Genomic DNA, 72,089 nt, shown 5'->3' with positions numbered 1-72,089 from the left:
CTAAGATAAGTACAATCCCATAATAAGCTCTTCCTAATACTCACTTACTGAGATACCACATTTCCCCTTAGTGTGTAATTTTCCCTGCAGCAAAAAGCATCAGTGAATCCATCTTTGACTCACCAGGGTGCTCCTTGTGGTTTGACTAAAAGACATCAAGAGGCCTGTGCTGACACTCCAAGACAGGAAGAATACCTTCTCAACACCCCGTTATATACAGAGCACTGCCTGTCACAATAACAGTTAATGAATTTTCCAAGAATATCTGGAACATTCATAAAAATTATACCTAGGTAAAGCCATCTTAAAATCTTAGTGTAGTTTCAAAGAATCAGTATCATATAGACAGTAATCTCTGAACATGGCACTATCAAATTAGAAACAAAAAATCTAACCAACACCCCTATATCTATGAAAAAAATTTAATGTATAAATGTCAGTTATTAATAAAATATGTTAGAAGGTATTTAGTAACTATACAAAAATTCTTATCAAATACTACCACTATTTTTGAAATAGTAATTATTAGAACTATGGAAATCAACCAAAGTTTTTAAGTAGAAAAATTCTCATCTAAATATTTATGCCACAGCAGACTGAAACAATAACATAAGGATTTAAAATTTTTTAATTGAAATGTAGTTAATTTACAATGTGTTAGTTTTGGGTATACAACAAAGTGATTCAGTTATATATATATATTCTTTTTCAGATTCTTTTCAATTATAGGTTATTACAAGGTATTGAATATAGTTCCCTGTGCTATACAGTAGGTCCATGTTGTTCATCTATTTTATATTTAGTAATGTGTATATGTTAACCCCACACTCCTAATTTATCCTCCCCCACCCCTCTATCCTCCTTGGTAACCTTAAGTTTGTTTTCTATGTCTGTGAGTCTATTTCTATTTTGTAAATAAGTTCATCTGTATCATTTTGTTAGATTCCACATATAAGCCATATCATATGATATTTGTCTTTCTCTGGGCTACTTCACTTAGTATGATAATCTAGGTCCATCCATGATGCTGCAAATGGCATTATTTCATTCTTTTTTATGGCTGAGTAAAATTCCACTGTATATATATACCACATCTTCTGTATCCATTCAACAGTCAATGGACATTTAGGTTGCTTCCATGTCTTGGGTATTATAAATAATGCTGCTATGAACATTGCAGTGCCTTATCTTTTAGAGTTTTCTCTAGATATATGCCCAGGAGTGGGATTGCAGGATCATATGGTAACCATTTTTTAGTTTTTTAAGGAACCTCCATACTGTTCTCAATAGTGGTTGTACCAATTTACATTCCCACCATAAGTGTAGGAGGGTTCCTATTTCTCGACACCCTATCCAGCATTTATTATTATTTTTTTAACATCTTTATTGGAGTATAATTGCTTTACAATAGTGTGTTAATTTCTGCTTTATAACAAAGTGAATCAGTTATATGTACACATATGTCCCCATATCTCTTCCTTCTTGCATCTCCCTCCTTCCCACCCTCCCTATCCCACCCTTCTAGGTGGCCACAAAGCACCGAGCTAATCTCCCTGTGCTATGCGGCTGCTTCCCACTAGCTAGCTATTTTACGTTTGGTAGTGTATATATGTCCATGCCACTCTCTCACTTTGTCCCAGCTTACCCTTCCCCCTCCCCATATCCTGAAGTCCATTCCGTAGTAGGTCTGCATCTTTATTCCCATCTTGCCCCTAGGTTCTTCATGACCATTTTTTTCCTTTTTATTTCAGATTCCATATATATGTGTTAGCATACAGTATTTCTTTTTCTCTTTCTGACTTACTTCACTCTGTATGACAGTCTCTAGGTCCATGCACCTCACTACAAATAACTCAGCTTTGTTCCTTTTTATGGCTGAGTAATATTCCATTGTATATATATACCACCTCTTCTTTATCCATTCACCTGCTGATGGACACTTAGGTTGCTTCCATTTCCTGGCTATTGTAAATTGAGCTGCAATGAACATTTTGGTACATTACTCTTTTTGAATTATGTTTTTCTCAGGGTATATGCCCAGTAGTGGGATTGGTGGGTCGTATGGTAGTTCTATTTTTAGTTTTTTAAGTAACCTCCATACTGTTCTCCATAGTGGCTGTATCAATTTACATTCCCACCAGCAGTGCAAGAGGGTTCCCTTTTCTCTACACCCTCTCCAGCATTTATTGTTTGTAGATTTTTTTTTATTAGTTTCTGCTTTATAACAAAGTGAATCAGTCATACATATATATCTGTTCCCACATCCCTTCCCTCATGCATCTCCCTCCCTCCCACCCTCCCCATCCCACCCCTCCAGGCGGTCACAAAGCACCGAGCTGATCTCCCTGTGTTCTGCAGCTGCTTCCCACTATCTATCTACCTTACGTTTGGTAGTGTATATATGTCCATGCCTCTCTTTCGCTTTGTCACAGCTTACCCTTCCCCCTCCCCATATCCTCAAGTCCATTCTCAAGTAGGTCTGTGTCTTTATTCCCGTTTTACCCCTAGGTTCTTCATGACATTTTTTTTTTAAATTCCATATATATGTGTTAGCATACGGTATTTGTCTTTCTCTTTCTGACTTACTTCACTCTGTATGACGGACTCTAGGTCTATCCACCTCATTACAAATAGCTCAGTTTCGTTTCTTTTTATGGCTGAGTAATATTCCATTGTATATATGTGCCACATCTTCTTTATCCATTCATCTGTTGATGGACACTTAGGTTGCTTCCAGCTCCGGGCTATTGTGAATAGAGCTGCAATGAACATTTTGGTACATGTCTCTTTTTGAATTATGGTTTTCTCAGGGTATATGCCTAGTAGTGGGATTGCTGGGTCATATGGTAGTTCTATTTGTAGTTTTTTAAGGAACCTCCATACTGTTCTCCATAGTGGCTGTACCAATTCACATTCCCACCAGCAGTGCAAGAGTGTTCCCTTTTCTCCACACCCTCTCCGGCATTTATTGTTTCTAGATTTCTTGATGATGGCCATTCTGACTGGTGTGAGATGATATCTCATTGTAGTTTTGATTTGCATTTCTCTAATGATTAATGATGTTGAGCATTCTTTCATGTGTTTGTTGGCAGTCTGTATATCTTCTTTGGAGAAATGCCTATTTAAGTCTTCTGCCCATTTTTGGATTGGGTTGTTTGTTTTTTTGCTATTGAGCTGCATGAGCTGTTTATAAATTTTGGAGATTAATCCTTTGTCAGTTGCTTCATTTGCAAATATTTTCTCCCATTCTGAGGGTTGTCTTTTGGTCTTGTTTATGGTTTCCTTTGCTGTGCAAAAGCTTTTAAGTTTCATTAGGTCCCATTTGTTTATTTTTGTTTTTCTTTCTATTCCTCTAGGAGGTGGGTCAAAAAGGATCTTGCTGTGATTTATGTCATAGAGTTTTCTGCCTATGTTTTCCTCTAAGAGTTTGATGGTGTCTGGCCTTACATTTAGGTCTTTAATCCATTTTGAGTTTATTTTTGTGTATGGTGTTAGGGAGTGTTATAATTTCAGCCTTTTACATGTAGCTGTCCAGTTTCCCCAGCACCACTTATTGAAGAGGCTGTCTTTTTCTCCACTGTATATTCTTGCCTCCTTCATCAAAGATAAGGTGACCATATGTGTGTGGGTTTATCTCTGGGTTTTTTATCCTGTTCCATTGATCTATCTTTCAGTTTTTGTGCCAGTACCATACTGTCTTGATTACTGTAGCTTTGTAGTATAGTCTGAAGTCAGGGAGCCTGATTCCTCCAGCTCCGTTTTTCTTCTCAAGATTGCTTTGGCTATTTGGGGTCTTTTGTGTTTCCACACAAATTGTGCAATTTTTTGTTCTAGTTCTGGGGAAAATGCCAGTGGTAGTTTGACAGGGATTGCATTCAATCTGTAGATTGCTTTGGGTAATAGAGTCATTTTCACAATGTTGATTCTTCCAATCCAAGAACATGGTATATTTCTCCATCTATTTGTATCATCTTTAATTTCTTTCATCAGTGTCTCATAATTTTCTGCATACAGATTTTTTGTCTCCTTAGGTAGGTTTATTCCTAGGTATTTTATTCTTTTTGTTGCAGTGGTAAATGAGAGTGTTTTCTTCATTTCACTTTCAGATTTTTCATCATTAGTGTGTAGGAATGCCAGAGATTTCTGTGCATTAATTTTGCATCCTGCTACTTTACCAAATTCATTGATTAGCTCTAGGAGTTTTCTGGTAGCATCTTTAGGATTCTCTATGTATAGTATCATGTCATCTGCAAACAGTGACAGCTTTACTTCTTCTTTTCCAATTTGGATTCCTTTTGTTTCTTTTTCTTCTCTGATTGCTGTGGCTAAAACTTCCACAACTATGTTGAATAATAGTGGTGAGAGTGGGCAACCTTGTCTTGTTCCTGATCTTAGTGGAAATGGTTTCAGCTTTTCACAATTGAGGATGATGTTGGCTGTGGGTTTGTCAAATATGGCCTTTATTATGTTGAGGAAAGTTCCCTCTATGCCTACTTTCTGCAGGGTTTTTATCATAAATGGGTGTTGAATTTTGTCAAAAACTTTCTCTGCATCTATTTAGATGATCATATGGTTTTTCTCCTTCAGTTTGTTAATATGGTGTATCACATTGATTGATTTGCATATATTGAGGAATCCTTGCATTCCTGGAATAAACCACACTTGATCATAGTGTATGATCCTTTTAATGTGCTGTTGGATTCTGTTTGCTAGTATTTTGTTGAGGATTTTTGCATCTATGTTCATCAGTGATATTGATCTGTAGTTTTCTTTCTTTGTGACATCTTTGTCTGGTTTTGGTATCAGAGTGATGGTGGCCTCGTAGAATGAGTTTGGGAGTATTCCTCCCTCTGCTATATTTTGGAAGAGTTTGAGAAGGGTAGGTGTTAGCCCTTCTCTAAATGTTGGATAGAATTCACCTGTGAAGCCTTCTGGTCCTGGGTTTTGTTTGTTGGAAGATTTTTGATCACAGTTTCAATTTCAGTGCTTGTAATTGGTCTGTTCATATTTTCTATTTCTTCCTGGTTCAGTCTCAGAAAGTTTTGCATTTCTAAGTATTTGTCCATTTCTTCCAGGTTGTCCATTTCATTGGCATATATTTGCCTGTAGTAATCTCTCATGATCCTTTGTATTTCTTCAGTGTCGGTTGTTACTTCTCCTGTTTCATTTCTAATTCTATTGATTTGAGTCTTCTCCTTTTTTCCTTGATGATTCTGGCTAATGGTTTATCAATTTTGTTTATCTTCTCAAAGAACCAGCTTTCAGTTTTATTGATCTTTGCTATCGTTTCCTTCATTTCTTTTTCATTTATTCTGATCTGATCTTTATGATTTCTTTCCTTCTGCTAACTTTGGGGTTTCTTTGTTCTTCTTTCTCTAATTGCTTTAAGTGTAAGGTTAGATTTTTTTATTTGAGATGTTTCTTGTTTCTTCAGGTAGGATTGTATTGCTATAAACTTCCCTCTTAAAACTGCTTCTGCTGCATCCCATAGGTTTTGGGTTGTTGTGTTCTCATTGTCATTTGTTTCTAGGTATTTTTTAATTTCCTCTTTCATTTCTTCAGTGATCTCTTGGTTATTAAGTAGTGTGTTGTTTAGCCTCCATGTGTTCCTTACAGATTTTTTCCTGTAATTGATATCTAGTCTCACAGCACTGTGGTCGGAAAAGATACTTGATATGATTTCGATTTTCTTACATTTACCGAGGCTTGATTTGTGACCCAAGATATGATCTGTCCTGGAGAATGTTCCATGAGCACTTGAGGAAAATGTGTATTCTGTTGTTTTTGGATGGAATGTCCTATAAATATCAGTTAAGTCCATCTTGTTTAATGTATCATTTAAAGCTTGTGTTTCCTTATTTATTTTTGTTTTGGATGATCTGTCCATTGGTGAAAGTGGGGTGTTAAAGTCCCCTACTATGATTGTGTTACTGTCAATTTCCCCTTTCATGGCTGTTAGTATTTGCCTTATGTATTGAAGTGCTCCTATGTTGGGTGCATAAATATTTACAGTTGTTACATCTTCTTCTTGGATCGATCTCTTGATCATTATGTAGTGTCCTTCTTTGTCTCTTGTAATAGTCTTTGTTTTAAAGTCTATTTTGTCTGATATGAGAATTGCTACTCCAGCTTTCTTTTGATTTCCATTTGCATGGAATATCCATCCCCTCACTTTCAGTCTGTATGTGTCCCTAGGTCTGAGTAGGTCTCTTGTAGACAGCATACATATGGGTCTTGTTTTTGTATCCATTCAGCCAGTCTATGTCTTTTGGTTGGAGCATATAATCCATTTCCATTTAGGGTAATTATCAATATGTATGTTCCTATTACCATTTTCTTAATTGTTTTGGGTTTATTATAGTAGGTCTTTTCCTTCTCTTGTGTTTCCTGCCTAGAGAAGTTCCTGTAGCATTTGTTGTAAAGCTGGTTTTGTGGTGCTGAATTCTCTTTGTTTTTGCTTGTCGGTAGAGCTTTTAATTTCTCCGTCAAATCTGAATGAGATCCTTGCTGAGTAGAGTAATCTTGGTTGTAGTTTTTTCTCCTTCATCACTTTAAATATGTCCTGCCACTCCCTTCTGGCTTGCAGAGTTTCTGCTGAAAGATCAGCTGTTAACCTTATGGGGATCCCTTATGTGTTATTTGTTGTTTTTCCCTTGCTGCTTTTAACATTTGTTCTTTGTATTTAATTTTTGATAGTTTGATTAATATGTGTCTTGGCATGTTTCTCATTGGATTTATCCTGTATGGGACTCTCTGTGCTTCCTGGACTTGATTAACTATTTCCTTTCCCATATTAGGGAAGTTTTCAACTATAATCTCTTCGAATATTTTCTCAATCCCTTTCTTTTTCTCTTCTTCCTCTGGGACCCCTATAATTTGAATGTTGGTGCATTTAATATTGTCCCAGAGGTCTCTGAGATTGTCCTCAATTCTTTTTTCTTTATTCTGCTCTGCAGTAGTTATTTCCACTATTTTGTCTTCCAGATCACTTATCCGTTCTTCTGCCTCAGTTATTCTGCTATTGGTCCCTTCTAGAGAATTTTTTATTTCATTTATTGTGTTGTTCATCACTGGTTGTTTGCTGTTTAGTTCTTCTAGGTCCTTGTTAAACGTTTCTTGTATTTTGTCCATTCTATTTCCAAGATTTTGGATCATCTTTACTATCAATATTCTGAATTCTTTTTCAGGTAGACTGCCTATTTCCTCTTCATTTGTTAGGTCTGGTGGGTTTTTGCCTTGCTCCTTCATCTGCTGTGTGTTTCTCTGTCTTCTCATTTTGCTTAAGTTACTGTGTTTGGGGTCTCCTTTTCACGGGCTACTGGTTCGTAGTTTCCGTTGTTTTGGGTGTCTGTCCCCAGTGGCTAAGGTTGGTTCAGTGGGTTGTGTAGGCTTCCTGGTGGAGGGGACTAGTGCCTGTGTTCTGGGGGATGAGGCTGCATCTTGTCTTTCTGTTAGTAGGTCCACGTCTGGTGGTGTGTTTTGTGGTGTCTGTGGCCTTATTATGATTTTAAGCAGCCTGTGTGCTAATGGATGGGGTTGTGTTCCTGTCTTGCTAGTTGTTTGGCATGGGTGTCCTGCACTGTAGCTTGCTGGTCGTTGAGTGGCGCTGGGTCTTGGCATTGAGATGGAGATCTCTGGGAGATTTTCGCTGTTTGATATTATGTGGAGCTGGGAGGTCTCTTGTGGACCAGTGTTCTGAACTTGGCTCTCCCACCTCAGTGGCACAGCCCTGATGCCTGGCTGGAGCACAAAGAGCCTGTCCTCCCCATGGCTCAAAATAAAAGGGAGAAAAAAAAGAAAGAAGATAAAATTAAATAAAATAAAGTAAAATAAAATAAAATATTTAAAATAAAAAATAATTATTAAGGAAAAATTTTTTTTTAAGTAATGAAAAAAAAAGGACAGACAGAACCCTAGGACAAATGGTAAAAGCAAAGCTATACAGACAAAATCACACACAGAATCATACACATACAGACTCACAAAAAGAGAGAAATATATATATATATATTGTTGCTCCCAAAGTCCACCTCCTCAATCTGGGATGATTCGTTTTCTATTCAGGTATTCCACAGATGCAGGGTACATCACGTTGATTGTGGAGATTTAATCCGCTGGTCCTGAGGCCGCTGGGAGAGATTTCCCTTTCTCTTCTTTGTTTGCACAACTCCCGGGGTTCAGCTTTGGATTTGGCCCCGCCTCTGCGTGTAGGTCGCTGGAGGGCGTCCGTTCTTCGCTCAGACAAGACGGGGTAAAGGAGCAGCTGACTCGGGGGCTCTGGCTCACTCAGGCCTGGGGGAGGGAGGGGTATGGATGTGGTGTGAGCCTGAGGCGGCAGAGGCCGGCATGGCATAGCACCAGCCTGAGGTGCGCTGTGCGTTCTCCCAGGGAAGTTGTCCCTGGATCATGGGACCCTGGCAGTGGCGGGCTGCACAAGCTCCTGGGAGGGGAGGTGTGGATAGTGACCTGTGCTTGCGCACAGGCTTCTTAGTGGCTGCAGCAGCAGCCTTAGCATCTCATGCCCGTCTCTGGGGTCTGCGCTGATAGCCGCAGCTCGCGCCTGTCTCTGGAGCTCCTTTAAGTGGCGCTCTTAATCCCCTCTCCTCGTGCACCAGGAAACAAAGAGGCAAGAAAAAGTCTTTTGTCTCTTTGGCAGCTCCAGACTTTTTCCCCGGCCTCCCTCTCGGCTAGCCGTGGCGCACTAGCCCCCTTCAGGCTGTGTTCATGCAGCCAGCCCCAGTCCTCTCCTTGGGGTCTGACCTCCGAAGCCCAAGCCTCAGCTCCCAGCCCCGCCCGTCCCGGCAGGTGAGCAGACAAGCCTCTCGGGCTGGTGTGAGCTGGTCAGCACCAATCCTCTGTGCGTTAATCTCTCTGCTTTGCCCTCCGCACCCCTGTGGCTGTGCTCTCCTCCTCGTCTCCAAAGCTCCCCCCTCTGCCCCCCATAGTCTCCGCCTGCGAAGGGGCTTCCTAGTGTGTGGAAACCTTTCCTCCTTCACAGCTGCCTCCCACTGGTGCAGGTCCTGTCCCTATTCTTTTGTCTCTGGTTTTTCTTTTTTCTTTTGCCCTACCCAGGTACGTGGGGAGTTTCTTGCCTTTTGGGAGGTCTGAGGTCTTCTGCCAGCGTCCAATAGGTGTTCTGTGGGAGTTGTTCCACATGTAGATGTATTTCTGATGTATTTGTGGGGAGGAAGGTGATCTCCGTGTCTTACACTTCCCCCATCTTGAGCTCCTCCCAGCATTTATTATTTGTAGACTTTTTAATGATGGCCATTCTGACTGGTGTGAAGTGATACCTCATTGCAATTTTGATTTTCATTTCTCTAATAATTAACGATATTGAGCATCTTTTCATGTGCCTGTTGGCCATCTGAATGCCTTCTTTGGAGAAATGTCTATTTAGGTCTTCTGCCCATTTTTTGATTGGATTGCTTGTTTTTTTATATATATATTAAGCTGTATGAGCTGTCTGTATATATTTGAAGTTTAATCCCTTGTCCATAGCATCATTTGTAAATATTTTCTCCCATCCCATAGGTTTTCTTTTTGTTCTGGTTTGTTTATGTTTTTCTTTGCTGTGCAAGAGCTTTTAAGTTTAATCAGGTCCCATTTGTGTATTTTTGTTTTTATTTCCATTACTCTAGGAGATGGATCCAAAAACATACTGCTGTGATTTATGTCACAGTGTTCTGCCTATGTTTTCCTCTAGGAGTTTTACAGTATCTGGTCTTACATTTAGGTCTTTAATCCATTTTGAGTTTATTTTTGTATATGGTGTTAGGGAATGTTTTAATTTCATTCTTTCACATGTAGCTGTCCAGCTTTCCCAGGACCACTTATTGAAGAGACTGTCTTTTCTGCATTGAACTTTCTTGCAAATTTCTTGAACTTTCTTGAACTTCCTTTGTCATAGATTAATTGACCATAAATGCATGGGTATACTCCTGGGTTTTCTATCCTGTTCCATTGGTCTATATGTCTGTTTTTGTGCCAATACCATACTGTTTTGATTACTGTAGCTTTGCAGTATAGTCTAAAGTCAGGGAGCATGATTCTTCCAGCTCTGTTCTTCTTTCTCAAGACTGTTTTGGCATAGCATTTTGTTTAAGAAATTAGACAAAGAACCCCAGAATAAATCCAAAGAAATAGAAAGTAGGAAATAACCAAGACAAGCAGAAATTATGAAATAACTAAAAGAATGTAATAAAGATAGTTAAATTAAATAAAAATATAAAGAAGGCGCAACTAACAGGTATTAGGGAAATAAAAGTAGGATGTTTTGGCAGATACAGTAGATAAAAAATTATGAATGTAAACGAATTTATTCTAATATGTTTGGGAAAATTCAGGCCTAGCTGCTATAATAATACACTGAAATTTAAAAGAGCAGCCTATCATAAACCTTCCAGAGAATGAAAAATAAAACACTCCTCAAGTCAGTATATGCATCTAATTTAACTCTGATAGAAAAACCCTCCAAGGATAATACAAGTAAGGAAAATTATAGACCTAACTTACCTAGAAACATAGAGGCAAAAATTGTAAATCAATTATTACCAAACTGAAACTAGAAGCAAGTTCATAATGATGAATACAAATACACTATGACTAATAATTTTTTCCTCAGAAAAGAAAAGATGGTTAACACCTAGTAAATCAATTACTAGATATCACACCTTAAGAAGACTCATACAATCATTTCAGTAGAATCAACAAGGTATTTGGGGAAATTACATCTTCATGATAAAAATTATGAAATATAACAGCAGTTAGAAATATAAAATTCCTAAAACTAATAAAGGTTATCTAATCTATAGAAAACATTATACTTAATAATAAATGTATAAGTTAGTTTCCTTTAAAGTTAGGAATAATGCAGATGCCAGCTTTCATATATTCTCAATCTGAAGTTGATCTGGAAGTCCTAGTTCTAGCAAGGAAAGAAAAAAAAAAAAAAAAGAAACACACAGTCATTGCTTGTAGACCAACGAATTATATGCATAAAATGTCCACAGGCTAATATAAACTTTTAGAGCTTGTTGCAATTAAAGAGGACAAGAGAACATTTTAAAGAAATTGGAACCTTTTCTATTAGTGATGAGTTGAATTCAACCAAACTGTGAAGGAAATTACATGTATTCTGGTCATAGGGTTCAGAAGTGTATCTACCTAAATCAAGTGAGAAAAACTGTATAATTGAGGGGTATGGGTTGGAAGACCTCTGTTGACCAAATGGAGAACATTGGTGGGGGAAATAAAACGGGTTTGCCTATTCCATCTGTGCCTCAGGAAGAATCATCCTTTAAGGGTGCCATCCTCACACCTTGTTCCAGCCTCAAACATCTGGGTGAGAGAAAATAGAGCTCTAACTAGAATTCTTTGATCTTGCCTGTCCTGACTGGCAAATCTAGGCCCTCACAGCAGACTTACTAGATTATCAATTTATGATCAGTTAGCTCTAAAATCACCCTTTCTGCCTGTACAAATGGATCTGGGCCCTTAAGTATCTTAGATTTGTTAGCTGGCACTAAGTTAAGCTTTATCAGCAGAGGGTGCTGGAGAGAAATTTTAAGAGTAAGAGTTTTGCTTTTCTTGTTCCAGTGACTCCCTAGACAGGCTTCTCCTGCAGTTGAAGTAGCTTCCCCACACCAAACTTCTGAAGTGCAGGCAGCCTCTCTAGGGCCCCACATCTGCAGTGTAGGCAGCCAGAGGCACCCAGCAACCAGGCACCCACTTTTCCCCAGGTGGTTCTGTAGTAGAGTGTATTAGAGTGCCCCAGTGACAGACCTCACCATGAACAACTTTCTCCAGTGCCCTGCAGTGCCTCAGTGAGACACATTCCTGTGAAGAACAGTTTTCCCCAGGACATGAGAGGTTGGATTTCTGGCAAGGCCTACCAGAGTATACCTCAGTGATTTCTCTGCTATTCAGTGATCTAAGACTGTGCCCTCCAACGAGATCTGGATCTCAACCCTAGGAGGAGGTTAACTCTTCTTGCCACATATGCTCTAATTCATCCCTGGGATTGGTGGCTATATCACATATCATATCATATTTTATCATATATATCATGTCATGTATCATATCATATCTGCTTTATTATATATCCACTGTTTCAATATTCTTTAGAGTTCTCTTTATACATGTTAATAGCCAATCTCTAGTTATTCCATTCTCTTGTTACAGTTAATATTTTTTTTATATTACATTTTCCTGTTTCAATTACTATAGAGTTTCTTTCTACTGACTGAACCCAAACGGATAGATTCAGAAGGTAACTTTAAAGAGAAATAAATGCTGTTCTTTGTTGTGCTTAACTTTATCTTAATATGAATAATGCAGAGACATTTTAGAGTCCATATAATAACCATTTCATTAATTCACTAGCAAAAGGGATGTAATGAATCATAATGGTCATCTCAAAAAATTGAAACTATTTTTTTATCTTTTAGGAGAAAAAGGGAGGGACACAATGCACCCGTGATAGTTTTTTCAATGTAAGTAAAAATACCAGCCATATTTAATCTACCAGCACTATCCCTTCAACGATATCTTTATGAGTCTATGCTAATCTGTCAACCTAAAGATTAATGATAACAAAGCATATGTAATTGTCACATCTCAGAAAGAGACAAAAAAGTTACATTACAAAAACTTTTTTTTCACCATGAAATATAATATATATACAAAAGAGCTTGAAATCTTAGGAAAGTTTTAACAAATATGTACAGCAAACAGTAGTGCTGAAGAAATGTGTTACCAACACCAGAGCTCCCTGGAAGCTACATGAACCATACCCTGCCCCTATTCCATTATTTCCTGATTAGAGCCCTTTCCCTTCACCCCAGAAGTAACAACTTCCCTGACAGTTCTGCTCATAATGTCCTTGATTTATTTTTATCAGCTATGCACGTACACCTAAAAATAAAGTTCAGTTTTGCCTGATTTTGGCTTATATGTTCATTTGTGTTTTGTTTGTAATATCCATGTTGTTGCATATAACTCAGATTCGTTAGCTCCATTGCTGCAGTCACCACTGATGGAAATTAGGCTTCTTTCCCGTTTTGGGGAGTACTGTTACATCCATGTATCCTAGTGTACATATGTACACATTTCTGTAGGGTAGAGATGGAATTTCTGGATCATAGAGCCTATTTTCAACTATATGAGATAATGTCAAACAGGTATCTATAGTCATTTTATTGATTTATTGCCACTGAAGTGTAAGAGAGGTCTTGTCATTCTATATCCTCACCAAAGCTTCATATTATTAGTTTCTTGAATCATTGCTAAACCTGATGGGTGTAGCATCAGATAGTAGCTTTAATTTGCAGTATTCTGTTTAATAATCTGATTGAAACCTTTCCATCTGTTTATTGGCTACCTGAATTTTCTCTTATGTGATGTGTCTGCAGAAACTTTTTGCTCATTTTTCTATTAGATTATCTGTCTTTTTCTAATTGATTTGTTAAAAACATTTAGAGTGCCCTTTGTCAGTTATAGGATTATTCACTACTTGATCCAATAATAAGAAAGAACAGAATCATACCACACCTGGAAGACAGTATTGGGTTCCATAACAAAAACAAAACTCAGAGATGTACTAAGAGAAATTTGTTAAAGCACATATTAGACAGACATTTTTACAATCATAAGATGAGGAAGGACAAAAGAATGGCATGAAACCCAGAAGGTAGAAGACCTTTAAATATTCTGTATGGTGAAAGACACTGTATAGGTTAACGACAAATAACAGATTGGCCAAATTAATTTGCAATATATTAGTAGCGCCCACAAATCAAAAAGCAGAGCAAAGCATGTAAGAGGAGAATGGGCAAAGGATACAAAGTGGCAAATGTAAGAATAATTTAATCGTGTATTGTACATTTGAAAGTGGTTAAGACAGTAAATCTTGTAAGTTTTCATCATAGGAAAAAAGTATAACTGTGTGTAGTCATGAATGTTAGTTTGACTTATTGTGGTGATCATTTAGCGATACATAAGTACAGTAGTCTTCCATTATTCACAGTTTCACTTTCCATATTATTAGTTGCCTGCAGCCAACTGCAGTCCAAAAATATTATAGTTGTCCCTTGGTATCCACGGGGGGTTGTTTCCAAGATCCACCAGAGACACCCAAAGCCTTGGATGCTCAAGTCCGTTAGTCTGCTCTCTGGATCCTCGGTTCTGCACCTGTGGATTCAACCAACCACAGATCATGTAGTACTGTATTTATTTTGCAGAAATCTTGTATTAGCCAATAGTTTAAACATGTGCTGTTCAACGGTCAACTGTAAAGGAGAATTCCCTTCAGAGTACGTACATCATTCACCTCACTTCATCTCATTGCATTGGTATTGCATCATCTCAGAGGTTCACGAGATGAAGTAGGGTGAGAACAGGACAGTAAGATTTTTTTTTTTTTTTTTTTTTTTTGCGGTACGCGGGCCTCTCACTGTTGTGGCCTCTCCCGTTGTGGAGCACAGGCTCCGGACATGCAGGCTCAGCGGCCATGGCTCACAGGCCCAGCCGCTCCGCGGCATGTGGGATCTTCCCGGACTGGGGCACGAACCCGTGTCTCCTGCATCGGCAGGCGGACTCTCAACCACTACGCCACCAGGGAAGCCTGACAGTAAGATATTTTGAAAGAGAGAGAGGGCCACATTCACATAACTTTCATAACAGTATATTGTTGTAATTATTGTATTTTAATATTAGTTGTTTTGGTTAATCTTTTATTGTGCCTAGTTCATGACTTAAAATTTATCATAGGTATGTATGTATAGGGAAAAGCATAGTATATATAGGACTTGTTACTATCTCTGGTTTCAGGCATCCACTGCTGGTCTTGGAATCTATCCCCCACAGGTAAGGGGAGACTACTGCATAGAGAATCATTAGGTGGTGCACCAACAACTTATATAAAGTTATATGTAAATTTATCTCAGTTTAGAAATAATTTAAAGAGTAGATTGGCATTAAGCTGCTATAAAGTTCAGTCTCACTAATAATCAGAGAAGGTCGTTTTAAATAATGTGCTATGTCTTATTTTTCTAATAAGCCTATATTAGAGAGTTGGATATTAAATACTTCTAGAAACATAGGAAATTGGGCCATCTATAGCTGTGCTGGTTAATATGGCAGCTAGTAGCAACACGTGGCTACTTAAATTTAAATTAACTGTAATTAAAATAAGTTTGAGAATCAGTTGCCTTGTCACAATAGCCACATTTAATAGGTCAATAACTGCAGAAGGTTAGTGGCTATAGTATTGGGCTGTATTAACATCTCTACCATTGCAAAACGTTCCACTGAACAGACTAAAGACATCAGCGAAATGGTGGAGTAGGAAGCCCTGACATTCCTCTACTACTACAAACCAACAAAATACCTCTGTGAGAAATCCGGAAACCAGTAAAAAGACGACCACACCCCATAGGAGCGTGAAGCCATCTTCATGAAAGTTGGCTACAGAATTTGCAGCTCTATCCACTTTTTCTTACCAGAGAGCCTCTCCATCATCCCCTGATCCACAAACACACTTATGCAGCACATTTGGGAGGAAACACTCAACTCCCATCTTCTCCTTGGGAAGGGAAAGGAGTAGAATGTAAGTACAAATGACCTTCAGGGGACAGTCCAAGGGACAAGTGTGTCTTGCCTGTACTCCAGTACTGACAGGAACAAATGTGCCATGTTGAGGCATTTCAGAACAAAGATATAAACCATGTACCAGGGTGTGCAGCACTACAGACAGAAACTAGGTGGAGCCCCAGGATGGTGATTTACTACAACACCAGATAAGCTTCAACGTTGCAGTGGGAGCTCCTGAATAGAAACTGGCAAATCACTTCAAAAAAATTGCATAAACAAGCCCAGAAAGGACACATAGACATTATACATTAAACACACACACACACACACACACACACACACACACACACAGAGGGAGAAAAGACTTGAGAGGTCCCCGGACTGTCTTGCCTGGCTGTGTGAAGAAAAACCGCCCTGTATGACGCCAGCCTGGGAGAGTTGACTGATGCTTTAGACGCCAAAATCCTAAATAGAACAACAACAACAGCAACAAAGCAAGACATAAAAAGAGACAGGCAACCATGACATGTTTAAGGAAACAATTTCATCTCTAGATAATAAACCTAAAGAAAGGGAGATACATGAATTGCCAGACAAAAATTCAAACTTACAGATCAACGAATTAACTGAGAGCACAGATAGGCAACTATACAAAATCAGGGAAATGATGCATGAACAAATGAGAATATCAACAAAGAGATAGATAGAAACCATGAGGAAGAACCAAACGGAAATTCTGGACATGAGGAATACAATACTTTATTTGAGAAGTTCACTCAGGCAGAAGAAAAAATCAGCAAATTAAAAGATAGGGCTTTCATCATTAGTGAAACAGAGGAAGAAAAAGTCAAAAGAATGAAGAAAAATGAAGAGAGTCTAAGGGACTTAGGGGATACGGTCCACTGAAACAACATATACAAATGGGAATCCCAGAAAGTGAGGAACAGAGGAAGGAGCAGAGAAACTGTTTGAAGAAAAAATGGCCAAAGGTGTCCTAAATCTGAGGAGAGAAATAGACATACAAATTTAAGAAGCTCAATAAACTCTAATGTGGATATATCTAAAGAGACCTACATTAAGTTATATGATCATCAAACTGTCAAAAGTCACGAATCAAGAGGGACTCTTGAAAGCAGAGGGAGAAAAGTGAGTGTTACATACAAGGGAGCTCCCACTAGATTGGTCAGCAGATCTCTCAGCAGAAATCTCTCAGATATAGAGAGTGGGATGATATATTAAAGTTATTGAAAGAAAAAAGGGTCACCATGAATATTACACCTGCCCAACTATCCTTAAAAACAGAGGAGAAGTTAAGACTTTCCCAGATAAGCAAAAACTGAGGGAGTTCATCACCACTAGGTATATCTTAAAAAAATTCTGAAAGGCGTTCCACAAGTTGAAGTGAAAGGATGATAAATAGCAATACAAAAACATACAACAATATATAATTCCCTGACAAAGGTAAATATTTAGACAAAGAGTGCCATAGTATTGTGATATAGGTGAGTTAACAACTTGTAAGTCTGGGACAGAATTTTCTTAAAAGCAATTATAAATTTTTGTTAAGGATAAGCAATATAAAAAGAGGTAATTTGTGTCATAAATAAGATAAAGTGAGAGGGGGTAGGGATGTAAAAGAGTAGAGTGCTTACATATGATTTTTTTCTTCCATTTATATTTAGTAACATGGGGGCAGGAGAAGTGGCTTAGCTGCTCACACCAAGATTCCTTTTACAGAGACAGACTTTATCTGAGCAGAGCTCTGAGATGAAAGGGAACCTGAGCTGGGAAAGGCACCACTTCATCTACTCCATACAGCAAAGGAGAGAGAGAGAACACCTGAATTACATTTAAGCCTGTCAAACTTACCTCCTTAATTAATTTACAAAGTATTTTTCCTTTAAGATTGTATATAATTTTATTACATATGATTGAATTTAAGTTGTTATCGGTTTAAAATAGGTTGTTACAGAGTGGGGGAATGAAGATGGCAGAGTAAGAGGACATGGAGCTCGCCTTCCCCAACCAACACACCAAAAATATATATACATGTGGAACAATTCTAATGGAAACCTAACTGGAAACTGGCAGAAGACCTCCTATATGACCAAGGCTGCAAGAAAAATTCCCATGTAATCAGGTGGAAGAAAAGCATCACATTGGGTTGAGACCTGTGCCCTTGGGAGGGGACTAAGAGGAAAAGGGAGATCACAGGGGCAGGCATTTGCCCTGGGGTGTGAGTGGGTTTTGCCATAGACTGGGCATCTCAGTCCTGGGGTACTCCAGGGAGGAGAAAAGCCCCCTTGGCTACTTGGAGAACTGCTGGGACAGGTAGAAAGGCTGGAGGAGCCTAGACTCCACTCGGGAGGAGTGTACAGGTGCTGGCTTGCCACCAGACTGGGTGGAGAGACGTCTGCCCTAGGGACTGCCCCATCTCTGGGCCCCCCAGTCTGAGCTGAGGGAACACGCAGGGCCCACTCACTCCAAGCCATGGCGTGGCATTGGATCTGGGACAACAAGGTCCTGGGAAAAGACTACATCTAAAAGACACAGAGGAGACCCACAGGCCCAGGGAGTGGTCCAGTTGTGATGGCAGCAACCGTTGTTGGTGCTTTCTCAAACAGTGCCATAGAAGCAGCACCGACTTCTGACAACAATCCAGCTGCTTCCATTCCCACAGCTGCAACACTGGGATCCCAGGCCCAGGTGAAGAAATGCTCCAACCCTGCCCACTTCATGCCACAACGTTGCACTAAATCTGGGAAGACCACAAAGGGGAAAAGACTCGATCTTGGGTTTTGTCTGAACAGAGCTGTAGAAACCTGCACAGACAGTACATCAGACCTTGGTAAGTGCACAGGCACATGAAAAGAGACTCAATGTTACTAATTATTATAGAAATGCAATTCAAAACAATGAGATATCACCTCACACTTATCAGAATGGCTATTATCAAAATGTCTACAAATAAGCGTTGCTGAAGATGTGAAGAAAAGGGAAATTTTATACACTGTTGGTGGGAACGCAAGTTAGTGCAGCCACTATGGAAAGCAGTATGGAGCTTCCTCGATAAACTAAAAATAGAACTACTATATGATCCAGCAATTCCACTCCTGGGTGTATACCTGGAATAAATGAAAATACTAATTCAAAAAGATACATGCACGTCAATGTTCATAGCTTCACTATGTACAATAGCCAAGGCATGGAAGCAACCCAAGTGCCCATAAACGGATGGTTGGCTTAAGAAGATGTGGGATATGTATATGCAATGGAATATTACTCGGCTGTTAAAAGGAATGACATCCTGCCATTTACAACAATGTGGATGGACATAGAAAATATTATTCTTTGTGAAATAAGTTAAACAGAGAAAGACAAATACTGTATTCTATCACTTATATGTGGAATCTAAAATATAATACAAATGAATGTATGCTTAAAACAGAAACAGATGCATAGATATAGAAAACAAACTAGTGCTTACTGAAGAGGAGAGGGAAGGGAGACGGGGTAAATTAGGGGTAGAGGGTTAAGAGATACAAACTACTATGTATAAAAGAGATAAGCAACAAAGATACAGCACATGGAATTATAGCTCTTATCTTGTAACAAATTTCAATGGAATACATTGTGTAAAAACACTGAATCACCCACCATGCTGTACACCTGGAAATAATATAATATTGTAAATCAACTATACTTTTCAATTTAAAAATTTTTTTAAACTAGCTGAAGGAAAACAGAAAAATCCACAAAAATGTGGAATGAAACCATGCACTTTTTAAAAGCCAGTGGGTTAAAGAAAAAATTATAAGAGAATTTGGAAAATATCTGGAGATAAATGAAAATGAAGCCACAACATCCCATCTCATGGGATGTAGCAAAAGGAGCACAAAGAGAGAAATTTATAGAAGTGAACACTTACATTAAAAAGGAAGCAAAATCTCAAATAAATAACTTTACCTTACATTTCAAGGAATTACAATAAGAAGAAAAAAACTAAACCCAAATTCAGCAGACAGAAGGGAAAAATAAAGATTAGAACAGAAATAAATGAAATAGAGAATCGAAAAATAGTAAAAAAAAATCAATGAAACTGAGTTGGTTTTTTAAAAATATCAACAAAATTGACAAACCTTTAATGAGACATAGTAAGAAAAAAGAGACGACTCAAATATCTAAAATAGAAATGAATGAGGAAACATTACAACTAATGTCATATAAATAAAAAGAATTACAAGAGACTACTATGAATAATTATATGCTAGCAAGTTGGATGACCTAAGAAATGGATACATTTCTAGAAACAAACAACCTACCAAGGATGAATCACAATGAAATAAAAGATATAAATGGGCCTATAACTAGTGGGGAGATTGAAAATTAATCAAAAACCTGTCAACAAAGGAAAGTTCAGGATTAGATGGTTTCACAGGAGAATCTGCCAAATATTTAAAGAATAATTAACATCAGTACTTCTTAGACTCTTTCAAAGAATTAAAGAGGCAGGGACACTCTCAAGCTCATTCTATGAGGCCAGCATTACCATAATACCAAAACCAGATAAAAGATAACAAGGAAAGAAGACCACAGAGCAATATCTCTCATGAATATTGATACAAAAATCCTAAAGAAAATACTAGCAAACTGAATTCAACAGCACATGAAAGGGATCATATTCCATGACCAAATGGGATTTATACTGAATGTAAGGATGGTCCAAAAAGTGAAAAATCAATCCATGTACTAAAACTCATTAAGAGAACAAAGGACAAAAACCATATGAGTATCTCAATTGATGCAAACAAAGCATTTGAAAAAATTCAACACACTTTCATGACAAAAATGCCCCACAGGCGAGGGAGGGAAGAAAACTTCAACATAATAAAAGCCATGAATAAAAAGCTAACAGTTAACATCATACTCAGTGGGAAAGCTTTCCCTTTAAGATCAAGAACAAGTGGGCAAAGATGTTCACTCTTGTCATTACTATTCAACATAGTACAGAAGCTCTAGCCAGAGCAATCAGACATGAAAAATAAATAAAACACATATAAAATGGAAAAGAAGAATGAAAATAATCTCTGTTTGCAGAAGATATGGTCTTATATACAGAAAACCCTAAGAATTCCACACACAAAAAAAAACCCCAAACCCTGTTAGAACTAATAATGAATTCATCAAAGTTACAGGATACAAGATCAACACTCAAAAATCAGGGGCATTCCTATATGTTAACAATGAGCAAACTGAGATGGAAATTTGGGAATATTCCCACTATACTACAATACTGTAGCCTTAAAAATTATAAAATTCTTAGGAATATACTTAACAAAAGAGGTGAAAGACTTAGACGTGGAAAACTGCAAAACATTGCTTAAACATTTCAAAAGATGTTTCAAATTAATGGAATGACCTCCCAGGGTCATGGAATGGAAGACTTAATATTGGTAAAATATAATAATTGATAGTCATTATGATGGTTTAGTACTGGCATAAAGATAGACATATAGACCAATGGTATAGAATTGAGAACCCAGAGATAAACCCTTCTATATATGGCCAAATGATATTCAAAAAGAATGTCAAGACTACACAATAAGAAGAATACAGTCTCTTCAACAAATGTTATATGTTAACAAATATGTTAACATATGATATGTTAACAAATGTTATGATATCCATATGCAAAAGAATAAAGCTGGACACTTACCTTACACATGTACAAAAATTAACTCAAAATGGATTAAACAGCTAATTGTAAGAACAAAAATTATTAAATTCCTAGGGGTAAAGCTTCAGGACACTGGATTTGGGAATGATTTCTTGGATATGACACTAAAACCACAGGTAACAAAATAAAAAATTGATTAAAAAGATGACAACAACAGGGCTTCCATGGTGGTGCAGTGGTTAAGAATCCGCCTGCCAATTCAGGGAACATGGGTTCGAGCCCTGGTCTGGGAAGATCCCACATGCCGTGGAGCAACTAAGCCCGTGCGCCACAACTACTGGGCCTGTGCTCTAGAGCCCACGAGCCACAACTGCTGAAGCCCGCATGCCTAGAGTCTGTGCTCCTCAACAAGAGAAGCCACCGCAATGAGAAACCCGCGCACCGCAACGAAGAGAAGCCCCCGCTCGCTGCAACTAGAGGAAGCCTGCGTGCAGCAACGAAGACCCAACGCAGCCAAAAATAAATAAATGCATAAATTAAAAAAATAAAAATAAACCCAAAAGGAGGAAAAAGTACTACATATTACGTGATGCATTTAAAAAAAATAAAAGATGACAACAACAAATTTTAAATCTGCACACCAAAAGATACATTCAAGAGAGTGAAAAGGCAATCTGCAGAATGGGAGAAAAATAATTGCAAACATATATCTGAGACAGGGTAATATTCAGAATATCTAAGAAACTTCTTCAACTCAGCAATAAAAGTTAAATAATCTGATTAAAAATGGGCCAAGAGGCTGAATAGATATTTCTCCAAAGAAGATATACAAATGGCAAATAAGCATATAAAAGAGTCTCAGTATAATCAGCAAGGAAATGCAGATCAAGCCACAGTGATATACCACCTCACACCCATCAGGATGGCCACTATTAAAAGTTCAGAAAATAAGTGTTGGTAAGGATGCAGAGAAGTTGGAACCCTGTGAACAGTTAGTGGGAATGTAAAATCGTGCAGCTATTAAGGAAAGGAATATGGAGTTCCTCAGAAAGTTAAAAATAGAATTACCATATATCTAGCAATTGAGTTTCTGGATGTATGTCCTAAAGAACTCAAAGCAGGATCTTCAGGAGATATTTGCACACCCATTTTCACTGCAGGATTATTCACAATAGTCAAGAGGTTGAAGCAACCCAAATGTCCACCAACAGATGAATGACTAAGGAAGTGTGGTATATACATATATGGAAGAGTATGCATGCTTGAAAAAGGAAAATTCTGTCACAGGCTACAACATGAAGAAACTTTAAGGATATTATGCTAAGTGAAATAAGCCAGTCACACAAAGACAAACACTGTATGATTCTACTCATACTCAATATTGTAAGTAATCAAAATCATAGAAATAGAAAGTAGAAAGATAGTTTCTATGCGTAGGGGACAGGGGGTAGAATTAGCGATTTTTAGGTATAGTTTTAGTGTTGCAAGATGGAAAATTTCTAGATATCTGTTGCACAAAAATGTGAATATACTTAACACTATGGAAATGTACATTTTAATTTATTTATTTTTTTTTTATTTTTGGCTGTGTTGGGTCTTTGTTTCTGTGCAAGGCTTTCTCTAGTTGTGGCAAGCGGGGACCACTCTTCATCACGGTGCGCGGGCCTCTCACTGTCGTGGCCTCTCTTATTGCAGAGCACAAGCTCCAGATGCGCAGGCTCAGTAGCTGTGGCTCACGGGCCTAGTTGCTCCGCGGCATGTGGGATCTTCCCAGACCAGGGCTCGAACCCGTGTCCCCTGCATTAGCAGGCAGATTCTCAACCACTGCGCCACCAGGGAAGCCCAAAATGCACATTTTAAAATGGTAAAGTTAATGCTATGTTTTTTTAACCACAGTGTTTAAAACGTGTTATTGAACAAACTGCTTTACAAGATAATTTGTAAACCAATACAGGATTTTTAGAGTTATGTCTGATTTTTAAAGGGCTCAATCAATTTGAGCACTTGCATTGTCTTTGATCTAACACAATTCTAAGAATCCACCAGAAGTGGCAAAAAGGTGTGTGTGCGCATGTATATACTTACTTATAAATAAATAATACTTAATGCATACATATATTTATCTTAATCACCATAATAGAACATATTTATCAACAAGAAAAATGTAAAAATTTGAAACAATGGTTATACCATGAATACATAAAGGAAATGGTTAAATAAAGAATTATGTGAATACTATAGAATATTATGTATCTGTTAGTAGGCAATGATCTACATCTGTTATTATCAATGGCCTAGAAAATTATTTACAATATATTGTGTACTGAAAAATGGCAGTGTCAAAAATATGTGAATAGTATGTACTATTTTTAAATATGACATACTTTCTATATTTTAATGGCATGTCCTAAGATGGAAAAAGCATCATACCTAAGAATTCTGTCTAAGTGTTGGGAAGAGTTTATTGGAGACATGTGCAGATTGAGGATAAAGGAAAGGCTTGCATTTTCTACTCTATGTAATTCAGGGTTATTCCCACGTTTTACAATATATGTGCATAATTTTTCTAAATAAGGAGAAATAGGTCAAAGCAGGCTATTTCCACAAAGCTTTGTGTTAACAAACAGATGCTGCAGAGTTTAGCCCAAAGACAATTTTGTTGCAACAGGAGTTGCAAAATTAGTGTTTTAATCAAGAAATACCCAGGAGCCTAAAGGAAAATGGTATTGATGTGAAAATGATGATAAAATAGAAAGAATACAGGAGATAGATCCCAACTGCCCTCCCCAATTTAGGCTGCTGGGGGTTTGAGAAAATCACAGACTGAGGAAACTGTAATTTCTGATTTCCAATCTGAACTAGGAGCTCAGCACATTGGGTGATACCTTCATTTGTCCCTAGTCAGCTCTCTGCTGAGTTCTCTTCTTCATCTCCTTTACCTCCACTGTCCCTCACCTCAGCAGCTGACTTTACTGGGACCCTGAACCCTCAGACTGGCCCTGCCTTACTGGCTACTAACTACACTCACTGCTTCTCCTGCCTGCCAACCAGGTCATCTCCACTGTATACAGGCTCCTCCTTTGCTCCCCCCTGAGTGGGCCCCCTTTGAAGGGACCCCCCATCCTCTCCTGGAGGCTGAGACAGGCTGTATATGGGGGTTTTCCTAACAGTGCTTGAGAATGGCCAGGACGCTTCCATCTAACAGTCCTTCTTTTAAATATTTATTTATTCATTTATTTATTTTTAACTTTTTATTTTATATTGGAGTATAGTTGATTAACAATGTTGTGTTAGTTTCAAGTGTACAGGAAAGTGATTCAGTTATACCTATTCATGTATCTATTATTTTTCAAATTCTTTTCCCATTTAGATTGTTACATAATATTGAGCAGAGTTTCTGGTGCTACACAGCAGGTTATCTATTTTATACATAGCAGTGTGTACATGACAATCTGAAACTCCCTAGAACCCTCCAGCCACTGTTGTGTTTCTTCCCTCTCTTTCACATCCAACTTCTTGAACGTGTGGTCTGGATTTGTGATCTCCCTTCTGAATCCCCTTTCACATCACAACCTTCTGGCATGTGGCTCCTCAGCAGTTGCCCTAACCGTTCACACTAAAGTGACCAAGACCTCCTTTTGTTAAATTCAGCATTTATTGAACTCTGCTCTGTATTTCACCTGTTGACCAAAGGTGCTGCCCGGGGTGGGGGTGGGGAGGTGGAGTCTCCTCCGATTTTCTCAGGCTCTGGTGATACTCTTGCTGGCTCCGGTGATCTTTCCGTTTGCCTCAAGTGAGCCCAGCAGAAAAGTGGAAATGATGTAACTGGGAAGTGGACACAGCGGGCTTTAAAATATCCCACTCAACCCATGGAAAAATCAGGTGTGTCCTAAGGCCTATAGAAACAGAAGAAATGGCCCAAGATGCAGTGAGCCTTTAACAAGTTCTCTGTAGTTCCTCTTATTCTTTATTCCTTCTACTTTTCCCAACCGGTTCTCTGCCCTTCTCCACCCCTCGTGCAAATAGCCTCCCTTTTCATTTTATTCTCGCGCACCTTCCCTGGATTCTTGCACGTGCCCCCAACGGCACCGCCCAGAAAACGAACTAGATGCGTTGGACAGGGCGTGCACCTGCTGTGGAAATCCGCTGGACTGAGCCTGACCCAGCTTGGACCGAGGCTGCGCTCCCACACAGGGGCTCAGGGAGCTCCGCACTCGCTGGTCCCGCGCCTCTAGCGGCGGTCCCTGGAAGTCTGAGTTGCAAGGCCCCAGTGGCAGGGACTGGCTCACTTGGGAACAGGCTCTGCCATGAGGTCAGTGAGGACCTTCCTCTCCCCAGGCCGTTCGCTCCCCTTGCTAGTCCTGCCGGTGCTCCTGGTTGACTCTCTTGGCAAGGATTTAATTTTTCACACCAAGTGGGGCTTTGACTCCTATGAAATCACCATCCCCAGGAAGCTGAGCTTCCGTGGAGGGGAGCAGGGTGTGGCCAAGCACGTGTCCTACCTCCTGCAGGTAAAAGTCAAGAGCCATGTCCTCCACCTGTGGCCCAAGAGGCTTCTATTGCCCCGGAATCTGCAGGTTTTCTCCTTCACAGAACAGGGGAGGCTCTTGGAGGATCACCCTTATATACCCAGCGACTGCAACTATATGGGCTTGGTTGAAGGAAATCAGGATTCTAAAGCTACTTTAAGTACATGCATGGGGGGGTCTCTGAGGCATCCTGAAAGTGGATGCCAACCATTACCAAATCGAGCCCCTCAGAGCCTCTTCCAGTTTTGAGCATGTCATGTATCTCCTAAAGAAAGAGGAGGAATTTCCCAATCAGGTCTGTGGCTTAACTGATGATGAAACAGTAAAGCAGTTAGCCGAGCATGAGAACAGGGCTAGGATACATGACTTTAGTGAGGCATATATGCAGCAAAAGTACTTGGAATTAGCCCTGGTCTTTGATAACAGTAGGTATTTATATTTGAACTCCAATCTTACTCAAGTCATAAATGATGCCATTCTTCTGACTGCAATTGCAGACTCTTACTTTCAAGATGTCCGTACGAGAATACAACTATTAGCTATGGAAGTATGGACAGACAGAGACAAAATAGCACTTAATGCCCCAGTGATATCACAAGTTTTAGGCCAGTTTGTGCAATACAGATCACGTGACCGAAGTCGTCAGATTCCAGCAGATTGGGCACACCTATACCTTAAAAAACAGTTTAGTGATGCACTTTCACAGCACTGGGGAAGTGTATGTAGTACATTGCCTTCTGGATCTACAAGTTCTATTCTAGATAAAAATATCCTTGGACCTGCCACTTGGACTGCTCATGCTCTGGGCCATAGTGTGGGAATGATCCATGATTACAAATACTGCCAATGTAAGGGTAGGCATAGTTGCATCATGGGCACTGAACAAACTGGGTTTAGTAATTGTAGTTATGCCGAATTTTATTTGCATGTAAGTTCAGGATTAAACTGTCTAACGGATATCCCAGGATTAGGTTATGTGGTAAAGAGATGTGGAAACAAAACTGTGGAAGAGAATGAGGCATGTGATTGTGATTCAAGAGAGGACTGTAAAGAAGACCAGTGTTGTCAGCCAGATTGTAAATTCAAAGAAGGAGCCAACTGTAGCACTGGACTTTGCTGTCATAACTGTCAATTTCGTCCATCTGGATATATGTGTCGGGGGGAAGAAAATGAATGTGACCTTGCAGAGTACTGCAGTGGGACCTCAGCATTCTGCCCAAGTGACGCATATAAGCAGGATGGAACCCCTTGCAAGTATAGAGCCCGTTGTGTCAGAAAGGGCTGCCAATCCAGAACTATGCAGTGCCAAAATATTTTTGGAGCTGATGCCATGGGGGCTCCTCTTCAATGCTACGATGCAGTTAATGTAATAGGTGACCAATATAGGAACTGTGGTATTTTAGGAGTTCGTCAGTATGAGAAGTGTCCCAGAGAAAAGGCATTATGTAGCAGGCTACAGTGTATAAATGTCGAAACCATCCCTCATATGCCAGATCATACCATTCTAATTTCCACTCACCTGCATGAAGAAAATCTCATGTGCTGGGGCATTGGCTATCATCTAGCCATGGTACCTATGGGGTTACCTGACCTGGGTGTGATAAGTGATGGCACCTCCTGTGGTAAGGAGCGGATATGTTTTAATAGAAATTGTGTGAATAGCTCAGTCCTGAATTTTGACTGTTTCCCTGAGAAGTGCAACTGCCGAGGCATTTGCAACAGTAACAAAAACTGCCACTGCATGTATGGCTGGGCCCCTCCATTCTGTGAGGAGGTGGGGTATGGAGGGAGCATTGACAGTGGGCCTCCAGGACCCCTAAAGAGGGAGGTGCCCGCCTCACTTCAGGTTGTGTCGATTATGTTAATGCGCCTGATTTTCTTAATTATCTCAGTGATTGTTGTGCTTTTCAGGAAAATCATAGGAAGCTTATAAATCCAAAGAGAAAGAAACACCACCAATTAACACTGGAGCAGAACAATTCAAGGCCAAAATGATCAAGAAACCAAAAAGCAATCAGGCAATCCACAGTCACTCTATTACACAGGGTCATAAATTGAACAAGCTTCTCATTTATCCAAACACTTCTCCTTCCTTCTTCCTTCAATTTATTTTACCTAATGTTCTTTGAGGTTTTGATCAGTAAATAAAAGGTATTCTTGGTTTGGAAACAAATCAGTGCATTTTGCTTTCCTACTTCACTTTCCTCTTAGTTTGTGATCAAGTTTTGGATATCCTTAAAAGAATGCCCTAGCAGCTTTCCAAACACAGAATGCTGTGCGTTTCATAGAATTGCAGTGGATTTCAGGGTAGAGTCCTGTCTCTCAGTTCCCAGCAAACAAAACCATTGTCTGCCTTTCCCTCTGCCTCCCTCATGAAATCCTCTGTGTCTCTGCCCCCTGCTGAACCATAAATGGTAAATACCACATTTTATATATAGAATGCAATAGTTTGCAAAGAGTGTGTGTCCCTCAGTTAAGTATCTTCTGCTGTTATAGTCACTGTATGGTTCACTGTAGCTCCGTAGAAGTGTGGCCTCTGACTCAGTGTTTGGGTTGACCTCAGCTGGGTCGAGGACTCTAATCTACCATAACTCCTGCATTGCACCACAGCCTACAAATGATGACAAGGTCTGGCAGTGTCCTGAGGACAAGGCTCTTAACAGAATTCTGTGCTTTGGGTTTCTGCTTGCAGGGGCAAGTCTTTTGTGAATGTGTGCTGGGGGACATCTGGCCCCAGATTTGCCACACCCCTAAGGAGAGCAGAGGGGAGTGAGGAATACCTTCCATCTCAAGTACACCCAGGTCTGCCTCCAAGTGTTCTCCCCCACCCTTTTGCCTGGGAGGAGAGGAGGACTGAGTGGCCCCTTCAGAAGAGTCAGTGGCCACTTCTTGTTCAGCGAGGGTCTCATCACCCCAGACCTGTGTGAGCCCAAGTGTTTTGGTCTTGTTCTGGGCTGAGTCCTCCTGCTGTTCCCTCACCTTCCCCAGGTAGCACTGCAGGTCCACTGTACCCCAACCCAATCTCCTCTTTTCTTAGCCACATAGTTCTTCTAACTAAAGAAGGTGTGGGAGGCTCATGATAAAGAGTGGTCCCCTTGGACTGTCTGGGGACTCTTCTTACTCAGAGGAGAAACACCGAAATAACCCCATCTTTGTGGTGATCATAATTTTAACATTTTTCAAGCTTGGCCATCATCAGAAAATGTCCTAAAAAAAAGGACATGTGCTTATAGCCTCAATACTGATAATGGTGGCTACCATATATTGTGAGTTCACTGTGTGTCAGGCAATGTTCTAAGCACTTCACCAGTGTTAATGTACAGAGTCCTGAAAATAACTCTGTGAGGTAGGTGTTATTATTTTACGGTTTTCCAAAAAAGAAATTGAGAAAAATGGGGTTAAATAACTTCCTCAAGATTACATAACAGATATGTAATGACATTATTCAAGGAAGCAGTATATGAATATTAGGAAATATTAGGAAATTGAATTTAGGGAGAAGGATTTATTTAAAAACTGTAAGAATATTTACACACTAGTAAATTTTTAAATAAATTTAATTGTGATTATGTGCACATAATATATATCATTTAACCATTTTTTTGAGGAACAATTGACAAATGTAATTGTCAATTGACAAATGTAATAACATATTTATATTGTACAATGTGATGATTTTATATATATAAACATTTTAGAATGTCTACCAAGATCAAATAATTAACACATTCATTGTCTCACATAGTTAAATTGTTTAAAGGGAGTCTGAATGCTTACAAGCAACTCTCAGCAAATTTCAGGTATAAAATATTGTATTATGAAGTATATTTACCATGCTGTACATTAGATCTTCAGGACATATTTTACTAATAATTATAACTGAAAGTTTGTACCCTTTCACTTACATCTACCCATTTTCCCCTCTGCCCAGCCCCTGGCAACCACCATTCTATTCTATTTCTATGAATACAGTGGGTTTTTTTTTTAATGCTTCACAAAGTAGTAATACCATATAGTATTTGTATCTCTGTGTTGCTTTTCACTTAGCATAATGCCCTCTAGATTCATTCCAGTTTTTCCAAATGGATGATTTCATTTTTCATGGCTGAATAATATTCCATTTTATATATGTGCCACATTTTCCTTATTCATTCATTTGTTGAGGGACATTTAGTTTGTTTCCAAGTGTTGATTATTGTGAATAATGCTGCAATGAACATGGCAGGAAAGATGTCTCTTCAAGATACTGACTTCATTTCCTTTGGATATATTATAATCCCAGGAGTGGGATTGCTGGATCATATGGTAGTTCTATTTTCATGCCTCATATTTTCAAGTCAATACTTTAGCAGTGTTAGATACATTCACATATACATGTTTGCCATTTGTATATCTTCTTTGGAAAACTGTCTATTCATGTCCTTGCCCATTTTTAAATAGAGATATTTGTGGGAGATGGGGTTTGCTTCTGAGTTGTGTGAGTTCCTTATATATTTGGGGTATTAACCCCTTATCAGATATATGGTTGGCAAATATTTTCTTCCAAATTGGAAGTTACCTTTTCATTTTATTCATTGTTTCCTTTTTTGCAGAAACTTTTTAGTTTGATGTAGTCCCATGTGTTTATTTTTGCTTTTGTTGCTTTTTGTGTTATATCCAAAAATATCATTGCCAAAACCAATGTCAAGTGTCTTTTCCCCTATACTTTCTCCTGGGAGTGTTAGGGTTTTAGGTCTTATGTTTAAGTCTTTAATCCTTTTGAGTTATTTAGTGTATGTTGTAAGATGAGGGTCCAAATTCATCCTATGCATGTAGATATCCAGCTTTCCCAACACCATTTATTGAAGAGACTATTCTTTCCCAATTGTGTTATTTTGGCACACTTCTCAAAAATTAGTTGACTTATATTCTTAGGTTTATTTCTGGGCTCTCTAATATGTTTCATTGGTCTATGTGTATGTTTTTATGCCAGTACCATACTGTTTTGGTTACTATAGCTTTGTATATAATTTGAAACCAGGAAATATGATTCCTTCAACTCTGTTCTTTCTCAAGATTCTTTTGGCTATTCGGGGTCTTTTGTGGTTCCCTACTTATTTTAGGATTTATTTTTCCTATTTCTGTGAAAAATGCCATTGGAATTTGATAGCAATTGTATTAAACATATAGATATCTTAAGATAGTATGTACACTTTAATAATATTAATTCTTTCAGTCTATGAACACATGATATCTTTTCATTTATTTGTGTTCTTCAATTTATTTCATCAATGGCTTATGATTTTGTGTACAACTCTATCACCTCCTTGGTTAAATTTATTCTTAAGTGTTTTATTCTTTTTGATGCTATTGTAAATGGGATTTTTTTAAAATTTCTTTTTTTGATAGTTTGTTGTTAGTGTATAGATACACAACTTATTTTTAAAAGTATAAAATTTCCAAATAAATACAAAGGAGAAAAACTTTGTGATTCGGGGTTAAGCAAAGAGTTATAAGACACTACACCAAAAGCACAAGCCATAATAGAAAAAAACCAATAATTTGGGCTTCATTAAATGAAAAACTTTCATGTTTCAAAAAACCATTACGAAAAGGAAAATACAAACCACAGACTGGGAGGAAATGTTTGCAAATCATATATCTGATAAAGGGCTTGTATTTACAAAATAAAGAATTATCTTAACTTAATGATAAGAAGCAACCCAATACCTGGAAGTAACCCTGCTGCAGGAGTGAGCAGGACCCATCCTCTATACCTCCCGAGAACCAGGCACATGAGGGGGCGTGCCTCACCCACCTTGTCTGGCTGTGCCTCCATGTCCTCTCTCTCAGGGCTCTCATCCCAGCGACTTAACACACACTGGTACTGGTGTCAGGGCCAGATCTGCAAGTCAGAGCCAGGCAGACATCCAGCTGGGGAACAACTCATCACTCTATGGCAGATGCCCCAGAATGACAAGTGATTCTGTGGAGCTTGGTTTCTGGAAGGGAAATAATTGGACCTCTCTTCAAAAATACTTCAGTCCTTCAAAAGTCCTTCCTCTCAGTCCTTCTTTATAAATGAGTGGCCAGATGGGACACGGCTGGCTTCAGCAGCTTCCAATTCTTTGAACTTCAGATGGGATCTTTGTAGCTCCTCAGCTGTGGACGTCAGGAAAGATCACTGTCTGTTCCTTACAGCATCCTGTTTCAAACATGAAAGAGCCTCTCGTTTTCAGTTGGTTTATGTCAAGCCCTGCCTTCCCTCAAAAGCAGTGCTGGTGTGGAGTGTCTGCAATTGTGTGTGACATTTACATTATTTTTCTTTCCATTAGCAAAGTTAGTACCTCTTTTAGTCAGGATTCTCTGGAGAAATGGAAGAAATAGAAGGGAGAGAGAGAGAGAGATTGATTTATCTTAAGGAATTGGTTCATGCGATTGTGGGGCTGGCAAATCTGAGGTGCACAGAGCAGGTCAGCAGGCTGGACGTTCCTGTGAGTTGGTGCTGCAGTCTTGAGGCTGAGGGTAGCCTGAAGGCAGAATTCCTCCCTCTTCCGTGGACCTCAGTCTTTTCTCTTAAGGCCTTCACTGATTGGATGGTTACTACATTATGGAGGGTAATCCGCTTTACACAAAGTCTGCGGATTTAAATGCTCATCACATCTAAAAAGAAAAATACCTTCACAGCAAAACGTAGACTGGTGTTTGACCAAACAACTGGGCACCACATCCTAGCCAAGCTGACCAGTAAAATTATGTACCTTATCCATGGGTCCAAGCAAAACACCCCAAGGACACTGATAAGCTCAATACACAGACAGATTTAAAGGTCTGTTTATTTTCTTATAGATTTTTTGACTTGGAACAGCAAAGAATGCAGCAAGCTCCAACACTTCTTATGCAAGTACCGACCATAGAGCAAGAATCAAGATCCTGCCAACCCTTGCTCAAGCCCCTTTCCTCTTCCTTCTCTGCCATGCTGGCGATCTGATCATTGTCTCGGAGAGTATACATAGCAGCTAAGGCTGATGAGGCCCTTACTGCACTGGCATTTTTAAGCTCAGGGACAGGGACGTCAACGTTGGTATGACAGTGTCTTCTAGCTCTAAATGTTCACCCCATAACCCCTTTCCATGGTACTCTCCTCTTCCCCACCTCTAGCTGCCCTCAGCAGACGAGTGGTACGCATCTCCCACGGATGAAAGAGCCAGGTGTTTGGCCATCGGGGATAAAGGTTTGATGACAGGAGAAAGAAACTCAGGAAGGAGCCTCTAGCCCTCTTCTGCTTCTGCATCCCTCTGCCCTCTCTCTATTGCCCTCATCCTCCTCAGCCACCTGCTTATTGTCCCATTTGCCATGGGGAACATTTACCAGCAGAGTCTCTACTAGGGTGATGTGGACCATAAATTCCAGGGCCACCTTTAACGGATGGTTGTGTGCATCGCTACTGTTCCACTTCAGTAGCGATGAGAGTGAAAAGGTGAAATACGACTCAGAAAACACACCCAAGTGTTTCTCCATTTCCTTCCTTCCAGTCTCTGCCTCCCACCCCCCTTAGAAGAGCTCCTCCCCGGCTGCAGCCCTGGTGTGATAAAGGAGAGATGGAGGTGACATGTCTGGCCAACCTCGAAGCAGGCTTGAGTGGGTGGCAGTTTATTTCATTGTAAGCTCTGCAGCTCCTGAGGAAAGATGACAGGCACAGCAGGTGCAGTGGAGCTGGCCTGGCCTTGGATGCTCTTCTCTCTCCTGCTGCTGACAGCTCACGTGGTCTTGCTCAAGTCTCTTTGCCTTCTGAGGTTTGTTATTCTTTATGAGGTGGTGGCTCCAATACCGAGGAGGTCATTTTTTTCCTCCCTAGGTCTGGAATCTACTTGGCAATGTAAGACAAAACAATATGGACTTGACAATTACAGAAAACATAGCTTTGGTGTGATCCCATGCCTGTTGCTTAGCAGGAAACGTCGCCAGAGAGGAGAGGACACGTGGCTTGGCCATGCAGTCCAGGCTATGCAGATGGCCACTCACTTCACCCACATGGCACTGCTGACTAGTAAACACAAAATCTTATACTCCAACCTGAAGATGATCCCCTATCACTTAGGCAGCCTAAAACTAGCTACCAAGTGCCGGCTGAAAGAAGAGAGGAGAAATGAAACAGAGCATTGGCCCTACCCACCTCCCCCTTCTTCTAACCTTCCTTTCTTCTTCGTTCCTCACATCACAACCTTGTCACCATTTTGGTTGTCAAAGAAAAACATCAGAAATAATGTATTGCTCCCCCGAAGCGTTAAATAGCTTGTTAACCTGAAGGATAAATCTCTTAACAGTGAGAGTTCAGATAAGGTGACAGGCAGATGGAAAAGGGTCATTCTTACGAAGCAAAGAGTTAGCTTCGCAAAAAGCAACCACCAACTCCCAGGAGGGCTCTGGGGCAAATCACTGTCAGAGAATTAAACAAAATATCAGATTCCATGATGGAGACGGTAAATAAAGAGGGATTACCAGACTGACATGTAAACCTTATTAGACTAAGTGCCAGATTCTGTGGTATTACCTGTAAGAAGTGAAAGGATGTAAATGAAATGTGGATGACAATCCCCCAAAAAGGTAGAGGTTCTCAGTTTTTTTCTGACTATGGCACATATGAGAGATAAAAGGCACCATGGCTCACCTATCTCCCCTAAGTCAGTTACACTTTCCAAAGGAAAAATAATACATCGTGATAGTAAAGAAGTAGAGATGAGCGAAATAAAAATCCAAAAAGTAAAAAACAGCACATACACCAACACAAAACAAAAAGTAAAACCTAACAGTCATTCTATAAATATATTAAAAGTATTTTAAATGTACTTAGAAAGAGTTCCAATTGAAAAGCCTCACCAACTGAAAACAATCTTGGTGATGTAACAATAACTAAGTCCCCTCCCTGAAATTGCTGAAATGCCAACAATCTGCATGTACGCGTGCACAGTGCAAGCTTTATTACCTTCCCATTGTATTAGAAGGCTGGGATGGTCCTTGGTCAACTCTAGAACCGTGCTGATTTTCATTTATGCATCTGGAATGTTAGTAATCCTTAATAATTCACTGAGTAGGGATATATCATTCAACAAAATGTTATTGAATGCATGCTATGTGCTAAGAACTCATTTCAGGAACTGGAAATCCATCAGTGAACAAAGAAGATAACATTTCTTGACATTTAGAACATACACTTCGGCAGGGGTGAGGAGTGGATGTAGGAAAACAGTTAACTAAATACATAAATAAAGTACTATGAGAAAGCGACAGATGCTATGATGAAAATATAAAGCCAGGACGTGGTATAGGGAGCAGATATGTGTGCGGGTGTGTATGGAATAGTTAGTGTGCTTTTGGTCACAGCTGACAGCCAGACTGTCTCAAGCAAAAAAGAGAATTTATTGGTTTATGTTATTCCACAGTCCATAAGTAGATTTGGGCTTCAGGCGTAACTTGACCAAATGTTCAACAATGTCACCAGGATAAAGTTTTCTCTCGATATTTTTTGACCTTTTCTGGGAATTAACTTCATTATCAATACACACCTAGTTGCAAGATGGCTGCAGCATCTCCAGTCCTCACCTTATGAGGCAAGAACCACAGCCCTCAAACAAAAGCCTCCAAATCAAGCCTCACTGGCCAAGAGTCTTCTGCATGAGTTATGTGCTCATTCCTCAACCAATCACTATGGCCAGGAGGCTAGAATGTGATGATTAACTTAGCTAAGTTATATTACATGTAACTTCTCTAGAGCCCAGGGGTTTAGTCAGCTTCACCTAAAGGACAGGGCCATTGCTAGCAGATATGGTGCCTTTGTAGGTATTATAAAAGTATGATGCCCTTCTGGGAAGATACTGCCCCATGGATCCACAGGGCCAAAGCAGGCCGGATTCTAACCCCCACTTGCCCCCTTAGCCATATACCTTTGTGCAGTGCACAAGCTACACTGCCCTCATCTGTGTGGCCCTGCTGACACATGTGGGCTGAGCACGGGAAAGGTGGTTCTCTACCTGGGGGATAAGGGCCACCCTGTGGAAAACTCTGTCCTTAGACCCCACGGCAGGACTTCAGAATCAGATGTCTGAACTTCAATGCATCTGGAGATACATCTGATGTAAGAAGAAGAAAAATCAGGTCTATGTTGTTTCCCAAAATGTGCTCACTTATATGACTCCAGCCATAGCCTATGGTAGTTTTTATAGTGGGAAGAGCAAAGGTTTTGGAATTAAGCTGCTCTGGATCTGACTGACTGCCTCAAACTGGCTGTATGAGATGGAGCCTGGAGTCTCTGAGCCGTCGTTTACTTTCTGTGGGGTTTGAGGATCAAACTAGTTAAAATGTATAAAGAGTTTAGGATGGGGCCTGGCATAAGCATTAACAAATATAGGTGTCCTCTGTGAAAGTCACGTGAGCTATCGTAATTAGCTGCTTGACTACCATGACAGAAACTAACATCCTCTGCTGGAACACGGGAGGACAGCCATCTGGGAGAAAGCTTGGGTCCCAGAAAACTCTGTGTTATGGGTCTGCCTGGCATGTGCATGACCACATAGGAGGCAGTACAGTTGGCCTTCAGTATCTGCGGGTTCCACATCCGTAGATTCAACCAACCACAGATTAAAAATATTTGAAAAAACATCCAGAAAGTTCCAAAAAGCAAAACTCAAATTTGCTGTGCACCACCAACTATTTACATAGCATTTACATTGTATTAGGTGTTATAAATAATCTAGAGAGGATTTAAAGTATACAGGGAGGATGTGCGTTGGTTATATGCAAATAATACACCATTTTATATAAAGGACTTGAGCATCCACAGATTTTGGTATCTGGGGATAGGGGTGGGGATCCTGGAACCAATACCCATGGATACTGAGGGATGACTGTACAGACACAGGATAGTGAAGAAGGCACATACCAAGTATTAATTTTAAAATGCAATACACATTTCCATCAGACTTACTATATGTGAAGTCTGTAGTCACTGCATGAATAAAAACAGAGGAGAGTAATCTGAGAACATGAAGACTAAGCCAAAAGCCATTTATTTTAAAATTGAATGTAGGTGAAAATCTCTGTGATCTTGGGTAAGATGTCTTAGGACACAAAAAACAAGAACAATAAAAGAAAAAAATTATAAATTGTACTTCAAATGTTCAAATTTTTTCCTTAAAAATACTATTAAAAAGCTAAAAAACATGTCACAGACTGGAATAAAATATTTGTATAACATATATCTGAGAAAAGACTTGCAAATCAATAAGACAAACAACTCAGTATTTTTAAATGAGCAAAAGATGTGAACAGACACTTCACCAAAGAAGATATACAGATGGCTGAAAGCACATAAATAGATATTCAACATTACTAGTCATTAGAGCTCTGCAAATTAAAACGAAATGTGATTATCCCAGGAATATAAATGTGATTCAACACAAGAAAATCAATGTAATACATCACTCTGACAGAATGAAGGAAAAAACCCAAATGGTGATCTCAATTGATGAAGGAAAAACATTTGACAAAGTCCATTGCCCTTTCATAATAAAAAATCTCAGGAACTAGGATGAAAAAGAAACTTCTGCAACATGATAAAAGGCTTTTTTGAAAAACCTACAGCTAACATCATACTCAATGGTGAAGGACTAAACACTTTCCTCCAAAATCAGGCATGAGACAAGAATTCCTGCTTTCGCAATATTCAACATTGTAAGACGTTCTATCCAGATGAGTTAGACAAGAAAAAGAAATATAAAGCATCCCAATTGGAAAGGAAGAAGTAAAACTATCTCTGTTCATGATTCCACATATGGAAAGCTATTAGAAAGTTATTAGAGCGAATAAGCAAATTCAGAAAAGCTTCAGGGTACCAAATGAACATGCAAAAATCACATGTGTTTTCATACACAATCCAAATAAACAATGAACAATCCGAAAGGGAGATTAAGAAAGCAATTCCATATTAAATAACAGCTAAAAGAATAAAATACTTGGGAATACATTTCACTAAGGAGGTGAAGAATATGTACACTGAGAACTAAAAAACATTGCTGAAAGAAGTGAAAAAAAGCTCTAAATAAATGGAAAGGCATCCTGTGTTCATGGATATGAAGATTTAATATTGTTAAGATGTCAATACTACCCAAAGCAATCTATAGATTCAATGTAATTCCTATCAAAAGTCCAACAGTGTTTTTTGCAGAAATAGAAAAGCCAACGCTCAAATTCACATGAAATTACAAGGGGCCCTGAATAACCAAAGCAATCTTGAAAAAGAAGAGCAAAGTTGGAGTATTCACACTCTCCAATTTCAAAACTTCTGCAAAGCTACAGTAATCAAGACAGTATGGCATTGGCATAGAGACAAACATTCAAACCAGTAGAATAGAATTGAGAATCCAGAGATAAACCCATACCTCTATGGGCAATTAATTTTAACAAGAGTTCCAAGACCATTCAATAGAGAAAAGACAGTATCTTCAATAGATGGTGTTGGGACAAGTGGATTTCCACATGGAAAAGAATTCAGTTGGACCCCTACCTCACACCAAACAAAAATAAACTCAAAATGTGTGAATGACCTAAATATAAAAGCTAAACCATAAAACCATTAGAAGAAAATATGGCATAAATTCTCATGTCCTTGGATTTGACAGTGGATTCTTAGATACGACATCAAAAGCACAAGCAACAAAAGAAAAAAATGATTAATTAGACTTCATCAAAATTAAGAACTTTTGTGCATCAAACGTTTGAAGAAAGTGAAAAAAATCCTACATAATATGAGACAATATTTACAAATCATATATATGATAAGGGTTTAATTTCCAGAATATACAAAAGAACTCCTACAACTCAGCAACAAAAAGACAAACAACCCAACTGAAAAAATGGGCAAAGGACTCAAATAGACATTTCCCCAAAGTGATACACAATGGTCACAATGGTCAGTAAGTACATGAGAATATATTCAATACAATTAATCATTAAATAAGTGCAAATCAAACCACAACAAAATACTACCTCACACCTACTAGACTGACTATGATCTAAATAAACACAAAAAAGTGTTGGTGAGGATGTGGAAAATTGTACATTACTCGTTAGAATGTAAAATGGTGCAACTGCTATGGAAAACAGTTTGGCAATTCCTCAAAAAGCTAAGCATAGAATTATCAAATGACCCAGAAATTCTGCTCCTAGGTATAAACCCAAAAGAACAAAAAACAGGGACTTGAACAGATGCTTGTACACTGATGTTTATTGCGGCATTATTCACTATAGCCAAAATGTGGAAACAACCAAAGTGTCCATCAACAGATGAATGGGTAAAAAAATATTTTATATACATATAGTGGAATATTATTCAGCCATAAAAAGTGATGAAGTTTTGGTACATGCTACAACATGGATGAACCTTGAAAACTAAACAAAGTAAGTCAGCCACAAAAGGACGAATATTATATGATTCCACTTACATGAAATATCTAGAATAAGGAAATTCTTAAAGATAGAATGTAGGTTAGAGGTTACCAGAGCCTAGGGAGTCAAGGGAATAGGGATTTATTGCCTAATGGTTACATAGGTTCTGTTTGGGGTAATGAAAAAGTTTTGGAAACAGTGGTGATAATTGTACAACACTATAGATATAATAATGTCACTGAATTGTACATTTTTAAATTATTAAAATGGCCAATTTTATGCTATATGTATTTTGCCAAAAAATGTAGTGATGTAATATGCCCAGACCACTGAATTGTACACTTTAAATGTATAAACTACAAGGTATGTGAATTACTTCTCAAGAAAGCTGTTTTTAAAAATCCAAAATAACAGCAACGATAAAACCAAATGTGATACCACTACACATCTACTAGAATGGCTAAAATTTAAAAGACTGTTAATACCAACTGTTGGTGAGGATGCACAGCAACCATAACCCTCAAAGATTGTTGTGGGAATGCAAAATGGTGCTGCCACTTTGGAAAAAAAGTTTGGAGGTTTCTTATAACATACTAACAAAATGACTCAAAGATCCTTTCTTGGCTATTTACATATAACTCATTTAACCCTCAAAACAAAAACATACCACCTTACAGAAATAGTCTCTGAGATGGCAAGCTATCTGCCCTTGATAATAAGTGGTAGAGCCAGGATTCAAACACAGGAGTGTCTGACTCCAAAGTCCATGCTTTCAAACACTATGCTGCAGATTAAACACATTCAATACTTCTTTCTCTGGCCCAGCCTTAGGAACATAGTCTACAGTCAGGTCTGCAGAGGCTGACCACTGAGCCAAGAGCAGCACCGCACTGAAGGTACAGCATTGTTTGCTCAGGGTGGCTGGGATCTATTCCCAGCGATGCTACTGCTGGCACAGAGCTGCGTGTGTGGTCACAATCAGCAGAGACAGCAGAACTGGTCAGCACAGCTTCCCGTGATACAGTCACAAACAGGGATCAAGATGTCATATGCGGGCATGTCTGGCAGAGTTACTTTCAACAAACAGAAGTCAGAGTGACACATGAGGCAGAATAGGGGACCCAAGTGTCGACAGCATCGGGGACGATTCCCATGAGAGGCTAAGGCTTAAACAGGATAGTGTAAAACACTGCTGGTCATTTTTTAAAGATTTTTTTTGATGCGGACCATTTTTTAAACTCTTTATTGAATTTGTTACAATATTGCTTCTGTTTTATGTTTTGGTTTTCTGGCCACGAGGCATGTGAGATCTTAGCTCCCTGACCAGGGATCTAACCCGCACCCCTTGCACTGGAAGGCGAAGTCTGGACTGCCAGGGAAGTCCCACTGCTGGTCTTTCATTTGGGCCAGTTCAGTTCTTCCTTACCCATCCTCAGCCCTAAAGTCTTCCTTGAAGGGAATAAGAGTAGTTTATGCTATTTCCTTCTTTGATCCTCCCAAAAGATCAAAAAATAATAATTATTATAAAAATGGATGGACATGTCTTACAGAGAAAAAGCTTCAAATATAACATATGATATTATTGATGTAATAGGACATGAATATTCCAAGCAGATAGCAAGAATATACCAAGAATATAGCAATTTCAAGTAAAAGATTCAGCAAGTCTAGAGTAGGTCCTAAGCATACGTATATTAATAAACTCCATACGTTACTGATGTGAATCTCCAATAACTGCAATGGCAACTAATAACACTATGCTATTGTTTAATCTCAGGCAAAGCAGCACCAGGGCTGATAAATAGCGATATTTCATGGACAGTGAGGCTCTGACAAATCTCTAGCTCATAGAGTACAAGATTTCTGAAATACTTACATTAATAACATTTTACTCATACAAATGTAACTTAGGGAAGGCTAAGCATCTCTTCTGATTTGACAGCTCTTCCCATGTAACTCATCAATAGTAATATATTAAATAAATCTAATTATTTCTAGCAGCTGTCTTTTTATAAGATGAAAGAACAAATCTTTGTGATTAACCAGGGGCTCTCTGGGAAAACTGGGAAATCCAAAAGGTAGTTTTACATGCAAAAAATATCCCCAAAGTATTATTTTTTAATTTTTTTTAATGTAAATTTTGATTTTAGGAAGGCAGAGATCAAGTTGTCAGGAGATTCAAAAACTTACAATAGGAAAAAGATCATGGTGCCTGAGAAACAATACTCAATAAAACATTAAAACAATAAAGCATGAAAAGAGAGAGAGAAAGAAAGAGAGAGAGAGAGAGAGAGAGAGAAGGTAACACGATTATAAAGAACTTTAGCTCTTTCTTAAATGACAAGCCTTTATTTTCTTTCTTTTTTTTTTTTTTTTTTAAATCATAACTCTTTATTGTGAATGCACTCTGGGCTAGGCACTGGCTGAGTAATTTTCAGATACTATCTTTTTTTTTTTTTTTTTTTTTTTCTTTTTTTATTAGTTTCTGCTTTATAACAAAGTGAATCAGTCATACATATACATCTGTTCCCACATCCCCTCCCTCATGCATCTCCCTCCCTCCCACCCTCCCCATCCCACCCCTCCAGGCGGTCACAAAGCACCGAGCTGATCTCCCTGTGCTCTGCGGCCGCTTCCCACTATCTATCTACCGTACGTTTGGTAGTGTATATATGTCCATGCCTCTCTTTCCCTTTGTCACAGCTTACCCTTCCCCTTCCCCATATCCTCAAGTCCATTCTCAAGTAGGTCTGTGTCTTTATTCCCGTTTTACCCCTAGGTTCTTCATGACATTTTTTTTTTTTAATTCCATATATATGTGTTAGCATACGGTATTTGTCTTTCTCTTTCTGACTTACTTCACTCTGTATGACAGACTCTAGGTCTATCCACCTCATTACAAATAGCTCAGTTTCGTTTCTTTTTATGGCTGAGTAATATTCCATTGTATATATGTGCCACATCTTCTTTATCCATTCATCCGATGATGGACACTTAGGTTGTTTCCAGCTCCGGGCTATTGTGAATAGAGCTGCAATGAACATTTTGGTACATGTCTCTTTTTGAATTATGGTTTTCTCAGGGTATATGCCTAGTAGTGGGATTGCTGGGTCATATGGTAGTTCTATTTGTAGTTTTTTAAGGAACCTCCATACTGTTCTCCATAGTGGCTGTACCAATTCACATTCCCACCAGCAGTGCAAGAGTGTTCCCTTTTCTCCACACCCTCTCCAGCATTTATTGTTTCTAGATTTCTTGATGATGGCCATTCTGACTGGTGTGAGATGATATCTCATTGTAGTTTTGATTTGCATTTCTCTAATGATTAATGATGTTGAGCATTCTTTCATGTGTTTGTTGGCAGTCTGTATATCTTCTTTGGAGAAATGCCTATTTAAGTCTTCTGCCCATTTTTGGATTGGGTTGTTTGTTTTTTTGCTATTGAGCTGCATGAGCTGTTTATAAATTTTGGAGATTAATCCTTTGTCAGTTGCTTCATTTGCAAATATTTTCTCCCATTCTGAGGGTTGTCTTTTGGTCTTGTTTATGGTTTCCTTTGCTGTGCAAAAGCTTTGAAGTTTCATTAGGTCCCATTTGTTTATCTTTGTTTTTATTTCCATTTCTCTAGGAGGTGGGTCCAAAAGGATCTTGCTGTGATTTATGTCATAGAGTGTTCTGCCTATGTTTTCCTCTAAGAGTTTGATAGTTTCCGGCCTTACATTTAGGTCTTTAATCCATTTTGAGCTTATTTTTGTGTATGGTGTTAGGGAATGATCGAATCTCATACTTTTACATGTCCCTGTCCAGTTTTCCCAGCACCACTTATTGAAGAGGCTGTCCTTTCTCCACTGTACATTCCTGCCTCCTTTATCAAAGATAACTTGGCCATATGTGCGTGGGTTTATCTCTGGGCTTTCTATCCTGATCCACTGATCTATCTTTCTGTTTTTATGCCAGTACCACACTGTCTTAATTACTGTAGCTTTGTAGTATAGTCTGAAGTCAGGGAGCCTGATTCCTCCAGCTCCGTTTTTCGTTCTCAAGATTGCTTTGGCTATTCGGGGTCTTTTGTTTTTCCAAACAAATTTTGAAATTTTTTGTTCTACTTCTGTGAAAAATGCCAGTGGTAGTTTGATAGGGATTGCATTGAATCTGTAGATTGCTTTGGGTAGTAGAGTCATTTTCACAATATTGATTCTTCCAATCCAGGAGCATGGTATATCTCTCCATCTATTTATATCATCTTTAATTTCTTTCATCAGTGTCTTATAATTTTCTGCATACAGGTCTTTTGTCTCCTTAGGTAGGTTTATTCCTAGATATTTTATTCTTTTTGTTGCAATGGTAAATGGGAGTGTTTTCTTGATTTCATTTTCAGTTTTTTCATCATTAGTGTACAGGAATGCCAGAGATTTCTGTGCATTAATTTTGTATCCTGCTACTTTACCAAATTCATTGATTAGCTCTAGTAGTTTTTCGGTAGCATCTTTAGGATTCTCTATGTATAATATCATGTCATCTGCAAACAGTGACAGCTTTACTTCTTCTTTTCCAATTTGGATTCCTTTTATTTCCTTTTCTTCTCTGATTGCTGTGGCTAAAACTTCCAAAACTATGTTGAATAAGAGTGGTGAGAGTGGGCAGCCTTGTCTTGTTCCTGATCTTAGTGGAAATGGTTTCAGTTTTTCACCATTGAGGACAATGTTGGCTGTGGGTTTGTCAAATATGGCCTTTATTATGTTGAGGAAAGTTCCCTCTATGCCTACTTTCTGCAGGGTTTTTATCATAAATGGGTGTTGAATTTTGTCGAAAGCTTTCTCTGCATCTATTGAGATGATCATATGGTTTTTCTCCTTCAACTTGTTAATATGGTGTATCACATTGATTGATTTGCGTATATTGAAGAATCCTTGCATTCCTGGAATAAACCCCACTTGATCATGGTGTATGATCCTTTTAACGTGCTGTTGGATTCTGTTTGCTAGTATTTTGTTGAGGATTTTTGCATCTATGTTCATCAGTGATATTGGCCTGTAGTTTTCTTTCTTTGTGACATCCTTGCCTGGTTTTGGTATCAAGGTGATGGTGGCCTCGTAGAATGAGTTTGGGAGTGTTCCTTCCTCTGATATTGTTTGGAAGAGTTTGAGAAGGATGGGTGTTAGCTCTTCTCTAAATGTTTGATAGAATTCGCCTGTGAAGCCATCTGGTCCTGGGCTTTTGTTTGATGGAAGATTTTTAATCACAGTTTCAATTTCAGTGCTTGTGATTGGTCTATTCATATTTTCTATTTCTTCCTGAGTCAGTCTTGGTAGGTTGTGCATTTCTAAGAATTTGTCCATTTCTTCCAGGTTGTCCATTTTATTGGCATAGAGTTGCTTATAGTAATCTCTCATGATCTTTTGTATTTCTGCAGTGTCAGTTGTTACTTCTCCTTTTTCATTTCTAATTCTACTGATTTGAGTCTTCTCCCTTCTTTTCTTGATGAGTCTGGCTAATGGTTTGTCAATTTTGTTTATCTTCTCAAAGAACCAGCTTTTAGTTTGGTTGATCTTTGCTATCGTTTCCTTCATTTCTTTTTCATTTATTTCTGATCTGATCTTTATGATTTCTTTCCTTCTGCTAACTTTGGGGGTTTTTTGTTCTTCTTTCTCTAATTGCTTTAGGTGCAGGGTCAGGTTGTTTACTCGAAATGTTTCCTGTTTCTTAAGGTGGGATTGTATTGCTATAAACTTCCCCCTTAGAACTGCTTTTGCTGCATCCCATAGGTTTTGGGTCGTCGTGTCTCCATTGTCATTTGTTTCTAAGTATTTCTTAATTTCCTCTTTGATTTCTTCAGTGATCACTTCATTATTGAGTAGTGTATTGTTTAGCCTCCATGTGTTTGTATTTTTTACAGATCTTTTCCTGTAATTGATGTCTAGTCTCATAGCATTGTGGTCGGAAAAGATACTTGATACAATTTCAATTTTCTTACATTTACCAAGGCTTGATTTGTGACCCAAGATATGATCTATCCTGGAGAATGTTCCATGAGCACTTGAGAAAAATGTGTATTCTGTTGTTTTTGGGTGGAATGTCCTATAAATATCAATTAAGTCCATCTTGTTTAATGTATCATTTAAAGCTTGTGTTTCCTTATTTATTTTCATTTTGGATGATCTGTCCATTGGTGAAAGTGGGGTGTTAAAGTCCCCTACTATGATTGTGTTACTGTCGATTTCCCCTTTTATGGCTGTTAGTATTTGCCTTATGTATTGAGGTGCTCCTATGTTGGGTGCATAAATATTTACAATTGTTATATCTTCTTCTTGGATCAATCCCTTTATCGTTATGTAGTGTCCTTCTTTGTCTCTTCTAATAGTCTTTATTTTAAAGTCTATTTTGTCTGATATAAGAATTGCTACTCCAGCTTTCTTTTGATTTCCATTTGCATGGAATATCTTTTTCCATCCCCTTACTTTCAATCTGTATGAGTCTCTAGGTCTGAAGTGGGTCTCTTGTAGACAGCATATATATGGGTCTTGTTTTTGTATCCATTCAGCCACTCTGTGTCTTTTGGTGGGAGCATTTAGTCCATTTACATTTAAGGTAATTATTGATATGTATGTTCTTATTCCCATTTCCTTAATGGCTTTGGGTTCGTTATTGTAGGTATAGTCCTTCTGTTGTGTTTCTTGCCTAGAGAAGTTCCTTTAGCATTTGTTGTAAAGCTGGTTTGGTGGTGCTGAACTCTCTCAGCTTTTGCTTGTCTGTAAAGGTTTTAATTTCTCCATCAAATCTGAATGAGATCCTTGCTGGGTAGAGTAATCTTGGTTGCAGGTTTCTCTCCTTCATCACTTTAATTATGTCCTGCCACTCCCTTCTGGCTTGTAGAGTTTCTGCTGAGAGATCAGCTGTTAACCTGATGGGGATTCCCTTGTGTGTTATTTGTTGTTTTTCCCTTGCTGCTTTTAATATGATTTCTTTGTGTTTAATTTTTGACAGTTTGATTAATATGTGTCTTGGCGTATTTCTTCTTGGATTTATTCTGTATGGGACTCTCTGTGCCTCCTGGACTTGATTAACTATTTCCTTTCCCATATTAGGGAAGTTTTCAACTATAATCTCTTCAAATATTTTCTCAGTCCCTTTCTTTTTCTCTTCTTCTTCTGGAACCCCTATAATTCGAATGTTGGTGCGTTTAATGTTGTCCCAGAGGTCTCTGAGACTGTCCTCTGTTCTTTTCATTCTTTTTTCTTTATTTTTCTCTGCATCAGTTATTTCCACTATTTTATCTTCCACCTCACTTATCCGTTCTTCTGCCTCAGTTATTCTGCTATTGATCCCATCTAGAGTATTTTTCATTTCATTTATTGTGTTTTTAATCGATGCTTGATTCATCTTTAGTTCTTCTAGGTCCTTGTTAACTGTTTCTTGCATATTGTCTATTCTATTTCCAAGATTTTGGATCTGGGAAATAGAATCTTGGATCAGCTTTACTATCATTATTCTGAATTCTTTTTCAGGTAGACTGCCTATTACCTCTTCATTTGTTAGGTCTGGTAGGTTTTTATCTTGCTCCTTCACCTGCTGTGTGTTTTTCTGCTTTCTCATTTTGCTTATGTTACTGTGTTTGGGGTCTCCTTTTTGCAGGCTGCAGATTCGTAGTTCCCGTTGTTTTTGGTGTCTGTCCCCCGTGGCTAAGGTTGTTTCAGTAGGTTGTGTAGGCTTCCTGGTGGGGGGGACTAATGCCTGTGTTCTGGTGGTTGAAGCTCGATCTTGTCTTTCTGGTGGACAGGTCCACGTCTGGTGGTGTGTTTTGGGGTGCCTGTGGCCTTATTATGTTTTTAGGTATCCTCTCTGCTAATGGGTGGGGTTGTGTTCCTGCCTTGCTAGTTGCTTGGCATAGGGTGACCAGCACTGTAGCTTGCTGGTCGTTGACTGAAGCTGGGTGCTGGTGTTGAGATGGAGATCCCTGGGAGATTTTCGCTGCTTGATATTATGTGGAGCTGGGAGGTCTCTTGTGGACCCGTGTCCTGAAGTTGGCTCTCCCACTTCAGAGGCACAGCACTAACTCCTGGCTGCAGCACCAAGAGCCTTTCATCCACCCGGCTCAGAATAACAGTGAGAAAAAGTAGAAAGAAATAATTAGTAGAAGAAAGAAAGAGAGATTGAAAGAAAGGAAGAAGGGAAGGAAGGAAGGAAGGAAGGAAGAAAGAAAGAAAGGAGGGAGGGAGGAAGGATGGAAAGAAAGGAAAGAAAGGAGGGAGGGAGGGAGGAATGAAAGCAAAAGGAAGAGTGAATGGAAGAAGAGAGGGAGGGAGGGAGGAAGGAAAGAAAGAAAGAAAGACAGGAGGGAGGGAGGGAGGGAGGAAGGAAAGAAAAAGAAAGTGGAAAGAAGAAGGGTGGGAGGGAGGGAGGGATGGAGGAAAGAAAAAGAAAGAAGGAAAGGAGGAGCGGAGGGAGGGAGAGAGGAAGGGAAGGGAGGAAAAAAAGAAAGAGCAGGTAAAGTAAAATAGAATAAAGTATGAAATATAGTAGCGTTATTAAAATTAAAAAGTAATTATTGAAAAAAAACACGGACCGAAAGAACCCTGGGACATATGGTGGAAGCAAAGCTATACAGAGAGAATCTTACACAGAAGATTACACATACACATTCACAAAAAGAGAGCAGGGGGAAAAATCAAAAATCTTGCTCTCCAAGTCCACCTCCTCGATTTGGGATAATTCGTTGTAAAAAGAGGAAAAGGGCGAAAAGTCTGAAATCTTGCTAAGTCCACCTCCTTAATTTGAGATAATTTGTTGTAAAAAGAGGGAAAAAAAAGGGGGGGAAAGTCTTAAATCTTGTCCTCAAAGTCCACTTCCTCAATTTGGGATGATTCGCTGTCCATTCATGCACTCCACAGACGCAGGGCACATCAAATGGATCGTGGAGCTTTAATCCGCTGCCTCGGAGGCTGCACAGAGAGATTTCCCTGTCTCTGCTCTCACAGCTCCCAGGTCTCAGCCTTGGACCTGGCCCCGCCTCTGCGCGTAGGTCGCCGGAGGGCGTCCGTTCTTCGCTCAGACAAGACGGGTTTAAAGGAGCCGCTGATTCGGGGGCTCTGGCTCACTCAGGCAGAGGGGAGGGAGGGGAATGCCCTCTCCTCGCGCAGCAGGCAACAAAAGGGAAAAAAGTCTCTTGCCTCTCCGGTAGCTCCAGACCCTTTCCCCGGACTCCCTCCGGGCTAGCACTAACCCCTTCAGGGTCTCTTCCTGCCGCCAGCCCCAGACCTCTCCCTGCGCTCCGACTGAAAGCCGATACCCGAGCCTCAGCTCCCAGCCCCGCCCGCCCTGGCGTCCGAGCAGACAAGTCTCTCGGGCTGGTGTGTGCCTGAGGGCACCGATCCTCTGTGCCAAAATCTCTCTGCTTTGCCCTCCACACCCCTGTTGCTGTGCTCTCCTCCGCTACTCCGAAGCTTTCCCCCTCCGTCACCTGCAGTCTCCGCCCTCGAAGGGGCTTGTAGTGTGTAGAAAGCTTCCCTCCTTCACGGCTCCCTCCCACTGGTGCAGGTCCCGTCCATATCCTATTGTCTCTGTTTATTCTTTTTTTCTTTTGACCTACCCAGGTATGTGGGGAGTTTCTTGCCTTTTGGGGGGTCTGAGGTCTTCTGTCAGCGTTCAGTAGGTGTTCTGTTGGAGTTGTTCCACGTGTAGATGAATTTCTGATGTATCTGTGGGGAGGAAGGTGATCTCCGCGTCTTACTCTTCCGCCATCTTCCTCCGGCTCCCTTTATTTTCTTAAATAATCAGGGACATGATAAAGTCAACACAAACCATAGAAGGTTATTCTGGTAGACAGAATCTTTGTTGTTCTAGGCAGATGTAACCGAAAGAAAAAAAAAAAAAGAATAACGCTTTATATTTGTAGCTGAAGGCAATAAACAGTAAATTAGGAAACAAGCACATTGAAATTAAGCTCACTTTATAAGATTTTAAATACTTCATAATTTTCAAATTCAAGTACTAAAAACGAAGGCAAATAACATTTATTTAAAAATTGTGTCCTTCATTGTGTTCTCTCATATTCTGGAACAAACTGATGTTTTACTTTACAACCATCTCAGGGGGTTCATGAGGTTAAAACTAAGTTTTGGGCTTCCTTGGTGGCACAGTGGTTGAGAATCTGCCTGCCAATGCAGGGGGACACGGGTTCGAGCCCTGGTCTGGGAAGATCCCACATGCCGCGGAGCAACTGGGCCCATGAGCCACAATTACTAAGCCTGCGCGTCTGGAGCCTGTGCTCCGCAACAAGAGAGGCCGCGATAGTGAGAGGCCTGCACACCGCAATGAAGAGTGGTCCCCGCTTGCCACAACTAGAGAAAGCCCTAGCACAGAAACAAAGACCCAACACAGCCATAAATAAATAAATTAATTTAAAAAACAACAACAAAAAAACAAAAACAAAAAACCCCCTAAATTTTATATAACATTGCTAAAATATCATTAACATGCCATGCATTCATTGCCACTATCTTCAAATGAATCAGTTAGCAAGCATTTTAACACTTCTGTTTCTGTTTCAATTTTCAATATGGTAAACATTAATAGTTACAATACATAAATAAAGCTCCCTGGGGTCCTCAATCAGCTTGAAGAGTGCAAAGGGGTTCAGAGACCAACAAAACAGTCCTTTAGGACAAAACTAATCTTTTCCTTAGCAAACAAATATGTGCAGAGTTGTATTTCCCTGAAATTATTGTTCCTAAATAGAGTTTCATTCACATATACTAATCATAACTTTTAACCGAAGTAATTTCTATTTCACAGAAAAAACTTGGGGTAGACAACTGGAGTTACACACCAGCATCTTCGCGGTCCTGCAGAGCTCATAAATACAATACAACTTTCTATAGCCATACTTTATACAACTTCTCAAAACGGCAAAAATGAACACATTCTTTAATAGACCCAAAGATAGTCTATTAAAGTCTCTATATAGTTTCTCTGTAACATATAAGAAGAAGCAAAAACATAGAAAGTTAAAATAATGCTTAGTAATTAATGTTTCAGTGCTCTGTCTTACTTAGAAATTATGCAGGTATCCAATGAAATTTCATTTATTAATTCAACTTAATCCTAGTCTAAGGTTTTAAATTACCTAAACATTTTGGAAAGTATCCTCAAGTTGACATACTACAAAACATAACTGTTAAAATAAAATTTTATCAGAATAATGAGTCAATTTGGTGAAACACATTTTTCATATTTTTACATTTTTCATAACTTTAAGTAGTAAGTAGAAATAATGACAGCTTATTTGATCAGTAAATCTTCCTAAGTCTAGGAACAATATACCTACAACAGAATAAAATCTACATTTATACTCATCTGTGATAAATCAGTGAAGACTTAGCTATTTTTAGTAACTAAAATTATTAAACTAGCTTCACTTGCCAATATTTACCTAAATTGTGTGAACTTGAATTCTTAAAACATTTCTGAGTTATTCTCTGTAAGGATACTTTTTAAGTCTAATACATTGAAAACATTAAAAGTTCAATTTCCTTATTTTCTTGGAATTTTAGAAATATTCAATTTATATGTACTTATTTATCTCATTAGCTAATCAGAATAGAGATCCTTTAACTTAAGATAATTTATAATCTAATTTGTTAACACCAACGGCAAGTAGGAAAATATTACACCCTCACACAACTAGATGTAAAGATCTCTTGAATCAGATACATAGACATCCAGACTGAGACAAAGAGTTTACAACTTCAATTCTAGAATTTCAGCTATGAGTCAGAATAAACACATAATTACAAAACTCACTGGTCCATTTCAAAGAGCTGTTCTCTTCTGCAAGATTCTTAATTACTTTGAACTCCAAAGAGTCAACAAACAGAAAAGACAAACAAACCAGATTCTCTGTCACCTCTCACCCAGTGAAATAAGTTCTATCAACTATTAATCCATTTATAGAGATCATCAAATGAACAGGGCTTCCCTGGTGGCACAGTGGTTGAGAGTCCGCCTGCCGATGCGGGGGACACGGGTTCGTGCCCTGGTCTGGGAGGATCCCACGTGCCGCGGAGCGGCTGGGCCCGTGAGCTATGGCCGCTGGGCCTGTGCGTCCGAGGCCTGTGCTCCGCAGCGGGAGAGGCCGCAGCGGTGAGAGGCCGCAGCGGTGAGAGGCCCGCGTACCGCAAAAAAACAAACAAACAAAAAAACAAAACAAAAACAAAACAAAAAAAAAACAAATGAACAGACCATAAAACCAAACTCCTGATTGAAAAGGCCAATAAACTAGATTCTCTGTGAAGAAATGACCTGGGATACCCAACAGAAACAAAAATCTCTTTAAACCGTTAATTTATTTACAGAGATCATTAAATAGTCAGACCATAAATCCAAATTCCCAATAAGGAATAATTCACCCCATCCCTCAAATATCGGGGACCTGTGCTCTGATTGCTGACCGCTGCTTCTCACCACAAAGGTGCAAACACAGAGGCCATTGTCCTCGTACCTCGCTCCGTTTTTGCAACACCTCCCCTTTCAGCTGCAGTGACTTCCCAAAGATTTAAAGAGCAGGAACCCTTTCCCCCACCCCCCTTCATTTTTCTCTTTTTCCGCTCTTGGGAGCCAGACATCAAAGACTAGGACATTCAAAAGCAACCATGTATGTGGGGAAAATTATTAATAGAAAGTGACTGTGCATGCCCAGGGAAAGGCAGTCTCAGAAAACACCTGAGAAAACCTTAAGTTTATACCTCAGGCTGGTCTTTAGCACAGAGATAGCCTACAACAGTCAAAAAAAAAAAAGAAAGAAAAGCAAAAACAATAACAAGAAAACACAGCAAACCCTGGAGAAGGGACAGAATCCAATTTCCAGAGCCACCGCATCATCCAGTTTCAACCAAAAAAATCACAAGGTTTACAAAAGGAGCCTGGTATGTTTTGCTACGGTTCAGATTCTTTTGGCATTCCACAGTTACTCTGTGACTCAAATATCACTGTAGCTTTTCTCCTTCCAAACTGCAACAAGGCCTTCATTCTTTGACAGCCCTGCAACACTCAGCCTCAACTCCACACCATGTTACATACAAAGTCAGCCTGTGTTCTCTCCCATTCACTCATAATTAACGAAGTACTACTTGGTGCCAATGACTTTTACCATAAATGCAAATGCAGCATGCAAATCTCAAGGCATTACTCAGAAAGTAATTAAGCATATTATACAGAAACTTATCTTTTCCCCCACATTATCAGCAAAATGAAAATACACTTTTAGAGGTTTTTTCAGAGAACGAGCAAACTCCCTAAATTAGTCCTATAAGGTACCAGGGGTACATGACTCTAGCTTAAGAAACGCCTTTCAGTGTTTAGGTTCATAAGGCAAGTCTTTATATTCCCCCATCAGCCCAGGAGTTCTTTTCCTTCTTGTCAGAAGACAAGATCAAAACATTTATTTTGTTGTCAAACTCACTTGGGTTCTAATCCCAGGTATGTCAATTAATAGCTGTGTGACCTTGAACAGCTCCTTCAACCAACCTCTCTGAGGTGGTTTTTCTATCTGTAAAATAGAAAAAAAAAAAAAAGACTTTTTTAAAGGATCATTGAGTAGATTTAATGAAATTGTTTGTCAAGGAAGGTATTAAATTGGGAGCACAGTGACATGTGTCCTATGCTCCTGTAGCAAATCGTCTAAAGAAATAACACACTTGAATTGCTACTCTCAGTAATATTATAACTATATCGGCTGAGGCAGTCATTGTCCTGGGATAAGAATCTAACAAAAAGTTTTGGCACTTGATTAAAGTTCCTGAGATTCATGGTGAGCAAATTTGTCACAGGGGAAGAGGTGGATCATCTGCATGAGCAGTTCTAGAACGGGGGAGACACGCTGTGCTCTGGAGAATGAGGGGATGGCCCAGCCTGTGGCTGACTCTATAAACTCCTGGAAGCAGCTCTCCCAACACAGTGGTTGTTCTTTGGGGAACACTGGCTGAGCATAAGAGGGGACATGAGGCAGTGGTGAGCTTAGAGCCCAATCATGGGCCAACACCTGGACCAGAAGTGCTTTTCCTGTAGCAGTGGTCAAATACATCAACTGAACATGCCTGACCACTCTCTAATGATCAGAACAGTGGGAAGACCAAGAGCTGTAGCAGTAGACCAGTGTCTGAGAGAGCCGTCTGCTCCTGTGAAGGATCCATGGACCCCGGTGGCCTGCATGCTCAGAACCACTGCTGATTTTGAAATAGCAGTGGACTGTGATGAGACTGAGTTTGAAAGGATCCTACTTGAAGAATTTTTTTTAATGGGAGCAAATATAAAGTGACTTGCAAAATTTTTCACAGGAGAAGAGAGAGTAAATGCAGCTTTATTAGGATATTAAATTTTTCTGACTTCCAGTGTGATAACAGAGCAGGGAAATACATTTAATGTGATTTTTTAAGATTCTGCCTTTGTCTCTGAATGTCTCAAAAGGCTAATCCTCTTCTTAGGACACAAGTGAACACAGTAGAGCTTGGGTTACAAAAACATGCCTATTGCCCACACTGGGGCCAACCAACAGAGATGAGGGCTGACATGTGGAGCAGTCAGTGGAAAGCTCCATTTGGCCGGATTGAAATGTGAGATGCTACAGACATAGAGAATAGAGTTGGGGGTGTGGGGTGGGGGGGGGTGGTTGGGTTGGGATTTGGGGATTAACAGATGCAAACTATTATATAGAGAATGGATAAACAACAAGGTCTTACTGTGTAGAACAGGGAACTACATTCAATATTATGTGATAAACCATAATGAAAGAGAATATATATATATATATATATATATATATACACACACACACACAACTGAATCACTTTGTTGTACAACAGAAATTAACACAACATTGTAAATCAACTATACTTCAATAAAATAAAATAATGTGCGATGCTGAAAAAATCTTCCCCATAACTCCCACTTGCACCCCATCTCCAGGGAAGAAATATTTAAATGTTGACTGGAAATAGTACTGAAATGCTAGATAAAGCAGATATCAGAAAGCAAGAACAGAGGAGACTAAGCTGGCTTTGCTCCAAAGCTGTAGGGAAATTCTTGGAAGCCCGTAAAACAATACTTGAAAATATAGACAGCTGCCAAATAATGTTGTAAAATTTCTCATAACTTCTCAGAGAACAGAAGAGAAAGCCTCAGCATTATAGCAGTTTAGAGGATTGCCCTAATTCATAAGTCAAGTTGCTGACATACACAGGAAGAAGAAAAGAACTTTATGTATCCTGTTACAACCCAACAGACTTTTGAAATGAGCCATGGAACAAGGTCCTGCTCCTGCGAGCCTGGACCTTGTCCTGACCTTGGAAAGATCAGGCTCTTCTGGATCAAGTTCTCCAGAAGGAATTCAGAGAGAGGCATTATTGAAGAAATGTGCATTTACCAGAGAATTGGTGGACTATCCAAATAGTCACTTTTAGTGAAAACTCAGGAGGAACAAGAAAAAGTGTCAATCCTGACTGTTCTTAGATAACAAATCAAAGAGCAAAGTTGGACCTGGAGGCACTTGAGGTTGAATTCCTGTCAGCAAGGTCCTAAGGAATGGGAGAAACACATCCCAACCTCAGGTCAAAAATTTCCACAGAGAATGCAGTCATTTTCTACTGCTTAACAATTTACCACAAACTTAGTGGCTTAAAACAACACATTTGTTATCTCAGAATATCCATGGGTCAAGGGCTTCCACATAGCTTAGCTGAGTCCTCTTGCTTGTCCAGAGGCAACACCCAGATCATAGGGGCCACCACAGCTCTCTGTCTTCTGACCCCCACAGACACCTCAAACATGGTGGTTTGCTTCTTCGAAACTGACTAGAGAATCTCTCTCTTACAATGTAATATAAGCCCTGGAGTGACTATTCCATCACTATTCATCCTATTTGGTTGGTTAGAAGTAAGTCCCAGGTTCCATTTACATTCAAGGGGAAGGGATTACACAAGGGGTGTGACACATTAGAGGTCACCTTAGGGTGTGTCTGCCATACACTAATACAATTCATTGTTGTGTATGTTTGTGTACATGTGCACATGGGCATGTCCACCTTGGTCTGTGTTCCCCCAGACTCAGACACTGAGACAAGGGTTCACACGGAATTGGGGGAAGATCCTAGGAAACCTGCAGGGAAGTGAGGAACTGAGATAGGGAAGGGAGGCAGCTAATAAAGGGTGTGTGAATAAATTATGAACTATGGGCAATTTGAGTCTTAATCCCTCTAAGGAACTCTGGAAGTCCGCCTGCTACACATGCGTCAAACTTATCACACATTGGGGCAAGGGAATTGAGGTATTTATACACCAATAGCAGGCACTGAAAATGGTGAAGCCTGAGAGGATACAGGCAGAGCCAGACTGCAACTTCACAATCCCTAACGTCACAAGTGTGATCACTAGACTTCCACCCTTGGTACTTAGCATCTAATTACCCTAAGAAAAAGCAAACAGAGAGGAGAGGAAGATGAAGGAATAGGTCTGAACTGGTAAGTTAGTGGAATACCAGGTCTCTTCTTCTTATCCCTTGGGGACAGAATTTGTGAATCCAACATTGTAAATATTTGTGTTACCGGCCAGGGTTCTTGGCCTTCCCCAGTCAATTGAAATTGACTAGAGGCCAGACAAGAAATTCAGGCAAGTCTTTAAATTGGGGCCCCTGCTGCAGCAGGAGGGAGCAGAGAACAAACAACAGGTTCCCTTGCTTGCTCGCTCCCCGAGGGAGGGCAAGCTTGCTCCTTATATGGGGTGAGGGTAGGGGTGTTTCCAGGGGTTGGGCCGGAGAGGTGGCTTAGGTGTTTTGCCCACTGCTTAGGTGGGGTTGTGTGCAGGGGGCATGTGCAGTACCCTGCTTTTTCTCCCAACACCCTGTTTTTGCTCCAGGCTCTTCAAAAGTGGCAGCTGGGTTTTTTGTTTTCTTTGTATCTTTTGGGTCCAGAATTTGCCTCAACTGCAACATGCACACAGTTATTTTGAGTCCCATACAGTTTCTTTGTATCTCGTTGCTTGAGGAGAGGTGTGTCCAGGTGCAAGCATTGCAGCACTGCAGCAAAGGGTCCCAGGTCCCAACAAAGGGTTCCAGGTGCCAGCCTGTCTCATTTGCAAATATTTTCTCAGGTAAAAATACAATGGAATGAGAACATTTTATTCACTATTCACAAGAACTTCTGGAAGAACTATTGAAGGCCAGAAATTCAGGCAGGACCATTCTCTGAGAGCGAAGCAGATAGAGCAAAAAACTGTCCTTTCCAGGGAGCCATGCCAAACAGGGAAGGGAACTTGTTTGGAGCAGGAGCTGAAAAGATCCATGGGCTTCCCTGGTGGCGCAGTGGTTGAGAGTCCGCCTGCCGATGCAGGGGACGCAGGTTCGTGTCCCAGTCCGGGAAGATCCCACATACCGCGGAGCAGCTAGGCCTGTAGAGCCATGGCAGCTGAGCCTGCACGTCCAGAGCCTGTGCTCCACAACGGGAGAGGCCACAACAGTGAGAGGCCCGCATACCGCAAAAAAAAAAAAAAAAGAAGATCCCTGAGCATGAGGGATAGAGCAGGGACACAGCTGAGAGGGGAGACAGAGAGGACCTCTGGTTGGCCAAGCAGGCAAGGAGGGCCTTTGGGAAGAACAGGAATGTCTAATAAGATTTCTTTAACTTTTTTTTGAAGTATATAATATACACAAAAAAGTCTGCTTATCAGAAGTGCACACTTCAATGACTTTTCACAAACAGAACACACCTATGAAACCAACACCCAGATCAAGAAACAAAGCATGTCCTGGACCCTAGAAACTGCCCTTGCACTCTGTGTTGTGGTCCGAATGCAGGTTGGAAAAGAATTTCCAGACGCAAGGCGGAATGTAAAGAAGACAGAATTTATTAGAGGGAAGGGTCGCTGCCAGAGCAGCAGGCCAACTTCTTGATAGGGAGAGTCGACCCTCAGCAAGGGTTTCTGGTCTGTTTTTAAAACCAGGGAACCTGCGAGTCATCTGCTGACTGGGACGAGTATGTATACTTTCAGTATGCCGAGCTGGAGAAGAACGGGGCATGCTCCTTAGAGGGCTCTGGGACTTGCAATGGTCACAATGTGACAGAGTGATAGGAGTCCTGAAACTCTTTGTTCCAGCAATGTTGGGCCTTTGAGTTTATCTTGTTCTTTGTCCTTGGAGCACCACACTCTGTTCCAGTCATGACCCCTCCCCAAAAAGGTAACCACTAGCCTGACCTTGAACAATATGATCAGCTTTGCCTGTTTCATAGTTTAAATGGAATTGTACAATCTGTACTCATTTTTGTCTGGCTTCTTTCACTCAGCATTGTGTATGTGAGGCTGTTCATGTCATGCATAGTTGTATATCACTCTCATGCTGTGTAGTAGTGCATTCTGCAAATATGCCACGTTTTATGTGTCCATTCTACTGATGATGGGCACTTGGGTAGTTTCTTGAAATGATTTAGTTCATGTTTTTGTAGTGTACAATGCAACCTTCTTCTCTGTCTCAGCACAAAATCTTTAATCAATAATGTGTGATATAAGGGGAATCTTTAAAGTGAATGCAAAGAACTGCCAGGTCCAGTGTCAGGGACAGTGTGGGGTAGAACAGAAGCCACATGAGAACCAGCCACATCAGGTTGACTTTTTTTTTTTTTGGATATCTTGAATTACTCATTTAGAATTCATTCAACAAAAGTACATTCAAGTCACCTAGTCAGGCTGACTAGAACCAGGCAGATCTGGAGAGAGGTCTCTAGTGGAAATCTGTTGTATTTTTTCTTCTTTCTTTCCTTCTTGAGAAATTCCATATAGTTTGGAGCTGCTGATTATAAAACTCCACTTACATATCAAGGGAATGGATATGTGACCCAATAAAAACAATTTAAAGTTTCTTTCTCTGGAATTTGAATCTTGAGAATTGAAATTTGTTTGGAATTGAGTTACCTAATGAACACCCTAACAGAAGGTTTGTGAATACATGTTTCTGTGATTCCCAGAGGGTCCCACGTTCCTCTCCTTCTCAAGGCTATAAATATTCCTTCTTTCTAGTGTGCTTAGGGTTCTTTTGTTTGCCACCAAAGAACTTGAACTGTTGAAGCTCTCTGACCTAAAATCTCTCCCCGATATGCCTACCTAAATTGTTTTGGAAATTTTCACATTAGTGATTCCTTGAGGGTGTACAGTGAAAATAGATGCAATACTACAGCTGTTGTATGAAAGTATTGGGGAGGGAATCTCTAGTAAGCTAAAATTAATTACTGAAACATTAGCTGTCATAGATTTATCAGCTCTCATTTATCATTCCTTCATGAAAGGATAGAATATAGAATGGATAGTTTTGGGTTAGAATGAGGCAGTTTTGCACATGACACCCCTCCAGATGAAAAGCTCTGGGCAACTGGGAGAAGGGTACGAGGGCGTAGGTAGTTGTCGGCTCAGTGGAAGGAGGCTGTTGGAGACAACTACCAATGGTCCTCTATATCCACAGGCTCCACATCCACAAATTCAACCGAGCTTGGACCAAAAATATTCAGAGAAAAAAATCCAGAATGTTCCAAAATCAAAACTTGAATTTCCCAGGCTCTGACAAATTTATACATAGTGTTTACATTGTATTTATAGCTATTGACATAGCATTTACATTTTATTGGGTATTACAATAATCTAGAGATGATTTAAAGTATATAAGAGGATTGCATAAGTTATATACAAACACTATGCCATTTTATGTAAGGGACTCAAGCATCTGCAGATTTTGGTATTCATGGGGTTCCTGGAATCAGTCCCTTGAGGATATCAAGGGACCATTGCATTGTCAACACCACTGGTTAGGCCTGTTTAACTTATTGTATGTAGCCAGTAGTATGGCCTCCTATCCAGAACAAATGGCTCAGAAAGAATGTTTTCTGATTTTGTTTTTGTTTTATCCCCGCCCCCCCCCCAGTCATTCTCATGTCCAGCAGGTTTGGGAACCACAGAGTTAAATGACTTCTTATAATAACTTTGCATTAGATTTTACCTCAATACGTTTTTATTGCTCATTTTTATGTGACATTAGTTTCCTGTGCTTTTAAAAGGTAGTGTGGTTCGGGGTAGATTTTCTAACTTTACTGAGCTCTCTCTTTTGTTTTTGTGCAGTGTTCAGAAACATGGCAGCTAGCTGTCTGAGATTTCCTGGCTCTGTTCCACTCCCCCGTGTTTACCTCGACTTTCTCTTTCCTTTGTAGCTGTTGTTCTTGTCCTACTCAGTTTTGATTCCACTCCCAGCAGTTTCTATTCAGTGTCCCTCCAATCCTGGAAAAGAGCTCTGGTTCTTACCAGAGTTCACATCCGGCTCCCACTTTGTAAGAATCAACTGTGCGTATCTCTTCCCAACTTTGTACTCATGTTAGTAGCTTGCAGTTGGCCATGGCAGGAGTATTTGTACCATGGAAATCAGCAAGCACCACAAATTGGACTGTTAAACAATTACTAGCACACCACTGGCTGTGCTGCTCTGGCTCTTGAGATCTTACTGGGCAGTTGGAAATTGGAGCTTGAACTCACTGGCACTGGGGTGGACAAAACTACTCCCATTTTGAGCTAATGCCCCTGAATTAGTCTGCCTGCTCTCCAGAAGTTTCTCATTGGCTGTTTAGAGGTTCTCTGGTTCTCCAGGTCCTCAGACACACCATTGCTGCCCACTGCTTTCTCCCTCACAGATGCCACAGCAGGTTTTATGACTGTTGGTTTATCCTCATCCACTTGTATTTTGGGGGTCACAGGGATTCGCTATCACTTAGTTTTATTGCAAATGTGTATGAGATTTTGGTTTTCCTCTACCTGTTTTTATGTGAGGATTCAGAAATTCAAAGACAATGCCACCACTATATTCCCAGAATCTACAAGTTGGATGACTTCCAAGATTCGTTCTAGCTTTGAAATTGTCTGGGCTCAAATCACTGAAAACTCTTTTGTGAAACAGTGAATTGGACCCAGATCTGTCACTGGCCTCCCATGAAACCCCCAAAGGCCTCCTTGGGGCAAGAGCTGAAGGGCTGTTGATCAGTCTCAGCAAAAGCTTTCATAGACGATCCTTCTTGGCTACCAAGCCAAACTTCCTCCTTTGAGCTTGATGACCTTTTACCTGCTTTACACAGACTCTGAATTTCCTCCAGCTTCCTGGTCACCATTTAACTCATCAGATACTAAAGTAACACAATAAAACAAAACAGGGATTTCCCTGGTGGTGCAGTGGTTAAGAATCCGTCTGCCAGTGCAGGGACTATGGGTTCCATCCCTGGTCCAGGAAGATCCCGCATGCCGTGGAGCAACTAAGCCCGTGTGCCACAACTACTGAAGCCTGCTCTCTAGAGCCCGTGAGCCACAACTACTGAGCCCACATGCCACAACCACTGAAACCCGTACACTCTAGAGCCCATGCTCCGCAACAAGAGAAGCCACCGCAATGAGAAACCCACACACCACAACGAAGAGTAGCCACTAGAGAAAGCCTGTGCACAGCAATGAAGACCCAACGCAGCCAAAAAAAACCCAAAAGCAAACAAACAAACAAAACTAAATTTGAAATCTTTACTCTCCTTGTGGACAGCTACTTTTCAGGAACTGCCTCCTCCAGAAAAGAAGATTCCAGGACTCAAGGTCAGGAAATATCTTCTCAGAATTAACGTCAGTTCCTCATTTGGCAAATAACATAATTTTCCACAGGACTTGACTGGAGAAAGGAGTAAATTTACCTTGAACATTGTGGAAAGGTATGTGAGATATAACTTTCAAATAATAATATTACTTACTCTATTAGTCAGAGTTCTCCAGAAAAACAGAACCAACAGGATATACATATATGTGTATGTATATATATATATATATATACATATATATATATGTATATGTATATGTATATGGAGAGAAACAGAGAGAGAGAGATTTACTATAAGAAATTGGCTCATGCGACTATGGAGACTGACAAATAAGATCTGCAGTCAGCAAGCTGGAGACCCAGTAGAGCTGATGGTGTAGTTCCAATCTAGTCCGAGGAGTAGCAGGCTTAAGACCCAGGAAGAGCTGATGTTTTATTTTAACTCTGAACATAGGGAAAAAAACAATGTCCTGGCTGGAAAGTAGTCAGGCAGGAGGAATTCCCTCTTATTCAGGGGTGGGTTGGCCTTTTTGTTCTATTCAGACCTTCAACTGATTGAATGAGGTTCATCCACATTAGGGAGAACAATCTGCTTTATTCAGTCTATTGATTTAAATGTTAAACTCACTTAAAAATACCCTCACAAAAACACTCAGAATAATGTTTATCCAACATCCTGTGGGTCAGTCAAGTTGACACATAAAATCAGCCATCACAATTACTAACATTTATTGAGTAACATTTATTTATTGAGTACTTTCCAAGTATTAATTACTTACAAATTATCTCATTTAATCCTCACAAGCTGTAAAATACTTTAAATTAATATTCCAATTTTACAAATGAGGAGATTAAAGGTTGAGGTGTTAAATATATTGACTGAGGTCTCATAGTGAGTAAATAGCACACAAACATCCAAATCTAGGATTTTATACTTTCCTTTCTGCTTTCCTTTCCTTCCTTCCCTCTCTCCCTTCCTTCCCTTCCTTCCTTCTTTCCTTCCTTTCTTCTTTTCCTTTTTCTCTGTTTTCTTTCTTCCTTCCATCACAAATGATTGCCTCAAGAAATTAGCAGATCTTACTTCACATTAGCAAATAGCTCTTTATATGTTGATTTCTACATAGCAGCATTCGATTTGTAGCTGTTGACCCAATAAAGGATGAATGAAAGTTTCTCATGTGGTAAGAAGTGAGAGAGTTTCTAATCATTCTCCCATTCTGTGCCAGCATCTCCACAAGAGGCATGAGCAAGATGGTGCTGTTTGAAAAGCTGTCACATGGAGTCTGGAATGGATCTGCTGGGGCTAGGGGCCACTGAGGAATATGGTTCTGCCTAAATTAGTCAATTCTAGAAGTGGAGAGAGACCAACATTAGCTGTGGTGAATGGTCTGGGAAGTGTCTAGTGGGGGTGAGTCAGGCTCTGGAGAATGGGTGACCTTGCACAGATGAGAGGTATGGGAAGAAAGATATGAGAAGAACATTTCTTTGGGGAGTACACCATACAGCATAATAGTGTATAAATAGAAAGTGAAGGGGGAAAGTGACTTTTAAATTAGAATAAAAGAAAACCACTATGGGGATGGGGGACTATTTGAAGTGAATTCGCTCACCCACTACCAGTTGGAGGTGCTTAGAGTTTTCTCTACTGATGTTATATTTTTTTCACCTTTAACATATCTGTTCAGAAACCATCCATAAGGATACACATGAAGGTGTTAACCATGCTTGTGATGGAATCATGGTATGTTTTCTGTTGGCTTACCAGAATTTTTCAGAAATGAGTTTCGTCTTCATATTAAGAAGAGAACAATCAAGGAAACTTCCTTTGTGGGAAAAAAAAATCACATTTGCTGTCCAGATGTTTTGACTAAGAATACCAGATATTTAACAACAATTTTCAGGCATCAGAGTTTTCACCAGAGAAGGAGTCCTAAGTCCTTGGCATCATCACTTGAGCAAAGCATTTCATTTTTCTGTGCCTGTTTACTCTGTTGAATGGCTTTAGTAGTTGACTTTTTGTGTAGATCCTATATCCTCATAAGCAAACATGAACTGATTTCAAAATGCAGGGGGAGAAGTTTCCAATGCGCACAAGAGGAAATTTATTCTGCCCTCTCATCCTGGGCTTACAGGTCAGCCAAAAGCCAGACTAACCCAATCGTTATACAGAGAAAATCCTTTATCTCATCAAGTTACAATAAAAAATGGCCTGCAGGTATAATGATTCTAGTATGATTTCCTAGATTTTTAGACCCAGCAAACTTGCAGGCTGCCAAGTTCCTTCTTTAAACTTCTTTGCCAAGTTCCTTCCAATGATTCTTCCTCTCATCTCTTGAAAGGTTAACAACATTCACACAACAGAATTTCCCTTGGTTTTCCCAGGTCTAGTTAGCGTGCATCAAATAAGATGCACAGGTTCTTTGGTAGGAAGAAATGTGGTAGCGGGCAGTGAAAGGAAGCTTCAAATAAGGCCCCGTGATATCTACAGATCCTTTTCAGCCTGTAGATAGTGGTTCATTTTCTCATCCTTTCCCAACACATAAGGATAATAATAATATTCATTTATTAAACTCTTACTGTGTTCAGCACCTTACATGCATTATCCCATTTAACCATCACCACAACCCAATGATGCAGGAACTATTATTCTCCACCCCTAGCAACTGAAGAAACTAATAGGAAACTGATTCTAAGAAATTTTAAACGACTATTTCAAGTTATTCAGGTAGGACATGGAAAAGTTAAGATTCAAAACCAGATCTACCTGATTCCAAAGTCTATGTTAATACCTCTGTACTATAAGATCATGTAGCCATGGATATGGAATTTGTGGTTTTACCAGTATTTATTCTCCCACTCTCAGCTCCCTCCCCACCCCACCTTGGCAAACATTTCTATTTGTATCTGTTTTTATAAAATAGGTATTTTTGTTTTGTGAGTAAACTTGCGTAAATGTTACTTTACATTACATTAGCATTAGCTTTAAGACACATGCACTTTGCTATTTGTGTGTTTAACGTGCTGTTTCTAACCATTTCATAGCACTCTGGGTTGTACTTCCAACCACATTTTACCCATTCTCTCTGCAGTAATGGACACCCAAATTACCTCCAACTCTCTGAAGAGTTCAGTTTTATTTTTCTCCACAAAGTACATTAACCATTAAATAATCTATCCTCTCCCAATTTGTCAGATATTAGTATTGCTACCTCAGCTTTCTCTTGATTCATATTTGTATAGTGTACTTTATTCCAACCATTCACTTTCAACTTTTATGTGCCATTGTGTATAGCAGGTATCTTTTGTAAGTGACATATTGTCAGATCATTTTTTATCCCAATAAGATACTTTGTTTTTAAATTAAGTTTAACCCATTTGAATTTGTTATATTTACTATCATATTAATATTTGTTTCAGACAACTTATTTCATATTTTCATTTCATTTCATTTTTTAAAATCCTTTCCTGCTTTCAATTACATAGATTAACTTTTATTCTGCTGGTTAAATTACACGTTCTATTTTTGTTCTTATGGTGGTTGCCTTAAGACCAACACTTAGTTTATATACTCAATTGTTTTCCTAACTTTATCAACATCTAAATCTTTGCTCTAAGACAGATCTCTTGTTCATTTGGTCTTTTCCTGCCCATTCCCCCCTCATGTAGATATATCTAGATTTTTAAATTAAGGTTGTTATAGTTATGCTTTCTCATTTATTTTGGTTTGAGCTTTTCCATAGACAACAATACATTTACCAAACCATTTGATCAATCCGACTTTTTTTCTGTACCTAGTGCTACATCTTCCTGAATTTATTTCTCTTTTCATTTGCTACTTCCTCCAACTTTGTTTTCATTATGGGTCTTTGAGCACCTGAGAACATACTTGTTATGCCCTACATTTGAATGACAATTTGCTGTGTCATTTCCTTAATTCTTTTTTTTTTAAATAAATTTATTTTATTTATTTATTTTTGGCTGTGTTGGGTCTTTGTGGCTGTGCACAGGCTTTCTCTAGTTGCGGTGAGTGGGGGCTACTCTTCATTGCAGTGTGCGTATTTCTCATTGTGGTGGCTTCTCTTGTTGCGGAGCACAGGCTCTAGGTGCGCAGGCTTCAGTAGTGGTGGCTTGCAGGCTCAGTAGTTGTGGCTCGTGAGCTCTAGAGCTCAGGCTCAGTAGTTGTGGTGCATGGGCTTAGTTGCTCCGCGGCATGTGGGATCTTCCCGGACCAGGGATCGAACCCGTGTCCCCTGCATTGGCAGGCGGATTCTTAACCACTACGCCACAGGGGAAGTCCATTTCCTTAATTCTTTAAAAATATTACTACATTGTCTTAGTGAGTCCAGTGTTGCTATTGAGAAGTGCAATGCCACTTGACTTTTGATCCTTTTTAGGTGATCTTTCTTACTAGAAATTTTTAGAATTTCCTCTTTTTCTATATGTGCTCTAGATCCACTTTCTCCTTAACTCTCTTGCTTGTTCCCTGATAAGTTTTTTTCCAGACTGAGATGTGTCATCTTCCTTTAACAATGGAAAAATGTATGTTTATTATTTCTTCCAATGTTTCTCCTTTGGGGATTCCCATTATTCAAATATTGATACTTCTACATTTATTCTTCCAATCTCTTAGATTTTTAAAACAATATTTTCTCATTTTGTTCTTTCTTGTTGGCCTTTTTTGAGAGTTCCCCAATTGAATATTCCTACTCACTAATTTTTTTAAGCTATGTTCCCATCCTGTAATATATCTCATCTACATAGTCTTTATTCCAGTATTATATAGAATTAGTTATATATGTAATTCTTTGTTGTGATTCTTATTAGTGCCCTATAGTACAAAATATTCCTTTCCCTTCTTAAGGACACATAGGATGATTATTTTAAATTCTTGATCTGTCTGTTTCAAAAATTCTGTTCAGTGTGCTGTCTTCCTTTTATAGACCTCAATGTATCCTTATTTTGGCATATGAGTTCATGTCCCCTGGGGGTAATGGATACTCTCTAGTGCTGTGTGTCGTGGAAGCACTGAAGATCTGGCCCCAGTCTGTGTTCCTCAAGGCACATTTCAAATGAGTGGTGAGGATAAGCCCCAGACATTGCAGAACCACTGATGACCATCCTGTTTGCTGCCACTTCACCAGGAGACTCTCCTGACCAAGACTGCACAATTAAGCTGCTGGGAAAACAACAGCACCTGGAGAAAATATTGTTGGGCCACCAGTTTGGGGTTTGAGAATGGAGATTTGTTAGAGTAACTGTCAGTGTATGATTGGTCAATCTGCAACTCTTTTCATGAACAACGCACCAGGGTAGGGCTTTTGTAGTGTTCCTCCTCCCACTACCCCCTGCAACCATACTTCCCTTGCAGGCTTCAGCCCTCATCCAACCTCATCCCTGCCTCTATCCCACATCCCTTGGTCCAGGGCATCCTTCAGACTCCTCAGGGATTTCTTATAGCTTATTTTTTTCTGAATTGTTCTTCAAATTTATGCTTTAGTCATTTTTCTAGTGTTTTTTGATTTAAGAAGAGGAATTCAACAACCTATGACAGTTTGCCATGTTGCCAAGCAGAAAAAAATTGGACTTGTTAAAATGCTATGCGAATATAAATTATGATAATAAGACAAATACATGATAATTATCTAACAACAAAATTCTGAGAGCTCAAAAAAAGAAAAGGAGATTACTTACGCAAATTGGTTATTTTGTGACATATTATTTGTTATTGACCTAAAATGACTGTGGGAACTTAGTTGTTTTTTTTTTTTTTTCCAAACAGTTTAAATGTCTGAGAAGAAGAAGGCTGGACAATAAATGCTAGAGAAGCAATGACAGATAATCAGATGATGCCGGGGTTTTCTCTTTGAGACTCATGGGCAACTCTACCATCATTACACTGTCTTCCCTGTGCAAATATTGAATCTTTCCCTCTTGAGACTGGACATCATCTTGCTGGGTTTGCTCCCTAGATGATATAACAAATGCAAGGTAACTCCTGGAATGATGTAACTCAAACAAAACAACGAACACCAGTGCTCAATGTTTTTCTTCTGAGAAATCTCATCAGACCCCAGGTCCTTTCCCCTACTTTTCTCAGGACCTCTCAGCTAATTAGATAGGAATCTATGCACACTTCCTGCGGGCCTCAGTAGTCCTCCCTCACAAAACCCTGGAAGCTTTAGAATCAAAGGTTTGCACATTAGCCCAGGTAATCACAAAAGGCAAAACCTGGCAAAGGAGAGATCGGTTAACCAGTAACAAAATCATAAGTAGCTCTGGCTCCTCCCCTCCCATAGCAGAATCCACACATAGATGCGATGAGAGTCCTCCATTTGGAGATATAGCAGAGATATCTACTCCTAGCCATTGCCATGAACTAGTCACATACCCACAAGCCAGGTCACTTCACCTCTGGAAGCTTCAATGTCCAAATCAACTTAGAACTGTTGTTAGTACAGATTGCGTGGGAAAGCATTTCAAAAGTGATGAAGTACCAGATATGCTTGTATTGAATTAGTATTATTATTAAATAAACAGGGTTCATCTCCCCAAACATAAAGACTTGTCCCTACATCTACACGTTCTGTAGAAATAACTTTCCTACACATTTTCTGATGCCTAGAAATCTGAAAACTCCTTTCCTTTACGTTGAGATCTAAAGTGTAAATCTGCATGAGTGGGGATCTACTTCAGTTTATCAGTCATAGAAACCTTGGCTAAATGCATCTTCAGGGCATTTGTTGAAATGAGGACTGTGAGTCTCTGAGGTAGAAGAGGCAGATGTAGCTAAAAATGGTAAATCTAGATGCCTGGGAATGTTGTTTATTATAATTTTGCTCTCCTAAATCAGCTTTCTTGGCGGAATTGCTTAAAAAAAAACATTGTTTTTGCAAGATTCACCCTAAATGTCTAAACTTTTTAATCCATAATAATCAAGTTTTCTGATTCCTGTTTATCTAGCACCTGACGCATTTTTTTAACATCTTTACTGGAGTATAATTGTTTTACAATGCTGTGTTAGTTTCTGCTTTATAACAAAGTGAATCAGCTATACATATACATCCTGACACATTTTTGATTAATCAACACTCTATCTTTCATCAACAGTTCAGCTAAAGAGCTGCAGTCCAGGAGTTGAAGGACCCCAAAATCTCAAAGCAAGAATAAAAATGTCTGTCCTCATTTAGAAAGTATCAAAATATGAGTTTATGTAAGTGTTTGAGAGGTGTCTTCTTTACTATATTTTCTTCAACACTTTGGACAATTCATAGAAAAACCAATTACTTTATTGTGCTTGACTATAATTACTTGACTAAGTCAACTAAATTCTGTCCACTATGAAAAACTATCCCTGATGTTGTTATGCTATTATTCCCCCCAATTTATACTTTAAATAACATATTCCTGGTACTTCCTCAACCTACAAGTTTCCCTTATTCCAAAGAAACAACTTAATATTAGATTTAACCACATGGCATTGGCATTTTTTCAGGTCAAAAATGGTTGAAGATTGGTGCAGATCATGCATAGATCCAGACAGCTTAGATTCAAAGCCCATTTAAGTCACTTGCAAATTCTCAAACCACAGATGATTATACAATTTTTCTAAACCTCAGTTTCCTCATCTGTAAAATGGGTGTAATAATAGTACCCACCTCAGCTATGAGAATTAAATGAGATAACGTGCAAAAAGTGCTTAGCACAGTACCTGGCACACAGTAATTTCTTAGTACATGCCAACTGAAAAGAGAGAAAGAAACGAAGCTGATCCATCCCATGTTTTCCCAATGCTGAGCACAGTGCTTAATCTGTTATATATACTAAATAAAGTTTTTACCAGATTGACTGGTTTTGGCCTTCAATTTTATCAAAAGCATCTATTACATATCCATAATTCTGTGTGAATATTGGGTGTTTTGGTCTAAGAGCCTAATGTTCCTGTTCAGTTCCATCTATTTTCTCAGTGAATTGAGAGCTTGGGATGACCTGGAGCACTTCAAATTTTAGAGGTCAGAGGGAGGAGGAGCAGTTGTGAGGAGTGGCCAGTGATTTGGAGGAAAATCCTGCGGTTGTCAGGTTCTGTAAGCCAAATGAAAAATGTGTTTCAAGAAAGAGGGAGTGAGAATATGAGCCATGTGCTCCTGAGAGGTCGAGTAAGCTGAAGGTTCAGAACCAAACATTGGGTTTGGCAAAAAGGAAGTTACTGATGACCTTGACAAAAGGAATTTCAATGGAATGCAGGAGACAAAAGCCAAAATGGGGCAGTTAAAGACAGAGTGAGAATAAAAGATGTGAAACACTGAGAACAGACAATACTTTAATGGCTTTCAGTATAGAGGGGAGCAGAGAGGTAATGGCACACTCGGTAGGACATATAGGGTCAAAAGGGCACTTTTTAAAACATTTTTATTGGCGTATAATTGCTTTACAATGGTGTGTTAGTTTCTGCTTTATAACAAAGTGAATCAGTTATATATATATATATATATATATATATATATATATATATCCCCATATCTCTTCCCTCTTGCATCTCCCTCCTTCCCACCCTCCCTATCCCACCCTTCTAGCTGGTCACAAAGCAACAAGCTGATCTCCCTGTGCTATGCTACTGCTTCCCACTAGCTATCTATTTTATGTTTGGTAGTGTATATATGTCCATGCCACTCTCTCACTTCGTCCCAGCTTACCCTTACCTCTCCCCATGTCCTCAAGTCCATTCTCTAGTAGGCCTGTGTCTTTATCCCTGTCTTGACCCTAGGTTCTTCATCACCATTTTATTTTATTTTATTTTTTTAGATTCCATATATACGTGTTAGAATACGGTATTCGTTTTTCTTTTTCTGACTCACTTCACTCTGTATGGCAGACTCTAGGTCCATCCACCTCACTATAAATAACTCAGAGAAAACCATAATTCAAAAAGAGTCATGTACCACAATGTTCATTGCAGCTCTATTTACAATAGCCAGGACATGGAAGAAACCTAAGTGTCCATCGACAGATTAATGGATAAAGAAGGTGTGGCAAAAGGGCATTTTTAAAGATGGGATTGAACACTGATAAGAGCAACCTAGTAGAAAAGGGAAAAATCAGGAAGAAGAGAAGAGACAATTGCAGGACCACAGTTCTCACACACAGCAGAGGCAGTACAATCAGTGCACAAGTGGTGACATCAGATTTAAAACAGAGCAGGGATTGTTCCTCTAGGTAGGAACTGTAGGAAAGTAGAGTATGGGGTATAAAGGCAGTCAATTTGCTGAATTTGCTAATAAAAGATGGAGTACTTCTCTTCTGATGGTTTCTATTTTCTCAGTGAAAGAGGAGTCGAAGTAATCAGTTGAGAATGAGTAGAGGAGATGGGCTGAAGACAGAAGAGGAAGTGTGACTAGTCATTTGGGAGTGGGAGAGCAAATGAACTAGGAAAATGTAGTAGAATTTCCAGACAATGCTGAGGGTCCATTTGAGATATGTGGTTGTAAATGTAAAGCTAACCAGTTAATACCATACTGTGTTTTCCTTCAGCCTTGTTTAGCTGCTCAGATACAGGCATAGAGTAGACCAAGAGTGGGTTTAACCAAAGTTGAAGGTTTGCTTGGCCAGTCTGACAGAAAGAATAAATGGCAAGCTGTGTGCAAAAGACTATTTACAGTAATGCACCATGGGTAATCTGAGCTGAAAAAAGAGAGGAAAGAGGTCATGAGGATGCTAAAGGGTAGAAAAGTAGAGGAGTCAATGGTGGGCCCAGTGGAAGAAAAAAGTGAGGGTACTTTAAAAGTGAGCAGGGAGAGCTTTAAGAACACACATAGAGGAGCACCTTCAAGATGGCAGAGGAGTGAGACGTGGAGATCACCTTCCTCCCCCAAAATACATTAAAAATACTTCTACATGTGGAACAACTCCTACAGAACACCTACTGAATGCTGGTAGAAGACCTCAGACTTCCCAAAATGCAAGAAACTCCCCACATACCTAGCCGTGTGCCTGACAGGGTCTTGGTGCTCTGGCCGGTTGTCAGACCTGGGCCTCTGAGTTGTGAGAGCTGAATTCAGGACATTGGACCACTAGAGACCTCCTGGTCCCACGTAATATCAATTGGCAAGAGCTCTCCCAGAGAAGTCCATCTCAACGCTAAGACCCAGCTGCACTCAAGGGAATTCCAGTGCTAGACACCCCATGCCAAACAACTAGCAAGATAGGAACACAGCCCCACCCATTAGCAGAGAGGCTGCCTAAAATCATAATAAGTTCATAGATGTGCCAAAATACAGCACTGGACGTGATCCTGCACACCAGAAAGACAAGATCCAGCCTCATCCACCAGAACACAGGCACCAGTCCCCTCCACCAGGAAGCCTACATAACCCACTGAACCAAACTTACCCACTGGGGGCAGACACCAAAACAAACGGGAACTATGAACTGGCAGCCTGCAAAAAGGAGACCCCAAACACAGTAAGTTAAGCAAAATGAGAAGATAGAGAAATACACAGCAGGTGAAGAAGCAAGGTAGAAACCCACCAGACCAAACAAATGAAGAGGAAATAAGCAGTCTACCCGAAAAAGAATTCAGAGTAATGATAGAAAAGATGATCCAAAATCTTAGAATGGAGAAAATAAAAAAAAACGTTTAACAATGACCTTGGAGAACTAAAGGGTAAACAAACAATGATGAACAACACAATAAATGAAATTAAAAATTCTCTAGAAGGAAACAATAGCAGAATAACTGAGGCAGAAGAACGGATAAGTGACCTGGAAAATAAAATAGTGGAAATAACTACCACTGAGCAGAATAAAGAAACAAAAATGAAAAGAATTGAGGACAGTCTCAGAGACCTCTGGGACAACATTAAATGAACCAACATTCTAATTTTAGGGATCCCAGAAGGAGAACAGAAAAAGAAAGGGACTGAGAAAGTATTTGAAGAAATTATAGTTGAAAATTTCCTTAATATGAGAAAGGAAATAGTCAATCAAGTCCAGGAAGAGCAGAGAGTCCCATACAGGATAAATCCAAGGAGAAACATGCCAAGACATATATTAATCAAACTATCAAAAATTAAATACAAAGAAAAAATATTAAAAACAGTATGGGAAAAGCAACAAATAAAATATAAGGGAATCCCCATAAGGTTAACAGTTGATCTTTCATCAGAAACTCTGCAAGCCACAAGGGAGTGGCAGGACATATTTAAAGTGATGAAAGGGAAAATCCTACAACC

The 72,089-nt window shown here is 39.5% G+C and overlaps 1 protein-coding gene across 1 annotated transcript; it reads left to right on the top strand.

The window, feature by feature from the left end:
- Positions 1–25,575: 25,575 nt before the first annotated feature.
- On the top strand, positions 25,576–27,730 carry ADAM30 (ADAM metallopeptidase domain 30; the record flags this gene model as incomplete). The annotated part of the gene is given in 2 exon segments (XM_079721623.1): positions 25,576–25,980; positions 25,982–27,730. Coding segments are annotated over 2 exon segments (2,154 nt in total).
- Positions 27,731–72,089: the final 44,359 nt, after the last annotated feature.

The sequence above is a fragment of the Hyperoodon ampullatus genome (assembly GCF_949752795.1).
Source record: "Hyperoodon ampullatus genome assembly, chromosome: 2".
NCBI classification, from domain to species: Eukaryota; Metazoa; Chordata; class Mammalia; order Artiodactyla; family Ziphiidae; genus Hyperoodon; species Hyperoodon ampullatus.
The sequence above is the reverse complement of the archived record's forward strand: the minus strand, read 5'-3'. Positions and strand labels throughout refer to the sequence as shown.